This window comes from Ranitomeya imitator, chromosome 2 (genome assembly GCF_032444005.1).
Source record: "Ranitomeya imitator isolate aRanImi1 chromosome 2, aRanImi1.pri, whole genome shotgun sequence".
Classification (NCBI taxonomy): Eukaryota; Metazoa; Chordata; class Amphibia; order Anura; family Dendrobatidae; genus Ranitomeya; species Ranitomeya imitator.
In genome coordinates, this window is record NC_091283.1 from 132158011 (window position 1) to 132229819 (window position 71809).

The 71809-nt window shown below is 43.4% G+C and overlaps 5 protein-coding genes across 5 annotated transcripts in view; 2 read left to right on the plus strand and 3 right to left on the minus strand.

Annotated features, from left to right (window-relative positions):
- Window positions 1-16537: 16537 nt before the first annotated feature.
- LOC138662105 (uncharacterized) lies at window positions 16538-22348 on the minus strand. The gene is made up of 9 exons (XM_069747247.1): window positions 22213-22348; window positions 21970-22083; window positions 18951-20630; window positions 18738-18837; window positions 18187-18335; window positions 17871-17983; window positions 17640-17729; window positions 17434-17556; window positions 16538-16853 (listed from the first exon to the last, which is right to left on the minus strand). The coding sequence occupies exons 1-9, from the start codon at window positions 22277-22279 to the stop codon at window positions 16656-16658; spliced, it is 2634 nt and encodes an 877-aa protein (XP_069603348.1). The 5' UTR covers window positions 22280-22348; the 3' UTR covers window positions 16538-16655.
- Window positions 22349-29413: 7065 nt separating this feature from the next.
- Window positions 29414-30310, plus strand: LOC138666274 (Fanconi anemia group F protein-like). Its single transcript, XM_069754500.1, has one exon. The coding sequence runs from the start codon at window positions 29414-29416 to the stop codon at window positions 30308-30310; it is 897 nt and encodes a 298-aa protein (XP_069610601.1).
- A 2880-nt stretch (window positions 30311-33190) lies between these two features.
- On the plus strand, window positions 33191-35974 carry LOC138662106 (L-threonyl-[L-threonyl-carrier protein] 4-chlorinase-like). Its single transcript, XM_069747248.1, has 6 exons — window positions 33191-33555; window positions 33730-33946; window positions 34029-34120; window positions 34244-34383; window positions 34922-35026; window positions 35517-35974. Exons 1-6 carry the CDS (start codon window positions 33426-33428, stop codon window positions 35622-35624), a joined length of 792 nt encoding a protein of 263 aa, XP_069603349.1. The 5' UTR covers window positions 33191-33425; the 3' UTR covers window positions 35625-35974.
- Window positions 35975-50295: 14321 nt separating this feature from the next.
- Window positions 50296-53860, minus strand: LOC138662107 (glutamine amidotransferase-like class 1 domain-containing protein 3, mitochondrial). Its single transcript, XM_069747249.1, has 4 exons — window positions 53628-53860; window positions 51728-51899; window positions 51435-51636; window positions 50296-50554 (listed from the first exon to the last, which is right to left on the minus strand). The coding sequence occupies exons 1-4, from the start codon at window positions 53733-53735 to the stop codon at window positions 50362-50364; spliced, it is 675 nt and encodes a 224-aa protein (XP_069603350.1). The 5' UTR covers window positions 53736-53860; the 3' UTR covers window positions 50296-50361.
- Window positions 53861-68051: 14191 nt separating this feature from the next.
- The window catches only part of LOC138662108 (cis-aconitate decarboxylase-like), a 6042-nt gene continuing 2284 nt past the window's right edge, over window positions 68052-71809 (minus strand). The window contains exons 4-6 of the mRNA XM_069747250.1: window positions 71603-71707; window positions 69660-69865; window positions 68052-69569 (exon numbers count right to left, since the gene is read on the minus strand). Of these exons, the coding sequence (XP_069603351.1) occupies window positions 68648-69569; window positions 69660-69865; window positions 71603-71707 (1233 nt within the window). The 3' untranslated portion in view covers window positions 68052-68647. The remainder of the gene's footprint in view (window positions 69570-69659; window positions 69866-71602; window positions 71708-71809) is intronic.

Consider the following 71809-nt stretch of genomic DNA (forward strand, 5'->3'; position numbering starts at 1 on the left):
CTAATGCAGTGTAGTTTCCAACAACTACTAAACGAGAGCCGGAATATCGAACTCAGGAAAGGCAACCTGGGGAACACCTTGGAGTGTAACACACCCTCTCTCTACACCCCATACCCAATTTGAAGGCCTAATGCAGCGTAGTTTCCGACAACTACTAAACGAGAGCATGAAGATCGAAGCTCAGGAAAGGCAACCTGGGGAACACCTTGGAGTGTAACACACCCTCTCTCTACACCCCATACCCAATTTGAAGGCCTAATGCAGCGTAGTTTCCAACAACTACTAAACGAGAGCCGGAAGATCGAAGCTCAGGAAAGGCAACCTGGGGAACACCTTGGAGTGGAACACACCATCTCTCTACACCCCATACTCAATTTGAAGGCCTAATGCAGCGTAGTTTCCAACAACTACTAAACGAGAGCCGGAAGATCGAAGCTCAGGAAAGGCAACCTGGGGAACACCTTGGAGTGTAACACAACGTCTCTCTACACCACGGAAGGGCTGATTCTTAGGAAGGAAGGCTGTTGGAAATAAGCATTGCGCGTCCGAGGGTGATTATATTCTTATTAGGTATATACTCACCCTCGGACGCGCCCTGCTTCTTTATTTGGAATGAATGTTTATTTGCAATGTGGTGTTGACTTTCTCTATTATTTTGGTAATTAATGATTTTATTATTTTCATTGTTTTGCATCTTCTCGGCAATAATATAAAGAAGACGCGACAGGACAACACTCGGTGGATGCCATATGTGTGTTTTCAATTTAAAAAACCTTTCAGTTAACTACTTGCAGGAGAAAGTAATTGTAGCTGGTGGCCATTTTTAGTACTGTACCAGATTTTAGTTGTGTGTTTGTTTTTAATGTTAAAATGTCTGCATTTGATATCTCTCCAGTATTTTCTTTTTTGTAAGCAAAATACTTATTTTTATATTTTCTGATGTTGGTTCCAGGGGTACACGGGCAGCAGTGCCCTGGTCAGTGTAGTAGTAGTTGAAAGAATGGACCGCAGACAGGCATCGAAGGCCTAAAATAAAAAAATTGGGCTGGCTGTAGGCAATTTTAAATTGGTTCCAGGGGTACACGGGCAGCAGTGGTGTGGTCAGTGGAGGCCTAGTGGAAGGAGTGACCGCAGACAGGCATCGAAGGCCTAAAATAATAACACATGGCTGTAGGCAATTTTAAATTGGTTCCAGGGGTACACGGGCAGCAGTGGTGTGGTCAGTGGAGGCCTAGTGGAAGGAGTGACCGCAGACAGGCATCGAAGGCCTAAAATAATAACACATGGCTGTAGGCAATTTTAAATTGGTTCCAGGGGTACACGGGCAGCAGTGCCCTGGTCAGTGTAGTAGTAGTTGAAAGAATGGACAGCAGACAGGCATCGAAGGCCTAAAACAAAAAAATTGGGCTGGCTGTAGGCAATTTTAAATTGGTTCCAGGGGTACACGGGCAGCAGTGGTGTGGTCAGTGGAGGCCTAGTGGAAGGAGTGACCGCAGACAGGCATCGAAGGCCTAAAATAATAACACATGGCTGTAGGCAATTTTAAATTGGTTCCAGGGGTACACGGGCAGCAGTGGTGTGGTCAGTGGAGGCCTAGTGGAAGGAGTGACCACAGACAGGCATCGAAGGCCTAACATAACAAAAATGTCAATACAATGGTATTGTCAGTGGCAGGCATTGAAGGATGTCAGCGCATAGACTAAACATTGGTGGAGCTGTGAGATAATTTTGCAAGTGGTAGAGCACTGTTTGAGCTGGGGTGGGGGGAAACTGTCTTGTGGCCGGCGGTACAGGCCCAGGGCCCCTCATATTACAACGGTGTGTCTGACGTTGGGTGCGCACCACCACCGCCAGAGACACTTTGTTGTACTAGGAGGGACCCAGTGGCAGTGCCGTCGACCAAAAGCGGGCTCACCCACCTCTTCAGACAAACTGCACTCTCACGGGTGCTGTCGCCAAGTGTCGATACCACGGCCCCGTGTGGGGAGTTTGGCCATTTAGTGAGGTGTAAACATGTCGTATGCTGGACAATCAGGTGCTGAAAATTACGAGATTGGAAAAGGCATTCAGAATAGTCCACAGGCAAGACCTTTTCATAGGAAAGCTAGGTGTCAGCCGGGCAAGGTGGGGCAAAAGATTTCGAAATCCAGTTGTGGTTCATTTTAATGAAGGTTAGATCATCTACATTTTGGGTAGCCAGACGAGTCCTTTTTTCTGTTAGTATTGAACCTGCAGCACTGAATACTCTTTCTGATAGGACACTAGCTGCCGGGCAAGCAAGCTCCTGCAATGCATATTCTGCCAATTCTGGCCAGGTGTCTAATTTTGATGCCCAGTAATCAAATGGGAATGACGGTTGAGGGAGAACATCGATAAGGGATGAAAAATAGTTTGTAACCATACTGGACAAATGTTGTCTCCTGTCACTTTGAATTGATGCTGCAGTACCTGTCCTGTCTGCGGTCATAGCAAAATCACTCCACAACCTGGTCAGAAAACCCCTCTGGCCAACGCCACTTCTGATTTCTGCCCCTCTAACTCCTCTGGTCTGCTGGCCCCTGCAGCTCGTGTGAGAACGATCACGGGCGCTGTGTGCAGGGAATGCCAGAAGCAAACGGTCAACAAGAGTTGATTGTTTGGTTGCTAATATTAGTTCCAAGTTCTCATGTGGCATTATATTTTGCAATTTGCCTTTATAGCGAGGATCAAGGAGGCAGGCCAACCAGTAATCGTCATCATTCATCATTTTAGTTATGCGTGTGTCCCTTTTGAGGATACGTAAGGCATAATCCGCCATGTGGGCCAAAGTTCCAGTTCTCAAATCTGCGGTTGTGCTTGGTTGAGGGGCAGTTTCAGGCAAATCCACGTCACTTGTGTCCCTCAAAAAACCAGAACCCGGCCTTGCCGCGCCACCAATTTCCAGTGGCCCCGGAAAAGCTTCCTCATTAAAAATATAATCATCCCCATCATCCTCCTCGTCCTCCTCCTCCTCTTCGCCCGCTACCTCGTCCTGTACACTGCCCTGGCCAGACAATGGCTGACTGTCATCAAGGCTTTCCTCTTCCTCAGCTGCAGACGCCTGATCCTTTATGTGCGTCAAACTTTGCATCAGCAGACGCATTAGGGGGATGCTCATGCTTATTATGGCGTTGTCTGCACTAACCAGCCGTGTGCATTCCTCAAAACACTGAAGGACTTGACACATGTCTTGAATCTTCGACCACTGCACACCTGACAACTCCATGTCTGCCATCCTACTGCCTGCCCTTGTATGTGTATCCTCCCACAAAAACATAACAGCCCGCCTCTGTTCACACAGTCTCTGAAGCATGTGCAGTGTTGAGTTCCACCTTGTTGCAACGTCTATGATTAGGCGATGCTGGGGAAGGTTCAAAGAACGCTGATAGGTCTGCATACGGCTGGAGTGTACGGGCGAACGGCGGATATGTGAGCAAAGTCCACGCACTTTGAGGAGCAGGTCGGATAACCCCGGATAACTTTTCAGGAAGCACTGCACCACCAGGTTTAAGGTGTGAGCCAGGCAAGGAATGTGTTTCAGTTGGGAAAGGGAGATGGCAGCCATGAAATTCCTTCCGTTATCACTCACTACCTTGCCTGCCTCAAGATCTACAGTGCCCAGCCACGACTGCGTTTCTTTCTGCAAGAACTCGGACAGAACTTCCGCTGTGTGTCTGTTGTCGCCCAAACACTTCATAGCCAATACAGCCTGCTGACATTTGCCAGTAGCTGCCCCATAATGGGAGACCTGGTGTGCAACAGTGGCAGCTGCGGATGGAGTGGTTGTGCGACTGCGGTCTGTGGACGAGCTCTCGCTTCTGCAGGAGGACGAAGAGGAGGAGGAGGGGGTGCGAACGGCTACAGCCAATTGTTTCCTAGACCGTGGGCTAGGCAGAACTGTCCCAAACTTGCTGTCCCCTGTGGACCCTGCATCCACCACATTTAACCAGTGTGCCGTGATGGACACGTAACGTCCCTGGCCATGCCTACTGGTCCATGCATCTGTTGTCAGGTGCACCTTTGTGCTCACAGATTGCCTGAGTGCATGGACGATGCGCTCTTTAACATGCTGGTGGAGGGCTGGGATGGCTTTTCTGGAAAAAAAGTGTCGACTGGGTAGCTCGTAGCGTGGTACAGCGTAGTCCATCAGGGCTTTGAAAGCTTCGCTTTCAACTAACCGGTAGGGCATCATCTCTAACGAGATTAGTCTAGCTATGTGTGCGTTCAAACCCTGTGTACGCGGATGCGAGGCTAAGTACTTCCTTTTTCTAACCATAGTCTCATGTAGGGTGAGCTGGACTGGAGAGCTGGAGATCGTTGAACTAGCGGGGGTGCCGGTGGACATGGCAGACTGAGAGACGGTGGGAGATGGTATTGTTGCCACCGGTGCCCTAGATGCAGTGTTTCCTACTACGAAACTGGTGATTCCCTGACCCCGACGGCTTTGGCCTGGCAAAGAAACCTGCACAGATACTGCAGGTGGTGCGGAAAATGGTGGCCCTACACTGCCGGAAGGGATGTTGCGTTGCTGACTAGCTTCATTGGCCGAGGGTGCTACAACCTTAAGGGACGTTTGGTAGTTAGTCCAGGCTTGCAAATGCATGGTAGTTAAATGTCTATGCATGCAACTTGTATTGAGACTTTTCAGATTCTGTCCTCTGCTTAAGGTAGTTGAACATTTTTGACAGATGACTTTGCGCTGATCAATTGGATGTTGTTTAAAAAAATGCCAGACTGCACTCTTTCTAGCATCGGATACCTTTTCAGGCATTGCAGACTGAGCTTTAACCGGATGGCCACGCTGTCCTCCAACAGGTTTTAGCTTTGCCACGCGTTTTGGGCAAGATACGGGCCCGGCAGATGGAACCTGTTGCGATGTTGATGCCTGCTGCGGCCCCTCCTCCTCCGCTTCAGAACTGCTGCCGCCTGCACCCTGTTCCCCCAATGGCTGCCAATCGGGGTCAAGAACTGGGTCATCTATTACCTCTTCTTGTAGCTCGTGTGCAACTTCGTCTGTGTCACCGTGGCGGTCGGTGGTATAGCGTTCGTGATGGGGCAACATAGTCTCATCAGGGTCTGATTCTTGATCAGCACCCTGCGATGGCAATGTTGTGGTCTGAGTCAAAGGACCAGGATAGTAGTCTGGCTGTGGCTGTGGATCAGTGCACTCCATGTCAGATTCAACTTGTAATGGGCATGGACTGTTAACTGCTTCACTTTCTAAGCCAGGGACGGTATGTGTAAAGAGCTCCATGGAGTAACCCGTTGTGTCGCCTGCTGCATTCTTCTCTGTTGTTGTTTTTGCTGAAGAGGACAAGGAAGCGACTTGTCCCTGACCATGAACATCCACTAACGACGCGCTGCTTTGACATTTACCAGTTTCACGAGAGGAGGCAAAAGAGCTAGAGGCTGAGTCAGCAAGATAAGCCAAAACTTGCTCTTGCTGCTCCGGCTTTAAAAGCGGTTTTCCTACTCCCAGAAAAGGGAGCGTTCGAGGCCTTGTGTAGCCAGACGACGAACCTGGCTCCACAGCTCCAGACTTAGGTGCAATATTTTTTTTCCCACGACCAGCTGATGCTCCACCACTACCACTACCCTCATTACCAGCTGACAATGAACGCCCCCGGCCACGACCTCTTCCACCAGACTTCCTCATTGTTTTAAAAACGTTAACAAACGAACGGTATTTGTTGCTGTCACACAACTTACACGGTGAGCTATAACTTCAGTATGATTTAGCTACCCCTTTACAGGTGGGTGAGACCACAACGAAAATCAGCCACAATGTTACACACTCTGTTGTTGTTGGCAACAAATGAGATGGCACACACGCAGGACTGTCACTGAAGCGCAAATGTAAATATTTATCTCCCACTGATTTGTGTTTGTTTTTTTTAAAAGGGAGACTTCAGAAAAAAAAAAAATTAAAAAAAAATTATTTTTTACAGAAGAATTTATAAAACAAATAAAATGAAATGATTGTTTCAGGGAGAATTTAGGAAAAAAACAAACAAAGGCTTTGTAGGGCCCACTGAGTGAGAGAGGACGCACACAGGAGTCAGGAGTGGCACACAAGCCCAGAGGCCAATATTAATCTCCCACCGATTGATTTAGTTATTTTTTTTGGTAGATTTTGGAACCCAAATCAAGCAAAAAAATAAATAGGCTTTCTATGGCCCACAATTGGGGAGAGAGAGAGAGATGGCACACCCAGGAGTCAAGACTGGCACACAAGCAGAAGGGGCAATATGAATCTCCCACAGATTTTTTTTTTTTTTTTCAGGGAGACTTGAGAGAAAAAAAAATACCAAAAAAATGATTTTTTTCAGGAATAATTTAGAAACCAAAGAAAATAAAATGATTGTTTCAGGGAGAATTTAGAAAACAAATAAAACAAAAAATAGGCTTTCTAGGGCCCACTGAGTGACAGATGACGCACACAGGAGTCAGGAGTGGCACACAAGCCCAGAGGCCAATATTAATCTCCCACTGATTGATTTAGTGATTTTTTTTGGTAGATTTTGGAACCCAAATCAAGCAAAAAAATAAATAGGCTTTCTATGGCCCACAATTGGGGAGAGAGAGAGAGATGGCACACCCAGGAGTCAAGACTGGCACACAAGCAGAAGGGGCAATATGAATCTCCCACAGATTTTTTTTTTTTTTTTTTTTTTTTCAGGGAGACTTGAGAGAAAAAAAAATACCAAAAAAATGATTTTTTTCAGGAATAATTTAGAAACCAAAGAAAATAAAATGATTGTTTCAGGGAGAATTTAGAAAACAAATAAAACAACAAATAGGCTTTCTAGGGCCCACTGAGTGACAGATGACGCACACAGGAGTCAGGAGTGGCACACAAGCCCAGAGGCCAATATTAATCTCCCACTGATTGATTTAGTGATTTTTTTTGGTAGATTTTGGAACCCAAATCAAGCAAAAAAATTAATAGGCTTTCTATGGCCCACAATTGGGGAGAGAGAGAGAGATGGCACACCCAGGAGTCAAGACTGGCACACAAGCAGAAGGGGCAATATGAATCTCCCACAGATTTTTTTTTTTTTTTTTTTTCAGGGAGACTTGAGAGAAAAAAAAATACAAAAAAAATGATTTTTTCAGGAATAATTTAGAAACCAAAGAAAATAAAATGATTGTTTCAGGGAGAATTTAGAAAACAAATAAAACAAAAAATAGGCTTTCTAGGGCCCACTGAGTGACAGATGACGCACACAGGAGTCAGGAGTGGCACACAAGCCCAGAGGCCAATATTAATCTCCCACTGATTGATTGATTGATTTTTTCAGGTAGAATTAGGAACCCAAATCAACCCAAAAAATAAATAGGCTTTCTATGGCCCACTATTTGTGAGAGAGATGGCACGCTCAGGACTGGCACACAAGCCCAGAGGCCAATATTAATCTCCCACTTTTTTTTTTTTTCCAGGGAAAATTTATAAACCCAATAAAAAAAATAATAATAAATAGGCTTTCTATGGCCCACTATCTGAGAGAGAGAGATGGCACGCTTAGGACTGGCACACAAGCCCAAAGGCCAATATTAATCTCCCACTGATTGATTGATTGATTTTTTCAGGTAGAATTATGAACCCAAATCAACCAAAAAAATAAATAGGCTTTCTATGGCCCACTATTTGTGAGAGAGATGGCACGCTCAGGACTGGCACACAAGCCCAGAGGCCAATATTAATCTCCCACTTTTTTTTTTTTTCCAGGGAAAATTTATAAACCCAATAAAATAATAAAAAAATAGGCTTTCTATGGCCCACTATCTGAGAGAGAGAGAGATGGCACGCTTAGGACTGGCACACAAGCCCAAAGGCCAATATTAATCTCCCACTGATTGATTTATTGATTTTTTCAGGTAGAATTTAGAACCCAAATCAAGCAAAAAAATTAATAGGCTTTCTATGGCCCACTGAGTGAGAGATGGCACACACAGGAGTAAGGAGTGGCACACAAGCCCTGAGGCCAATATTTTTCTCCCACTGATTGATGTTGTGATTTTTTCTGGTAGATTTTGGAACCCAAATCAAGCAAAAAAATAAATAGGCTTTCTATGGCCCACTGAGTGAGAGATGACACAGACAGAGATGGCACTCTAGCAGAAATGTCAATCTTAATCTCCCACAAAAAAAAAAAAAAAAAAAAAGGAACTGTCCTTCAATTACTATCTCCCTGCAGTAATCTCAGCCAGGTATGGCAGGCAGCAATAAGGAGTGGACTGATGCACAAATTAAATAAAAAGTGTGGACAAACAAACAAGATAGCTGTGCAGAAAGGAAGGAACAAGAGGATTTGTGCTTTGAAAGAAGCAGTTGGTTTGCACAGCGGCGTACACACAGCAATGCAGCTATCAGGGAGCCTTCTAGGGCAGCCCAATGAGCTACAGCGCTGAGGAAAAAAAAAAAAAAGGAGCTTCCACTGTCCCTGCACACCGAAGGTGGTGTTGGGCAGTGGAAATCGCTACAGCACAAGCGGTTTGGTGGTTAATGGACCCTGCCTAACGCTATCCCTGCTTCTGACGAAGCGGCAGCAACCTCTCCCTAAGCTCAGATCAGCAGCAGTAACATGGCGGTCGGCGGGAACTCCCCTTTATAGCCCCTGTGACGCCGCAGACAGCAAGCCAATCACTGCAATGCCCTTCTCTAAGATGGTGGGGACCAGGACCTATGTCATCACGCTGCCCACACTCTGCGTTTACCTTCATTGGCTGAGAAATGGCGCTTTTCGCGTCATTGAAACGCGACTTTGGCGCGAAAGTCGCGTACCGCATGGCCGACCACGCACAGGGGTCGGATCGGGTTTCATGAAACTCGACTTCGCCAAAAGTCGGCGACTTTTGAAAATGTTCGACCCGTTTCGCTCAACCCTAGTTCTAACTCTCCCCTTGTTTCTCATCCTGTGTTTTGTGGTATGTACCTTACCCTCTGCTATCCATTTTCATCCCTTTTTTCTGTTCCTATTAAACATTGAATTGTACGTCTTATTCAGAAGAATTCAGAACATTGGACATTAGCCTGAATTTTGCAATTGAGTTTGTATTATTCTTGTAAACTTTTAATCAAAATTTCAATTTGGGTCTTGTCTAAGTATACTGGATTACCAAAACACCAGGAAGATATTATGAAAACCTATATGTTTTGAACTGATTTATTACTTTTTCAAACAGTAAATCTAAAGTCAGATTTGCAGTTTCTAAACCACACACTATTAATATGGCTTATGTTATCAAGTCGACGTTCTTGAAATGAATAACAGACAGGACTAGGACTATGGTGGCTATGGATAAGCTGGAGGTCATACACATTTTTAGACCAGACCAATTGCTGCGCTGAGCTTTGTCAAGCATCTATTAGATTATGAAGAATTTATTGTTTTTAGTGATTAGAAGTAGTGATGAGCGAGTGTACTCGTTGCTTGGGTTTTTCCCGAGCACACTCGGGTAACCTCCGAGAATTTGTTAGTGCTCAGAGATTAAGTTTTTATCGCGGCAGCTGAATGATTTACAGCTATTAGCCAGCTTGATTACATGTGGGGATTCCCTAGCAACCAGGCAACCCCCACATGTACTCAGCCTGGCTGGTAGCTGTAAATCATTCAGCTGAGGTGATGAAAACTTAATCTCCGAGCACTAACAAATACTCAGAGGACACCCGAAGGTGCGCGGGGAAAACCCGAGCAATGAGTATATTCGCTCATCATTAATTAGAAGCAGATTATTAGCATTTTTATTGCCTAGGGCCAGAGCAGAGTATTTTGCATAAGTATTTGGAAACTAAAACTAAGTGTGGGTCCAAAATAAGAAGGCTATTAAATCTTTCTGTTACCATTTTTCTATGCTTTGGTTGACGCATACTGAAGCAACTCACGCAAGTCTGAATGTGGTCTCAAAGTTTTCTTCCGAAATGAGTAAATTGGTTTTTCATGACCACCATAAATGAAGTGGAGCACAAAGTTACCAACACAGAAGGGATGAAACAGAGATGTGAGGCATCTTCAGAGGGTTGAGATGCCCTGACCATGTAAAGTAAGAAATGGTTCCTGTAAGAAAAGCAAGAACTCTAAAATTTTTTCGATAACTGACTATTCACGCACAAGGATCTCTGGAATTTTACACAGATTTAATTTAACTACTGTTGACATTAGATTTATGAATATTTGAAATACAGAACTAATTCCACAATATATGTTTAAGGACTAAAATTGTTAAATACACAGATTATTAGATCTGGATAAGAGCAGATTAATGAAATTCTGGTCAATGTGAATACACTAAGAAAAGCTCCGATAATAAAGATGTCCCACTGTTCTTTAGGCTAACAGCACTACCGGCATTTTTATCACAAGTTTTATCACATCTGATTGTTTGATGATCAGTCAATGTTGCTGTAAATTATACTTTTACACATGGCTGAAAAGAGCATATGTATTAATTGTGTTGCCTAAGGTCCTTTTTCTCTGCCTCTCCATATTTAATTGTGTCTTTTATGTTTTTCAATAAAACATATGCATTGACCAAACTGTATGGATTTGTATTTCTTCACCAGGAAGTTATGTTGGTTTTCTTAGCATTTTAGGTGACCTAATAGGCTTTTGGCTATTTCGGTATTTCCTTCTATTGTGGGTTACCGTAAATATGTTTAGATGTAAATGTCAGTCAATATAGTAGTGATGTTGTAATTCTGTACTGTACATTACGCAAAATCCTGTAGAATCACAACTATGTTTTGTCACAAAAAGAAAACTAGTTCTGACAACTGATATTTTGATACAGAAAATACCTCTTTGGTGACTAAGCCTTACACGCTTAGATAAATCGAGGTATCTAACCAGGGGTGGACATGCCAATGGTGCAGAGTGTGCAGCTGCACCGGAGCCAAAGGGGTAAGGGACATCTTCTACCTCTAATCAGCAATCAGCTTCTGTTACAGATGTCAATTATTGGGCTGAAAATTGCTCATTTACTGTTTTTGCACAGAGGTCTTCTTCTATCTGTGTCTACCCGTGTGTCTGTGTCTAATATAAGCAGATGAGTAACATGGAGAACTTGGGTCCCTTTGCAAAATCTGCAAAAATGACAAGTATATCCTTCTAATGCAATAAGAGCAAATAATTAAAATACATTTATGAAGAACTTTTAAAATATTAAGTATCTTATGTGTCTAAGATCAATGAATTTATCAATGTTAACAAAAAATGCATCTGGATGAAGTAAACTAATCCTTCCCTAATTGAGCAGTAATTAATTGAAGATTTCCAGTAATAAATTAGCTGTAAAAATTCTACAAAGAATGGGAACATTTGGCCTTATTACCGGTTTCATTGGATATTTCCAGGGAGTAAGAATTTAGCATTTAACAGGAAAGTTTGCAACTATTTTTATTAATGTTTTTCTGAGCTCCTCTCAGCTGATTTATGACCTCAGAGGACATTAAAGTTGAATGTGAAGTGGAGCAAAGATCCTGGAAAACTGGTGCAAAATTTGCACTGAAACCCAATTACAGAAATGATGTTTTAGCCCCAAATACCAGCATTTAAGTAAACAAAGTCCCCAAGGTGGCCAATCCCTTTACTTCTGACGTATTTCAGTTGTTTGAGCTGTATTTTAAGGTGGCATTAACTTACTACAACTTAAAACCTGTCCAATGGAATAATATATTGGGAATGTTTTAAAATTATTGCTTCATTATTACATGCATATATTGTCAGTTTGAACAATTTGTGTTTTCATTACTTAAATTCCACATAATTTATTCTTCAACCAAACAGACACTATGGAGGAAGTAAAAGACATTCAAATCCAACGATCCAACAAAATCCCATTAGGCTGGGCTCACATTACGTTACTGGCGTCCGTTAGACGGACTACGTTACACCGCGGCATAATGCGGTGTAACGCAGTCCGTTAATGCCGCCATTGAGTCTAATGTCGGACACATCGCTAGCGCACGCCCACAATGGGCGTGCGCTAACGATGTGCCGTCATTGAGTGATGGACCCTGGGAAGCAGGCTGCAGCGCTTCCGGGTCTGTCACAGCGCAGATAGAGCATCTGTTAGCTCTATCTGCGCTAGCGCGATGACACATCGGCACTTGCGTTAACAGCAGCCCCTTTACGCATGTGTTGAACGGGCTGCTCTTAACGCAATGTGAACCTAGCCTTATACCTTTTGAGCAATCCACAGCAGATGAAAAAGACACAGGAGCAAAAACTGATGCGTTTTGGATCAAATATGATTTTTTTTTTCATAGTATATTAAACTTATACTTTTAAAAACGATACTATTTGATCTGACATGTATTTTATTTGGAGCAGGATGTCTTTCCTTTATTACTGCCCACAGACAGTGTGATCTGTGCACCTGGTGGTGAGTCCGCTGACTTTCTATGCTCAAACAGACACTATAAACCTTTTATTATTTAAATATTTCATATAAATATATAATGTGGTTTTCCAGGATGATTATATTGATAACTTATCTTCTCAATAGGTGATCATTATAAGATTGATGAGAGTCTATTACGGGGGTACACAGCAGTTTTTGGTCTCATATACACATTGTCATACTGAACCAATTTGAAGGGCCGCAAAAAAAATGTAAGGGGGTATTTACATGAATACATTAGCAAAACCAAGATTTGAATATTTGAGTAGGATTTGGAGAGTTTCTGCTCCAAAAAAAATCAATGTGAACACACCCAAACTGATACTGAGTTCTTGGAGCAGAAACTCAACCAAATCCTCCTCATAGTCTCAAAACTAAATTTTGAGGATTTTTACGTTTTAACATGAAGCATGTTATGGATTGTTACATGATAAGAATCACCGTCAGTACATGAAAGCAGTTCCAGAACCACAGTCAGTACAGGAATACATCACCAAGCTTAGTACAGTGATCAATTGCAATTTCAGATAAGCCCCATATACACTTGTTTCACATAAACCAGCAATTCCCAGTATGTTCTTAACTATAGTAAGGAGATACTAGGAGTTGTTGTTACGAGCCATCATCAGACTGTGAACCACACAAGAACCACAGTACTGATGAGACGCAGGAAAGATCACAAGTAAACATTTGCATCCTGGTTCCTTATAGGTGACATCTTCTCTGACTGCAGTCATTCCCATCTCTTTTGTCTAAATGTAGTACAGACACCATGATGAGATTTCTCCTCACATCTTGTCTATGTAGACTTCACTCTTCTCCGTCTTCAGCAGCACTTCCCGGCATGGTGCCCTTAAAATTAAAAGTATCATTATACTGCCCTATTAATAAAGATATCACCCCTGGATAAATAATTATCCCTCATTGTGCTTTATGCACAAACTATACTCCCAACACCGCCTCTGTCTGAAATAATCCCCCACACTGCCACTAGCCATAATGTCCATCTCACACAGCTCCTCTCTGTCATATTCCCCACACACAGCTCCTCTCCATCATAATCCCTCTTATGTTGCCACTCTCTGTAATATTCCCCCTACACATCTCCACTTTATTATTCCCCCCCATACTGCTCCTCTCTGTAATATTCCCCCTACACAGCTTCTCTCCGTAATATTCCCCCCATGCTGCCACTCTCTGTAATATTCCCTCTACACATCTCCACTCTATTATTCCCCCATACTGCTCCTCTCCGTCATATTCCCTCTTATGCTGCCACTCTCTGTAATATTCCCCCTACACATCTCCACTTTATTATTCCCCCCCATACTGCTCCTCTCTGTAATATTCCCCCTACACAGCTTCTCTCCGTAATATTCCCCCCATGCTGCCACTCTCTGTAATATTCCCTCTACACATCTCCACTCTATTATTCCCCCATACTGCTCCTCTCCGTAATATTCCCCCCCATGCTGCCACTCTCTGTAATATTCCCTCTACACATCTCCACTCTGAAATATTCCACCTACACCGTTTCTCTCTGTAATATCACCCCCAAATTACTCCTCTCCTTAATATTCCCCCTAAAACCTTCCCCTCTGCATACTGTGCCTACTTCAAAATCCTCTCCTCTGTTGTTCCATAATGTGGCCTCATAGTATCAGGCATTGCCCCTTCTCCTACAATAGGGTATTTATTTAATCTTCAGCTCCTCCTAGAGCGCTTACTGTTTCCGGTATGTCCGTGCCTCCTCTGCCCTACTTCAGCGGCAGCAGTGTGATGAAGACACAGCGTGGTGTGATGACCTCACGTTGTCGTCAAGGCTGACAGATGCTGCTCTGCTCCAGTCCTGGCGCTCAAGTGTTTAACTGTACTGGCATCTGAAAGACGCGGATACAGTTGGACATAAGGAGGAAAGAACTGGAGTCACCTATTCTCCGTGGGCAGCACATAATTCGGCAGATCACATGAGGCCTGTGGGCCGTATATTGTGAAGCCCTGGTTTATCTATTATATTGCTTAGGAAGTTCCTGGATGCAAAACAATATCTGAACTCATAAAAGCACAGCTACGCACACAGTATAGTGGCTGCTGCTCGGAATTGTACATCAGCTTCCATTCATGTGAATAGGAGCTGATCTATACCACCCTGAAGCACTACTAAACCGTGTGCAGTGCTTTGCTGTTCTGACTATGCACAGGTAGTTGATCGGTGGGGGGTGCCGGGTGATGACCTGTCCTATAGATATGGTTATCTATCAGTTAGTTCTGGGCTACCCCATTATTAACCAATGATGTACACTAATGATGAGCGAGTGTACTCGTTGCTCGGCTTTTCCTGAGCACGCTTGGGTGACCTCCGAGTTTTTGTTAGTGTTCAGAGATTTAGTTTTCATCACCTCAGCTGAATGATTTACAGCTATTAGCCAGGCTAAGTACATGTGGGGATTCCCTAGCAACCAGGTAACCCCCACATGTACTCAGCCTGTCTACTAGCTGTAAATCATTCAGCTGCCGCAATGAAAACTAAATCTCCGAGCAGTCATAAATACTCGGAGGTCACCAGAGCGTGCTAGGGGAAAACCCGAGCAACGAGTATACTCACTCATCACTAATGTACACAGGTATAATTGCATGTATGATGTTACTATACTATATGCATCTATGCTTTGCTCTTCTATATAACATGATAGCCTTATTATGGACAAGTAGAGTGATCATTGTCATTGTAGTGGACTTTGCTGAAAAAAACACGGAAAATTGTGGTTAAACACAATTTTACTTGGTGACATCATTGTTTTCATAAGCAGTAATCTCAGAGGTCAGCTGATATTCAAAAGCAATTTCCTTGCGTATATAACTCCTTAAATGAAAGCAATATACTTTTTTGTTTATATACAAACTATTTAAAAACATTTGCAAACTTATTTTTTTTTGTCCCTTTAGTTCCCATCAAATTTGTGGGGGCCCAGGTTTTGAGTGACTTGTAAGCTATGTATTTCTTTAGTCTATATCACTAGCAGGATAATTCTTGTATGACTGTCTACAACAACAAACAAAATGTATTTACCCACAAATGAAGAAAAAGTCCAAGAAAGTGGTTAAAAGGTCTGATAAATAGTATGGCTAAAGCAAGGGGCTGCACTCGAGATGCATAGATGTCCTAGCTCTGCTACACACCATGCTTTAGCTGCTATTTATCGGACCTTTTATCCACTTTCTTGGACTTTGCATTTACCCACAAATACAGAAGCTGTGTTTGTTTGTGAAGCCAGAGTATCCATTTTCTGCATTGAAAAAAAAAAATTCTACATTTTTTTTGCAATTGTGTAGCAATTCCTTGAGCGTGGTTATTCTTTCAATTCAAAATAAATAAACAATTGTTTCTTTTTTCTTTATTTGCATCAAAATTGTCTTGAGTGCTATATAGTATGTCAAAGTTGTGTAAATGTTTTTTACTCACCAAAAAAGCAAGCTTGTCCTTTACTTTTTAACATAATTTTATAATGTTCACCCCTTTGACTTTTATGTACTATCTTGGTCACAGAAAATGTTACCTCGATTATGATTCACTTGAAGACCACTTTTGAGAATTTTTGGCTATCGTAGTTCCGAATCACTGTTGTTTACCACTTTCTTCACTTTATATCAGTGAAATCCTTATAGTGTCATGAATTGTGTCTTTTCATTGATCTACTAAAAGCCTTTTGTTTTCAACAAATCTTCAACTGTGGACTGTAAATCATTAAATAATTGTCTTTACTGTTTTTCCCTTTTTTAAGCTTCACGAGAGGTTTTGGGAGGCACCAATGATACAATTGTCTTGGTATCCCCATGTCTTATATTACATGTAATTAGAGTTCAAGACTTGAAAAAAAAAGAGTTATATTCAAACTAAAAAGTAGAATCCCCGTACAATTTTATAATTACACTTTGTTTAAAAAAAAATCAGAATTCCATATATAAAGATTGTAGTCACAGACAACTGCAAAGTGCAACATGCAGATTTTTAAGGTTAAAATAAACATATTTAGCGTTATTAATCCTATGTTACTTGATAAATATGTAAAATAACAAAATAAAAGTCCTTTCAAATGGAAGATGAAGACTTTTTTTTTACAAAAATATTTAATATTTATTAACTGTACAATATTAAAACAATATAAATAGATACAAAAATTAGAACGTGTCCTTCAATTTTTACAAAAATTTAGCTAAAGTCAGAAATATTAAATTCACTGGGATTCATCATCTATTGTAAAGCCGTTGTTATCATATGATACGTGTTCATTATCTTCAGGGTTGGTGTTGTGCCGCACGTCGGCCTGGTTATTACACCCACTCTGTGTGATTTCTTCTGTGGATCCAGAGAATCCCCCATTAACAAGACCCTTCTTGTGTTTCTGCTGCACTTGGTCTAATATCTGTAAAACCTGAAAAGTATAATAATATATATATATATATATATACTGATTGTTTTTCACTTTTCTTCCCAAACGTATTGCTATAGATATTTGGACGGCTTTCCAACCATAAACCAAGCACCCTATGAATACAGCGGACTTTCTAGACGAGTGCTATTAATATAATCATACTCCAGATAGTTTAGAAAATCCTGTTATTCCAGATCTGTAATTAATTAATAAACTGATACTGGTCTGTTATTAATATACAAATTGTGCTGGGTTGTGGCTCTAGGGAATACATTGTTTCTTTATTATAAACATACGAGCTTTCCTAAATAGATTTTCTGAGTTTAGCAAAAAGAATCTTTCAAAGAATAATAAAAAACGTCGCCTTTTCTGGGTAGAAAATTACCCCTTTTTTAATTCATATTGAACTTGCGTTGCCACTAAAAATGTCCAGCATATGGCATACAAATGGAAAATGTTTATCATATCTTTTCCTCTAAATGAACATATCAATTAGACAATGGAATAACTGTGCCCAAAAATGCAAAAAAAAGCACCATATATAAAATATGATGATAATATATTAGTATAACTGCGTTACCTGTGACTTGGGAACGATGCCAACCCTAAAGAATGCGATGTTTCCAGTTTCTATTTTTGTGCAATCTACCACAGTAGAAGCAATATTTTCAGGAGACGCCCCATCACACAGTACTCCATCAACCTAAAATTAATTATAGATGCTTTTACCTATTGTTTTTCAACTTGTAAACTGCGATTAGCTAAATATTCATCCTCCATATTCACCTTATCTCCTAACTTTGCATAGACTTGGTTGTGATGGGTAGTGTCTGCTTCTCCGGAAGGATTGGCTGATGTGACTGCAATGGGGCCGACCTGGAGAGTGAATAGAGTTTAACATTATTTTGTCAGAAATTAGTTTTTGAAAAAACGTTCGTAAGTATGAATTTGACTATTTTTGTATATATATAATATTTGCTTACACTTTTAGAGACGTTTAGTAGATTTTTCTCTTACCATATCAATTAAGTGAGTGGTCACTGAACAGTCCGGTATCCGTATAGCAATGCTCTGAGGTGTCCCGATGTATTTTGCAGAGTCACGAGCACCTAAGATATCCAACCATGATCCTATGGGGGAAATAAATGTTTTTACATTTTGGCTATTTCTGCATAACATGGTACCACAATATCATTTTTTATCATACATCACGGTAAATTGTGGTGTAACATAAAAATAAGGGGCATGATGGAACTATTTATTGTATTTTCTATCTGTTGCATATGGGTCTTGAAGAGATGACTATTTCTTGTAGCTCTACATACGTACTCACCTCTTGGGATCACAAGACTGATGGATGAGGGCCAAGCTGCTTCCATAAAGTCCCATAACAAAGGACTGAGCAAATGTTTTGCAGGTTTTAATTGCTGTAGGCTTGATATCCAAAGAGACATTGGGCGATCCTGAGCCTGACGTTTCGTCCTGCAAAAGGGCAAAGTAAATCTCATTACAGAATTGTTGATTGATGACGGCTTACAATATACAGTAATATTTTATATTACTGTCAAAAAATTCTTGAAGCCTAAAACTTCTTATTTTGGAATTTCCATTGCTAGTTTACATTGGAAACTAATAGATCAAAGTAACACAATCTGGATTCTTCCTTTCCATGAACTCTTTCCAAGTTCTTACGAACTTGGCAGGAATTTTTAGAATTCTTAAGAAGTTGAGGTGGCGCCGCATAATACAGAGTTTTCTCTTTGGCGCACTGGGTCATGCACCCACCACGGGTAATAAACAGTGAATAGGCTTTGCCTGCAGTGTTCCTTTAACTATATAAATTGTATTTTCAGAAAACCATCACTGTGTTGTAGCCAAACTTACTTATATGCCCTCTCCACTGCTTCCGGGTGATTGCAAGCGGCCACCAGTACGTACACCGTGTCGGTAGGTACGCCACATATCCCTCCATTTTTCATAATTTCTATAAAAGCAGAAAAATTACAATTCCATTTGTTAGTCTTCTAAAGAAACCTTTATTAGTTGCTACTGACATAGATATAAAGAAAACTTTTAAAAAAAAAGTTAATATCTTACCTGCAATTTTTTGGACTGAGCTGGTTCTTGTAGAAATTAAGTGAGGACATTTAGATCTGTCATTGGTAAAACCACTGATTTTGATAATGGGGCTGCCAACTGGTATTAGGGGAGCTTCAAAAGTGGTATTGTGAAGAGTTGAAAGAAATAAGTAGAATCCAGCAAGGCCAAATATAATTGTGACGGCTATATCGTAGCCTTGAGGGAGCACATTGATCGCATCGAGAAGAAAGCTGATTAAGATAAGTTGGAAGGTGAGAGCATAGACAAACCAGGCTTTGGTTAGGAAAAGTGTGCTGAAAACAATGAAAGTATTGAAGAGGATAAAGCATATGATTCCTACGGCGGTATTGAACCCCCTGCTCGTGCTGTAGATACCACTATACCTGGAGATTCCCCATATCACCCACATTACCCCATACAGAATGAAGGCATTGCTCTCCAGCGTCTTGCCACGGGAGAAAGCTACTGACCCACAGATGAGATTATAAAGTCCTCCAGCAACCACGACCCATGGTAAGACAACCGTAACCAAAGGTTCATTAGGGTTCCCTGGCATAGTCATGGCAAAGGCAGCCAAAATATTGCATGCATGAGCAAGGATTTCTGCGTCGCCGTACTTGGAATATCCAAGGTAGGGTTCATTGATATCTTTATCTTGACGGAGCTGGAAAACCTTATTACTGATGAATAGTTTCTTGATGACGCCCTCACCTGTTGGGATAGCTGTGGATGACTTTGCATTGTATAAAGTGATTAGAACTATAATGGCTGAAACGATGTATATTGCGATATTAACTCCCTGAGGTCCACCATGAAAAAATCCTTGAGGGTTACAAGCTAATGCAATGCAGTAGGCAACATAAAACAGTAGATATATTGCTTGTATAGGGCTGTGAATACTTGCAAACAAAGTGAGGACAAAAAATAGTATGGAGAAAACCACCAAGAATGGGATGGGGTAATTCAACTGATTTGTGTTTAAGAACTGATACAGTAGAGAATAGCCTTCAGCATATCTCAAAATGGAGAAAAATGCAAAGTGTGTAGCTTCTAGCATGTGATAGTTACGGTATGAGAAGATACAGATAACGGTCTGGTAGACCGCAGCTGTCCACAGCCATGCTACCTGACCAACGAAAAGGCTACTGGTTATTCCAAGGAGTCGGCAGCCGAACACACTGGAGGCCACCATGTTAAGAATGAAGCAAGCAGCTGTGAACGCTACCTTACCCGAACCACCGGATACGCCTTGCTCGTTGCTTTTGTTAGTTATGTCTGTTCCTGGTAAAATAACCCGCCCCTTCGTGATGCTATGGAGCGTGCGACCGCCCGCAAAGTATATCCCAAGGAGCACGACTATAAGATAATTACATGCAACTGCCGAGGTGCCCACTCTGCTGTCGTAGAAGATAACTATTTCATGAATGCTGGAAAGAGAAAGCGTGACGCACATCAGAGCAAGGAGAATTTCCTTTTGAAGGATCCCCACTATACCGATAATGAGCAGCCCCAGGAAAAATGCTACTAAACCAGGAACTATTGCATTTCTCATTTCCGAGACGCTGATGATATTGTTTCCTCTCAGGATCAGGTTGACCACATATCCGCACCACAGAGCCGACACTGTCCAGAATAACGAGACCCACAGGGAAACGTTTCCTCGGATCTTTCGGATTCCTATTATGCAAATGACAACGATAATATAAAATGAATAATAATTTTTAATGCAATATTTTCTTCAGATACGTTATATAGGGTAATATAATTTCTACCTAATTCCACATCATTCCCACTCCACCAATACTCTGCCCTCTCTTGTTGGCTTCAGCAGCCTGATGATGGGTAGTGCATGAATGGCTACACGACCAAAATGTTAGCTTTTATAGCATGGGGGCGCAATGAAAATTATTTCTAAGGGTTAATTTTACGGCTGATTTCAAAACTTTGGTGTTTAAAGACAATAACTCAACAGGATTTTGGTACCTAAGCTGAGAAAAGCATGATATAATCAAGACTCTGGTTCACGTGTCATGTACTGACTGTTTGCTGTAGTTTTGATAAACAGTTTTATCATCAGGAGATTATCACTGGAGGTCTGATAAACCTACTGCCATGTAATCCTTTCTTGGCTCTGTATAACCCCTCCTTCACCACTAATTGGCAGCTTTCTGCCTATGCATAGTGTACACAGAATGCTACCAGTGATGTGGGCGAGGTTATACAGAGCTCAGCATTCAGAGAACTGCTACATCTGCAGCCAGTAAAACAATGATTTTATCAAAACTAGAGCCAGCATCCCAATAAATGGCACTGCTGGAATCAGGGTCTCTGCCCCTAAATCTTGCTGCTCTCAGACGGGGTAGCAAAAACTTACTGACAAATTCACTTTAATAAACTGTTTATACAATGGTATTAGCACATTATTATTATTATTTATAATCACTTTATCTATTTTTTGAATGTAGACATTTTTATTTTTATATTCATATAACTTGTTTTCACATATTGTCAAGCAGCAAAGCTCTTATTGATTTCTGTAAGTGCCGTTCATTGTGATTTGAATGCTAAAGCTCTCAGTCAATACCGTAGTTACTTAATAGTTTCTATTCTACCGATATAAGGTAGCTATTTACAGACGACAGGCGGCATTCGTCTGAACAGCAAACATACATAATATACTGTACATGTAAGAACTGATGATGATGATGATGATGATGTGTCATGCACATTTCTATGCAATGCTCATGAATGAAATATAATGCTTAATAACTATTAAACTTTATAAACACAGTTAAAGGGATGGTCAGGCATCACTCACTTCTGCATTAGTAGTTGAGCGGCAACGATGATGTCGCATCTACTTCCACCTCCAGGTCGTGTGCGCAATTGGCAGGTATCATGCTCCCAATAGGTGTGTACAGACGCAACAACATCAGCGCCGCTCACCTACTGATGCGCAAGTGATCAGTGGCGGACAGCCCTGCTAAGCCAACATATTCAGTGAATAGATCCATACCTGCATATCCCAAAATGGCAGCTAATATAACGAGGAGGATGCCCAGAGCAGATGGGGGGATAAGAGAAGCAGATGCACCAACACTGTAATATTCTATTGACAGAAGTAAACTCCCTAAAACAGAAGAATTTAAAAAAAAAGCATTAAAACTTATGCAAAATATTAAATTATATTATATTAGTTTTTTTTTACATTAATGTGGGTATATCCTGGAAGGGAACAGGTTACATAAATATCCCCTACCTGCGCTAATAGCCAGCACACCAATGCTGAGATGCAGCGATTCGCCTCTGTTCTTTGATTCATTCATTGCCGCTGACCTTACTGAGATTCATGAAGGACCTGATCCCTTGTGAGAGTCTTTATACTGCGTGATGTCACCTTCCCACCCACAACCATCCACGTCACTCACTTACATTTCCTCCTCAGCCCAGACAGCTCTCCTATTCATTTCCTGAGGCTACGGGAAAAAAATACCGGTTTCTCCAGCTCTGATACTTGGCTTGTGCCGTCTCTGTGCACAGTCATCGGCAATAAAAGTGATGTCGCTACTACACTATCTAATAATAGGGGTAACATTGTGCCATTTCCACCGCACACCCTTTTTTCGATGACACTAGTTCCAGTCTAGGAACAGGTGTAATTAGCATTCATGGGCTGATGTAATGTGACTTCTATCACTATACTAAAAATAACTTCAATCCTATTATTGTGTAATTTATTGTGTTTCCTGGTCGTAGACATTTCAGGAAAAAAAAAAAATTATATATATATATATATATAAAGCATTACTATAGGAAACCCATAAATATCTCCCGGTAATCACAATCCTGAGATCCACTAGAAACCTATTAAGGCTGCTCCTTAGAGGGAAAGAGTTGCAATTTTAGGACATTTTGTGAAAGGATACCGCTCTACAAATGTGCCTACCCTAACAAACATTACAGAACAAGATGACCATATATACTAATCCCTGGGCGCCCATTGTTTGTGGTGACAGCAGTGTCACAAGTGTCCTTATAAAAGAGCCACTGTGCCAGAAAAATGGCGACAGCTCAGCCCCAAAATAGTGACCGTCAACTTCACCTATAACCGAGGACCTAGATTAGGCCTAAAACACCGCAATAATATGAGGAAGACGGTTGTTTCCTTTAACACGTGTAATTTTAGATTTTGTTAAAGCTTCGCTTATCTGAAAGCGCTGGTGCTCGTTTTTTTTACCCCAGTTTTCTATCTGGTGTTTACTACAATATCTCTTATAGGAATGTTTGTACCTGTAATATAGACTGGATGGTCAGCTTTTGATATTCAGGGTGCTGCTGCCTTCATTAGCACATTTATCAACATAGCTGATACTCAACACTTGTTTCCTCTACATGTGCTTTTCTTCTTATCTATAATCTGCTTTCTCTGCCCTCCCTGAGATTGCACATGCTTTCTCCCCTTTCAGTAATGGAAATCTGTGCACAATGCCCTTCCCTTCCTTTCTGCCACCGATAATAGCAGAGGTAGAGAGGGGGAGAGCAGAGACAGACATAACAATTAAGCAGAAGCTCTGATGGATTTTTATCATTTTTGTAAGAACAGAACTCAATAAATGACACTCAACAGTAGCAAAATAATAGAAAACTGTTAATAAAGACATCTGAGGAAGTTTTCTTAACTTTGCATTTAGGAAGCAAGTAATAAAAAAAATAAAATGGAAAACAATATGAAATTAACTTGGAGAACAGAAGCATAATAATTCATATTATTTTACTGGGAGAGCAGTAGATGCTTGGAACAAACTTCCAGCAAATGTGGATGGAAAAATCAACAGTAAATACATTTCCAGAATAAATATACAACTTTGGCAAAATTTAAGAGACCACTGCAAAATTTTCAGTTTCCCTGATTTTTCTCTTTAAAGGTATATTTTTTTGAGTAAAATGTGCACTGTTGTTTTATTCTATAAACTACAGACAACATGTCTCTGAAAAATGTTGTATTTATTTGCAGCAAATGAGAAAGCGACAAAATAATAAAAAAGAAACAGTGCTTTCAGACCTCAAATAATGCAAAGAAAACAATTTCTTTTTCATGTACAAACAACAATATTAATATTTTAACTCAGGAAGAGTTCAGAAATCAATATTTTGTGGAATAACCATAATTTGTAATGACAGCTTTCATGTGTCTTGGCATGCTTTCCACCGGTCTTTCACACTGCTTTTGGTTGCCATTATGCAACTCATGCCACAAAAATGTAAGCAGTTCTTCTTTCTTTGATGGCTTGCAACTCTCCATCTTCCTCTTGATTACAGTCCAGAGGTTTTCAATAAGGTCCTGGTCTGGAGATTGGTCTGACAATGACAGGGTCTTGATGTGGTGCTCCTTCGTCCACACCTTGATTGACCTAGCTGTGTGGCATGGCGCATTGTCCTGCTGGAAAACCAGTCCTCAGAGTTGGGGAACATTGCCAGAGTAGAAAGAATCAACTGTTTTTCCAGGATAACCTTGTATGTGGCTTAATTCATACGTCCTTCACAAAGATTAACCTGCCAAATTCCAGCCTTACTGAAGCATCCCCAGATCATCACCGATCCTCCACCAAATTTCACAGTGGGTGTAAGACTTGTACGCCTCTCCAGGTCTCCGTCTAACCATTAGAAGACCAGGTGTTGGGCAAAGCTGAAAATTAGACTCATCGGAGAAGATTGCCTTACTCCAGTCCTCTATGATCCAATCCTTATGGTCTTTGGAAAACTTCAGCTTGGCTCTCCTTTGCTTCTCATTGATGAAAGGCTTTTTTCTAGCTTTACATGACTTGAGCCCTGCCTCTAGGAGCCTGTTAAGAACTGTTCTTGCCGTGCACTTCACCCCAGCTGCCATTTTTGCCATTCCTTTTGTAGGTCACTTGATGTGATCCTGCGGTTGCTGAGTGACATTCGAATAAATGACAGTGGAGAGTCGCTTTCGCACTCTGCCGGTCTGTAGCTTTGTTGTCCCCAATGTCTGCTGCTTGACCTTGTTGTAATGGACTGCTGTCTTAGAAATTTAAAGGATGGAGGGAGCACGATGCTCACTGTATCCCTCTGCTAGTAAAGCCAGAACTGAGCCCTTCTTTTCCTCACTCAAGACTTTTCTTTTCAACTCCTTTCGCATGGTTAAAAGTTATTTTTTCATTCCTTTTACATTTGGGATATTACTAGCACTTGTTTTGCCATCCAGTTTGTCCTATCGCAAGAGGATTGTGAACACCACAGTAGAGTTTTTTTTATACTTTCGCTCGCTAAATAAGATTTGGTTCGGGTGATCACCTAGTCACAAGAATGAGGTGTACTTTGGTTGGAATTCAACTGACACAGGAATGGAATGACTGTCAGACATATAGAGATGGTGATTTTTAGAAAACTGTGCAGTGTTCTCTTAATTTTTGCCAGAGCTGTACTGTATATGCATCCTAAGATAAAATGAAAATATATAAAGTTGGTCTTTTACTGGCGTCAATCTACTATGTTGCCATTAATAATATATTCATTTACCTAACATATCTATAAGACGTTTGCTAAAGGCAGAAGTGCAGCATGTAATAATAGTAGAGGAGATATTGTACTAGTGCTATTAAGTATTCATCTCAGCTACACGGAAATTCCACCTTCACCTGACACGACGCCCAGGTGAGGACAAGGCTGCACTTTACAGATATTTGTCAGCAGTTTCCTGTTTACTATTTTTGGAGAAATAAACTGTGGTTTCCTTAATATCCGCACAATGTGATAAGGTGAGATCACCGAGATGTTCTTAGTGCACAAGGTTTCATCTAACATAGTAACATAGTTAGTAAGGCCGAAAAAAGACATTTGTCCATCCAGTTCAGCCTATATTCCATCATAATAAATCCCCAGATCTACGTCCTTCTACAGAACCTAATTGTATGATACAATATTGTTCTGCTCCAGGAAGACATCCAGGCCTCTCTTGAACCCCTCGACTGAGTTCGCCATCACCACCTCCTCAGGCAAGCAATTCCAGATTCTCACTGCCCTAACAGTAAAGAATCCTCTTCTATGTTGGTGGAAAAACCTTCTCTCCTCCAGACGCAAAGAATGCCCCCTTGTGCCCGTCACCTTCCTTGGTATAAACAGATCCTCAGCGAGATATTTGTATTGTCCCCTTATATACTTATACATGGTTATTAGATCGCCCCTCAGTCGTCTTTTTTCTAGACTAAATAATCCTAATTTCGCTAATCTATCTGGGTATTGTAGTTCTCCCATCCCCTTTATTAATTTTGTTGCCCTCCTTTGTACTCTCTCTAGTTCCATTATATCCTTCCTGAGCACCGGTGACCAAAACTGGACACAGTACTCCATGTGCGGTCTAACTAGGGATTTGTACAGAGGCAGTATAATGCTCTCATCATGTGTATCCAGACCTCTTTTAATGCACCCCATGATCCTGTTTGCCTTGGCAGCTGCTGCCTGGCACTGGCTGCTCCAGGTAAGTTTATCATTAACTAGGATCCCCAAGTCCTTCTCCCTGTCAGATTTACCCAGTGGTTTCCCGTTCAGTGTGTAATGGTGATATTGATTCCCTCTTCCCATGTGTATAACCTTACATTTATCATTGTTAAACCTCATCTGCCACCTTTCAGCCCAAGTTTCCAACTTATCCAGATCCATCTGTAGCAGAATACTATCTTCTCTTGTATTAACTGCTTTACATAGTTTTGTATCATCTGCAAATATCGATATTTTACTGTGTAAACCTTCTACCAGATCATTAATGAATATGTTGAAGAGAACAGGTCCCAATACTGACCCCTGCGGTACCCCACTGGTCACAGCGACCCAGTTAGAGACTATACCATTTATAACCACCCTCTGCTTTCTATCACTAAGCCAGTTACTAACCCATTTACACACATTTTCCCCCAGGCCAAGCATTCTCATTTTGTGTACCAACCTCTTGTGCGGCACGGTATCAAACGCTTTGGAAAAATCGAGATATACCACGTCCAATGAATCACCGTGGTCCAGCCTATAGCTTACCTCTTCATAAAAACTGATTAGATTGGTTTGACAGGAGCGATTTCTCATAAACCCATGCTGATATGGAGTTAAACAGTTATTCTCATTGAGATAATCCAGAATAACATCCCTCAGAAACCCTTCAAATATTTTACCAACAATAGAGGTTAGACTTACTGGCCTATAATTTCCAGGTTCACTTTTAGAGCCCTTTTTGAATATTGGCACCACATTTGCTATGCGCCAGTCCTGCGGAACAGACCCTGTCGCTATAGAGTCCCTAAAAATAAGAAATAATGGTTTATCTATTACATTACTTAGTTCTCTTAGTACTCGTGGGTGTATGCCATCTGGACCCGGAGATTTATCTATTTTAATCTTATTTAGCCGGTTTCGCACCTCTTCTTGGGTTAGATTGGTGACCCTTAATATAGGGTTTTCATTGTTTCTTGGGATTTCACCTAGCATTTCATTTTCCACCGTGAATACCGTGGAGAAGAAGGTGTTTAATATGTTAGCTTTTTCCTCGTCATCTACAACCATTCTTTCCTCACTATTTTTTAAGGGGCCTACATTTTCAGTTTTTATTCTTTTACTATTGATATAGTTGAAGAACAGTTTGGGATTAGTTTTACTCTCCTTAGCAATGTGCTTCTCTGTTTCCTTTTTGGCAGCTTTAATTAGTTTTTTAGATAAAGTATTTTTCTCCCTATAGTTTTTTAGAGCTTCAATGGTGCCATCCTGCTTTAGTAGTGCAAATGCTTTCTTTTTACTGTTAATTGCCTGTCTTACTTCTTTGTTTAGCCACATTGGGTTTTTCCTATTTCTAGTCCTTTTATTCCCACAAGGTATAAACCGCTTACACTGCCTATTTAGGATGTTCTTAAACATTTCCCATTTATTATCTGTATTCTTATTTCTGAGGATATTGTCCCAGTCTACCAGATTAAGGGCATCTCTAAGCCGGTCAAACTTTGCCTTCCTAAAATTCAGTGTTTTTGTGACTCCCTGACAAGTCCCCCTAGCGAAAGACAGGTGAAACTGCACAATATTGTGGTCGCTATTTCCTAGATGCCCGACCACCTGCAGATTTGTTATTCTGTCAGGTCTATTAGATAGTATTAGGTCTAAAAGTGCTGCTCCTCTGGTTGGATTCTGCACCAATTGTGAAAGATAATTTTTCTTGGTTATTAGCAGAAACCTGTTGCCTTTATGGGTTTCACAGGTTTCTGTTTCCCAGTTAATATCCGGGTAGTTAAAGTCCCCCATAACCAGGACCTCATTATGGGTTGCAGCTTCATCTATCTGCTTTAGAAGTAGACTTTCCATGGTTTCTGTTATATTTGGGGGTTTGTAACAGACCCCAATGAGAATTTTGTTACCATTTTTCCCTCCATGAATTTCGACCCATATGGACTCGACATCCTCATTTCCTTCGCTAATATCCTCCCTTAAAGTGGACTTTAGACAAGACTTTACATAGAGACAAACCCCTCCTCCTCTCCGATTTTTACGATCCTTTCTAAACAGACTGTAACCCTGATACAGTTTATTGTGTTTTCCTTGTAGACAAGAAATAATTAACTTAAAAAATGTTTGCTGAATAAAATTAGCTGTTTAATGATTCACATTTCTAAAGATAGATGTAATGACAGTCATTAAAATGAATTTAAGATCAAAATATGAAAAAAAAACTGTTGTGCTGCTGCCCTAAAAATACAAGACCTCAATGAAAATAAAATTATACATTTTGACAAAAATGTACACAAGGAGCAAAAAACAAACACCTTCACCAAGTAAGTCAATAGCACTAACCCCATGAAATAAGGTAATGTGAAGTATCAATATGGAAGTACAATTACTGCATCAAAGCGGCCGTATTACGAACTCAGAAGTTATAGCCACAGATAAAGCTTTGTATTCTTCTTTTACTTACAGAGATATTAGTTCTTTTGAGTGTTAAATTGAATTGATTCACTCAGTTATTGGCCTCACAAAAAAAAATCCAGGACATTTTTTTACATAGATAGCCACAGTATATATATATATATATATATATATATATATATATACCGTAGCTATCTATGTAAAAAAAAATGTCCTGGATTTTTTTACTATATACTACGTGGCTGGGCAATATACTACATGGCTGGGCAATATACTACGTGGACATGCATAATCTAGAATACCCGATGCGTTAGAATCGAGCCACCATCTAGTGTATTCTAGAATATGCATGTCCACGTAGTATATTGCCCAGCCATGTAGTATATTGCCCAGCCACGTAGTATATTGCCCAGCCACGTAGTATATTGCCCAGCCACGTAGTATATTGCCCAGCCACGTAGAATATTGCCCAGCCAGTATATTGCTCAGCGGAATAATAGAGGCTGGAACAGTTGGCAGGTGGATGTGATGGCATCATGGCTGAGATGAAGACCCTGCTGGACAATTTGGACCAATTTCTAGAAGTTCTGGCGTTGTCTCAGAGTGTTCATGCCGAAGATTGGGATATCCTTCATGTCCAGCGAGCTCTTGAAGGGGGAACCTATTTTCAGCATGTCCACCATCAGTACAAGGCATATAAACCTCTTAGAAACCCAATAGAAGCTCATCTTACCAGGAAAAACCAAGAACTTTCTGAATATCTGAAAACTTACCATCACGTTACGTTTGATGACCTAAGTAAAGGTCGGAATCTCCTGTGTATGTCTCTCCTCCAGAACAAGGCTCTTCCTGATCCTGTATTCAAGTACGTGAACGAACTGCTCCGAAACTCCGAATCCAAAGGTGCTGAGTCTACGAGTGTAACCCATGTGATATTCCAAAAAGTGACCTCACAACTAATTCTAGCTCTTCCTATATTGGCGTCTGAAGGATTTTACGAGTTATCGGACAACCCTATACTGATGACACAATCCAACCTCCTGAAAAAACGTTTAGAAGGACGATTGGAGGTGTCAGAAGACAACCAGAAGTCCTCCATCGTGTCAGATATTCTTGGCCGGATATCCAGAACACATGTCTACCACCTGCTAGTAGCTGTTCTGTTATCTAACAAAGCATCCGAACACCAGGACCTCATATCTGATCTTCTCCTGGATTGGGTTCTGTCAGATGAGGATCTCTCTGGTGGCCTTTTCATGAATGTAAGATGCCAGGTCCTGGTGAGGTTAAGCTTCATGTCCTTCAAGTTCAGGAACATCTACTTGGAATATTTGGTTAAGATGAGTAGTAGTATGGAACCAGACCTGAGTTGTCGGAAATGGGTGAGTGACTCCTTTAACTTGACTTTTGACAGATTGATGGATCATTGCCCAGCCATGTAGTATATTGCCCAGCGACGTAGTATATTGCCCAGCTACGTAGTATATTGCCCAGTGACATAGTATATTGCCCAGTGACATAGTATATTGCCCAGCCATGTAGTATATTGCCCAGTGACGTAGTATATTGCACAGCGACGTAGTATACAGCACAGAGCCACGTAGCATATTGCCCAGCCACGTAGTATATTGCCCAGTGACGTAGTATACTGCCCAGTGACGTAGTATACAGCACAGAGCCATGTAGTATATTGCCCAGTCACGTAGTATATTGCCCAGTCACGTAGTATACAGCACAGAGCCACGTAGTATATTGCCCAGCCACGTAGTATATTGCCCAGTCATGTAGTATATTGCCCAGACACGTAGTATATTGCACAGCAACGTAGTATATTGCCCAGCCACGTAGTATATTGCCCAGTCACATAGTATATTGCCCAGCCACGTAGTATATTGCACAGCGACGTAGTATATTGCCCAGTGACGTAGTATATTGCCCAGCCCTGTAGTATATTGCCCAGCTACATAGTATATTGCCCAGTGACGGAGTATATTGCACAGCGACGTAGTATATTGCCCAGCTACATAGTATATTGCCCAGTCATGTAGTATATTGCCCAGCTACGTAGTATATTGCCCAGCCACGTATGTCACAGGTTACAAAATAAAAAATAAGCATACTCACCTTCCGATCCGAGGGCTCCTTGTAGTTCTAACATACTCACCATCCAATCAGAGGGCCCCTTGTAGCGCACGGCTGCCGCCATCTTCCGTTCCCAGGATGCATTGCGAAATTACCCAGATGACTTAGTGGTCTCACGAGGCCGCTAAGTCTTTTGGGTAATTTCGCAATGCATCGCCGGGAATGGAAGATGGCGGCCGGCTCGGCGGACAACGGAGGGTGAGTATAGCAGGTTTTTTATTAGGCAGCATCAATAGTAAAAAGTTGGGGACACACAGGGTTAATAGCGGCGGTAACGGAGTGCGTTACCCGTGGCATAACACGGTCCGTTACTGCCGGCATTAACCCTGTGTTAGCGGTGGCTGGAGGGGAGTATGCGGGCGCCGGGCAGTGACTGCGGGGAGTAAGGAGTGGCCATTTTCTTCCAGACTGTGCCCGTCGCTGATTGGTCATGGCTGTTTTGCCGCGACCAATCAGCGACTTGGATTTCCATGATAGTCAGAGGCCGCGACCAATGAATATCCGTGACAGACAGAAAGACAGACAAACAGAAGTGACCCTTAGACAATTATATAGTAGATATACTGCTCAAAAAAATAAAGGGAACACTAAAATCCCACATCCTAGATATCACTGAATGACATATTCCAGTTGTAAATCTTTATTCATTACATAGTGGAATGTGTTGAGAACAATAAAACCTAAAAAATTATCAATGTTACTCACAACTAATATACCACGGAGGTCTGGTGTTGGAATGATGCTTAAAATCAAAGTGGAAAATGAAGTTACAGGCTGATCCAACTTCAGTGGAAATGCCACAAGACAAGGAAATGATGCTCAGTAGTGTGTGTGGCCTCCACGTGCCTGTATGACCTCCCTACAATGCCTGGGCATGCTCCTGATGAGGCGGCAGGTTGTCTCCGGAGGGATCTCCTCCCAGACCTGGACTAAAGCATCCGCCAACTCCTGGACAGTCTGTTTTGCAGCGTGACGTTGATGGATGGCGCGAGACATGATGTCCCAGATGTGTTCAATCGGATTCAGGTTTGGGGAACGAGCGGGCCAGTCCATAGCTTCAATGCCTTCATCTTGCAGGACTATAAACATAAGGATGAACGACCTCGGGGAGATCAAAACATCCAACACCGCGGAGACACCATCACGTGTTTCTCAACGCAGTTATCCAGAACACTGCTCCCATCCCTCATGGGAAATATGCAAATGCATGTAGAAAAGCCGCAGAGACACCATCACGTGTTTCTCAACACAAGCAATAAATAGCCAGGTCTTTCACCAGGAAGGAACAACCATGGGAAGGGCAGCATCCAAAAGGAAAACCACCTATGCCAAAACATGGTATCCATCCACAGACACCTGTTTCGGGGTATTTTCCCCTCATCAGTGTGGAGTAGGAAACTGGCTATTAGGAGCAGTGCCTGGTAAAAGGACTATAAACATAAGGATAAATGACCTCGGGGAGATCAAAACATCCAACACCGCAGAGACACCATCACGTGTTTATCAACGCAGTAATCCAGAACACTGCCCCCATACCTCATGGGAAATATGCAAATGCATGTAGAAAAGCCGTGGAGACACCATCATATGTTTCTCAACGCAAGCAATTAATAGCCAGGTCTTTCACCGGGAAGGAACAACCACGGGAAGGGCAGAATCCAAAAAGGAAAACCACCTATGCCAAAACATGGTATCCATCCACAGACAGCTGTTTCGGGGTATTTGCCCCTCATCAGTGTGGAGTAGGAAACTGGCTATTAGGAGCAGTGCCTGGTAAAAGGACTATAAACATCAGGATGAATGACCTCGGGGAGATCAAAACATCCAACACCGCGGAGACACCATCACGTGTTTATCAACGCAGTGATCCAGAACACTGCCCCCATCCCTCATGGAAAATATGAGGGGCAAATGCCACGAAACAGCTGTCTGTGGATGGATTTTTTGGTCTATTGTTTTTGTCAAGAAGTATCTAACAGTGGAATACCACAATATTCCACATTAACCATATATTTCTAATAAATAAGTTCCTTGCATTTGCTAAATCTTCTAACATATCTCGCACTTGCTTCCTGATTTGCGGTGGAATTTCCAGGACCGGATCTCACCACAATGAAGTCACAATCATGCTGTGATGATGCAAGGAGGACAGAACAAGGAAATTCTGGTCTCTGAGTTTCAGAATGTGATGTATTCATGAGACTTCAGAATGTATAACTCAGGGCTATGATATTTACTATGCCATGCAGGAAACGAAAACATAAAAATTAAAATAACCAGTTCTTAGAAATCGCGTCCTGGGTTGGGCAGCTATCAGATGTGGAGTAGTATATAAGTCAGTGTGATACGCTCACAGTTATCCGCTCAGGGTGTAGGCATTCTCGCTACAGCTGAAAGCATCCCACTAAATACACTATGAAGACTGACACTAACCAGATGAAGGATGTCTATGACGCCAATGGTTTCCTGACTGAAGTTGATGTATTAGATGAGAAGGAATTGCACCTTGCTCAGAAGGAACATATGAAGCTGGAAGAGAAGTTTGGTAAGTTTCCAGTTTACATTGCATTGAGGGATCTGTCGGCTTTATTGCACATTTATCCATGATGATCAGAATATTTTTTCAAAAAAGAATATATTTGAGTTGAAGAAATAATATATCTACATATGTGCTAATCACTGCGGTCATGATCTAATTCCCATATATCTTATCTTTCAGGTAAAGAGTACACTCAGTACAATCTACACAACATCCACATGCAGTATGAGTGGGTGATGAATTTCGCCGCCCATCCCAATCTACTGAAAGCTATCACCGCGGTATTGGGCCCTAACGTCATCCTTTTAGACTCAAGATTTATCTGTAAATATCCCTCCTCTGAGGTTCCACACAAAGATAACACTCCCCCCTACGTCGCTTGGCATCAGGATATCAAGTGAGTATGGAAGCTGGTAGATAATAATTAAGATCTTCTTATAAATATAGACCCAAAACAGTATTTCCTTACATTGTTACAGATACTGGGGGTTTGAAGGAGGACCAGTGGCTTCCGTATGGCTGGCATTTGATGATGTTGATGCAGAAAATGGAGTCCTACAAATCATTCCAGGTATGCTCTTGCATTGGCTTTTTCTCTAATTGCTAAATGTAAAAATACTAAAACATATTCTTTTTTTGTATATGAATTTACATTAAAACTTCTATGCATTGTTTGTCATGTGTAACACCCCAGGGAGTCATAAACAAGGTATTCTGGAGCACAGGATCGCTGAGATCCCCGGGAACATGCTGACCGCAAACCAGGAGATCCCAGAACACCTGGTGAATGTAGAAGATCTGGTTGAGTGTCCTCTTAAAGCTGGTCAAATGTCTGTAAGTGCAAAATAATCCTACAGAGTCGTTACACGGATGTGCTTATTAAATGATGCAGAATGGAATTATTGTCATTCGTGTCCCTTAATATTTGACAGTGAAATTCATTTTGTGTGGCTGTCTGTACGCAGAGCACCACTGCTTCTGTTACAGATTCATCTTATGTACTGAAACAATAGAAATGTCCTTTTCAGAAATATGTAGTGAGAAAATCAATCAGTTAAATATAATTTAATGTCTAATAAGCATGAACGGGAATATGCCGTATTGGAGGATACCAGCACTGGATATGTATGAGATGTACGTCATGTCCATGATGCTGCCTGCTATATAGATAAATCATCTAGAGTCATCTCGATGGATAAATCCTAATCTCAGAGAAGAATGTATAGATGGACAAATATTAGAATCTATGACTAGTCAGCAGAAATTGAAACCTGTTGATGAGGAGTTTCCATGTAAAGTTTCCATGTAATTGGCCAAGTGCAATGTGTAAGACTTGTGTATTGAACAACCTCTCCATCATCCATACTGACAGGTCCATGATGGTCTGACTGTACATGCCAGTGAACCCAACATGTCAGACAGAAGAAGATGCGGATTTGTCATCCGTTATGTTCCTACGACAGCTTATCCTGTTGAGGTAAGCAATCAAACCCAGAAGATTGAATATGATTTCAAAACCACAAGCTAAAAGGAGTAACAACAAGCCACAAAAAAGGATATACATATAATATTTATTATAAAAATCACAATAAAATCAGATTAGACATAGTACATATGAACATAGTACATACAAATGGAGGAGACATGAAGGTAGGCAAGGGATGGGTTCAGGATGAAAATTTGCACCTGGGAAAGCTGGGTAGATAAATATTGTGAATGCAAACAGATATCACCAAATGAAAGCCTAAATAGCTGCTAATTATGTCTGTAACATGAAAAGCCATAGCACATATCCAGCTGCTTACCCATAATAGGTCCTGACCACTCCTTGCGGCCCCTGACGCGCTTTTCGTTCCCTTGCTTTCTCAATGGGGGGTAGATAGCCAATATGAATATGATTGCAGCCTGTAATCCTGCTGAAGAGAAATGATCACTCTTCTCTTACACCATTTGTGCTTCTTTTCCAGGACCCAGAACGTCCCAGGACTTTTCCTGCAACTGTATTGGTGGCTGGAACAGATGAATATAATCACTTTAAAGACAACGCTCCGAATTTCTTCACCAAAACGTTTTAAGAGCTTAGTAACACTGTGCTGTATTATGTCTGTGAGGTCCATAACCATTTATTCATACGGTCGTAATTCACATCAATCTGCGGAATAATACATAGAATCCGTTGTATCAGTCATTACAGAAGTGTCTTATGTTCCTCATGTATATTCTGTGACTCCTCTCGGACATTCTGCACATCACTTTATAATCTTATTCGCACTTATGAAGATAAACATTGTTCTAATCTGTAATATTTCCAGACTGAGCTGGAATATGTGAATGTGACATTGTGATGTAAAATGTTAACTTATTAAACTTTATTGTTTTGTTACTTTTTATAACCTGCTGTAAAATAAACTGTGTGTGAAGTAAATGGAGACAATTGTGGTATTTACTTTCTAGAACAATTCATGCAAATGGGAGAGAAATAGATTCTGAGACTCCATTGCAGCACACTGGCCGGTGCGGTGACTACACTGCGAGGCTGACTAATTGCTGGCAAACAGGAATAATCGCCGGCTCCACCTTTAGGCCGGCGTCACACTAGCGTATTGCATCCGATGCGAGATCATCGGATGCGATATGCTAATGACCCTCGGCTCCTGCTCACAGCAGAGCAGGGGCCGAGTGTCATGCGTCTGTGCTCCGATTCTCTCGCACAGGGAGGATCGGAGCACAGCTGCGGAGGAGGCGGAGAAATGAATTTCTCCATCTCCTCCATTGCTGGGGTCCGCTTATAGCGCACATCACTCGGATGTTATCCGAGTGGTGTGCGCTGTCTCACTCGCACCCATAGGCTTATATGGGTGCGAGTGAGCCGAGAGTTTTCCTCGGTCCAAGACAATCGCAGCATGCTGCGATTGTCTCGGACCGAGGAAAACGGCCGACAAAAAGTCGGCTGCTGGGAGCGGCCCCATATGTTAACATTGGTCCGAGTGCAATGCGATTTTTTTTATCGCATTGCACTTGGCCGTTTTAAACGCCAGTGTGACGCCGGCCTTACTTTCACAATGTGAACATTAGGAAGTATACTTGGTTACATACGCTTTTGGGAACAAATTCAGGGATGATACAAAAAAAAAAAAAAAAAATCGCATAAAATAAAGAGAATTCCCTGTATAAAATTTAAGGGATTTTCCCCCAAACAAAATACTTATTAATAAAAAGATCTTGGAATAGTAATAATTTCCACAATTGGATGAGTTAAAAAAATATTAAATAAAATGCACTAGTGCTGAGGTAATCTTATAAATGTGCCGCTGCTGTGTACTGTGTAATGGCCGTGTCTGACCGTACAGGAACATGGTCTGATCATACAACAGCTCCAGAGCAGGAGAGGAAGCAAAAGAGAGGATACAGACATTACAGCAGGGGATCACGGCTGATTCTTCCTGCAAGAAGAAACATTTCCCTGCCTGTTTAAAAATGTATTTTACCTCACAGAGCCCTCTGTTCTCTATCCCTGTTCATCTAATAAGCCGCAGACCACTATAAGCCTGTGTAACACCCAAGGTAACTGGTTGTTACAGTGAGGTTGCCTTCCCTTCGGGGAGGGTGATATCACGCTTGGAGGCAAGGAGGATTTCCTTTATCAGGTAAGCACCTACATTCAACACATTCTGACTCCAGGCCAGAAGGGGGAGCTCTGAACCCGGATTCAGGGGAGCTTCCCCAGCTTTAAGTATTCTGGTCTGGAGGAAGAGTTAGTCAGTTGGAGATAGTCAGTTGTTCAGAGACAGTGGAGGAGAGTGAGCAGAGAGTGGGTCCGTGAAGCCACGTGTGAGCTGCAGCTCCAGGAAAGGAAGATAACCTGAAAGGTTGGAATGTGAATGTAGAGAGCATCTGAGGAAAGGAGCAAAGGAGAAGGAAAGGGCTTAGAGGGGAACTGTGACCGAGCACCCTCAGGAACCGGGCACCGGGAGCCCTTAGGTTGTGTTCAACTCTAGGTCGCACAGCAGAACCGGAGGGCAAAGGGCTTTAAGCAACTTGTCCGCACCCACACTTGGAGGTGAAGCACTATACTAGGAGCCCAGGTCATGATAGTGACCCTATAAAAAGCTTTGCACTGCCCACCATACGGGTAACTGTCCCAGGACAGGGGAGTGAGGACTTTGTCAGGAAGCCACAGGCAGCAAGGACCTCCCATACGAGCACGAACAGGAAGTCTTACGGACCTCACCTGGGAGAGGAATCCACCATTGCCTCCAGGCCACCTGTTCCTTGTATCCTGGACTGTAGCCTGCTACCACCAGTAAACCAGGTAAAGACATTACAACCTTGTGTCCTTCGTTTATTTATTTGCCGATATTCACCACCCTTGCCATACACATTGGGAGAGCTGGGGACCCCGCTTCACCTGTGGGAAGTGTCACCATCTTTGCTGCAGTAACATCACCCCAGAAGACCCCTTTAAGCAGCGTCGGTCCCCTCTGACCGAGAACCACAATAGGCGTCATGAACACAAACTTTATTACAACTCCCTTTAAATACCTTCCCCTTTTACTTGGGTGCCCAGGGCCACGGACCGGGTGGCCGCCACCATGACATCCCCTTTAAGTACCGGACCCGGTACATAGTACCTTACAGTCCTGTCGGGCGACTCAACTTGGCGTCATGAACAGGATGGACCGAGCTATTGAAATAAGTCCTGTGCGCCATGGACTGTAATGGACTGTGTAAAATTGTTTAATGGCCGCCATTATTGCACCACGAGGCGGATAGAGAACGAGGAGGATGTGTTGCCATGGATGGAGTTCAAGAACCGGCACAAAAGCTGGAGCCGCCCACTACATAGACTTTAATGCGAACAAAACATGTCCGTCAGGAGGAGATGGTCGGCAGGAAAGTGGAGCAGAGACCACCCAGGAAAGAAAGAAGGAGGAAGATGTGGGAAAGCGTGCATGCTACCCAGTAGAAGCGATGGCTCCTCAGCGCAGAGCTGGAGGAGCTGGCCCAACGACTCCTGCGGATCCAGATGACAGCAGTGGCCGCATGGAAGGAGTCCCTGATCAAAAGGATGACGACTGCACAGCAACAGAACTTACCACCAGCGCTCACAACGTCAGCGGAGCCAGAAAAAGATGGCGGTGCTGACGAAAGACCTGGAGCCCACACCTTTGAGCCCAGCCTGAAAGTGAGACGCTGCCGAAGGAGACGACAACACCACAGCACCAGGCCCTGCAACCAGCGCACCTGGCCCCAGCGGAGGCAGAGAAGGACATCGGCAACGGGGAGACAGGTATGCAAACTGTCCCGGTAGCTGAGGAAACCCTGGTGGGACCCCTAGCACCCCTGCCAACCTTAACGCCTGGCCAGGTAGCAACCGCTATAAACTGGGACCGCATAACAGACATGGGGAATATACTTACTGATCCACTGGTGCCTGAACGCTCGCCCCTGAAGGCATGCAGACAAAAAGAGACCATACACTGGAGGCACCCAAAAACAGACTTTATGGGGTTCCCTGAAGAGGCCCAAGCAGCAGCTAATCGTCTAGCAATAATAGAAAAAGAAAAATACTGCCGGCGGCAGATTTTGAAATTAGTCGCAGAGGATAATAAACGCAGAGCTAAGTGGGAGGTTTTTGAAGAAAGAAACATATTAGCTAAAGCCAAGTCTTGCAAATGTAAACCTGCGGGTAGAGGACCAATAAGATCAGGAAGTGTTGTCACCTTTAACCTGGACAGAGGATGGGTATTCATAAAAGAACATGGTGAAACTGCAGAACTGTTTGTAAACTGCAGAGACGTATAGTCACACCCCTTAAAGGGACACCCTGACCGTGACCTTTACCCAGGAGATAAAGTAACTTTTACCCGGTACCATGGTGAAGGGGGGTATTATGACCTACATGTTAAAAGTTTCCCAGGACAATGTACCAATACCCATGTAGCCACTGAGAGTGGAATGCAAAACCAGGCTACAGAAACCCCTGTTGATGGACTGTTTCCTATGGAGTCACCAGTTGACACATATACCAAAGAATCTCCCCAGTCAGGAAGCTGTGCACACCAGGACCTGCCCTGGAAAAGAACGTAAAGAGACATTTACCTGTTTAAAAATATTGTTGATTAAGTTTTGACTATGTTTATTTGACGTTTCTTACAGTTTAAAAGGACAGTAGGGTAATGAGCAGTGCTTACCTGAGAACGTTCACTTGTAAATAGTTGGCACCTCTTAATGTGCCCCTTATTGGTTTTACCATGCGATGGCAGCGTGTGTGGAACCTCTGTTTACCTTGTTTGCTTTAACAGAACGAAGAAAAAATGTCTGGCGTGGCTGAAGACAAGGTCTGGTTGTTATGCCTTGTAGCCCACCAAAGACGTTACAACCTTGTGTCCTCCCTTTATTTGCCGGCATTCACCACCCTCGCCATACACATTGGAAGCCCTGGGGACCCCGCTTCACCTGTGGGAAGCGTCACCATCTTTGCTGCAGTAACATCCTCCCAGAGGACCCATTTAAGCAGCGTCGGTCCCCTCTGACCGAGAACCACAGGTGGCGTCATGAACACAAACTTTATTACAACTCCCTTAAAAGACCTTCCCCTTTTACTTGGGTGCCCATGGCCACGGACCGTGTAGCCGCCACTGTGACATCCCCTTTAAGTACTGGACCCGGTACCGAGTACCCCACGGCCCTGGTGGGCGACTCACCTGCAGCTTACAAGATATCAGCGTTACACATCCACGTGGCGTGATGGGGTAATTGCATTGCACCATCTCTGCAGGCCAGCTATAGAAGTCAGAAGAGGAGACAGAGACCAGGAATAAGGATGAGGTGAGCATAATCTTTATTGTTTTTTTATATTATCGGGTTGTGGGGGCCATCATACCATATATGAGGCGTCCTTCACACATCTGTGTTTCCAGTACATGTGGTATCTACCACAACAAACCCATTATAACCTATAGGGCTGTTCACATGTCTGTGTTTTTACACAGACCGCGTGGCCATACAAAACACGCAGAGACATGTCAGTTTTTTTCTGGCAGCAGGATGACAAGGGCTAATACAAGTCTATGGGTCCATGAAAAACACAGAGTATGATATACTGTGGGGTACACACAATAATTGTATAGTCTCAAGTAATAGAAGCTCAGTAATAAGCAACCGCTGCAATAAAAGGTATAAACAACAACATGAAATCATCTGAGAAAATCCTACCACCTGTCTCTATGTGTAGATGCCGATAATAAATATCCTAAGGAAAGCTGGTAACAAACATCACTGGGCGTCCCCATAACAGGTGCGATATGCATGACGTGATCTAAAGAGTTATATACAAAAAAGTAGAGAAATAGATCACCAATTTATGGTAGTATCTCCAGAGGGAACAAGATAGAAAGGTACGTGCTATATGCATAACAGGTAAGTATGAGCATAATAGGACCACTAATAATGCAGGGGGCTGTAACTTGCCTCTTACTCATTCAGGGGAGTTGTCATTTTGCAATTTCTATGTGGTTTTAAATTATTTTATTATGGTTGTATGTCCCATTGGTGTTCACTAAAATTGTGTATTTTATTGCATATTAGGTGTGCACATGCCATATGCATTGGTCTTTCTCTCTTCCTTATTACTGATAGTAAAAACGGACACACGGATGACACACTGATGGAAAACAATGATGACACCGGTACTAGTTTTTCACGTATGTGTTTTCTATAGACGTGTGAAGGAGGCCTAAGAGGGAGTGTGAGGCATAATTCCATGTATAAGGGCAGTGAGACCATGAGAGAGTATGTAAGAGGCTGTGAAGGCCATAATACAGTATACACGTAGATGTGAAGGCCATAATACAGTATACACGTAGCTGTGAAGGCCATAATACAGTATACACGTAGATGTGAAGGCCATAATACAGTATACACGTAGATGTGAAGGCCATAATACAGTATACACGTAGATGTGAAGGCCATAATACAGTATACACGTAGCTGTGAAGGCCATAATACAGTATACACGTAGCTGTGAAGGCCATAATACAGTATACACGTAGCTGTGAAGGCCATAATACAGTATACACGTAGCTGTGAAGGCCATAATACAGTATACACGTAGATGTGAAGGCCATAATACAGTATACACGTAGATGTGAAGGCCATAATACAGTATACACGTAGATGTGAAGGCCATAATACAGTATACACGTAGCTGTGAAGGCCATAATACAGTATACACGTAGCTGTGAAGGCCATAATACAGTATACACGTAGCTGTGAAGGCCATAATACAGTATACACGTAGCTGTGAAGGCCATAATACAGTATACACGTAGCTGTGAAGGCCATAATACAGTATACACGTAGCTGTGAAGGCCATAATACAGTATACACGTAGCTGTGTGTAACGCTCGCGCCGAGACTGGTTGGCGCGGGCGCCTGGGGGTGTGGCCCCACTGGACCACAGACCGAACTTCCCTGGAAGGGGCGTAACTAAGTAGCTTCCTAGGTGTTCGCTGGAGCCTCTGATGGTGAGGTCAGACTTGTGCAATAGGAAGCTACCAGGTACCACTCCAGGGTGGAGTCGGACTGTGGATGCTGATCCCACCGGGGACAAGACACGGGCAGGCAGGCAGGCACGGCTGTGACACTGGCTGACAGACGGGTATGGCAGAGGCCCTGACGGGCAGACTGGCTTGACGGAGATACAGGCAGGCAGACGGGCGCGGCTGGCACTCAGGCAGACAGGCGGGTACGGCTGGCACTGGCAGACAGGACTGATACTCTGGTAGGAACTGGTATTCAGATGGATGTGTGGAAACAGGTAAGAACCTGTTCAGACTGGAGAATATAAAGGAACAGGTAGAGACCTGTAGGGAAAGTTGCAGAATTAAGATAGAGCAAGAGTGGAAGAAAAGCTGAATCGCAGGAGGCGGAGTACAAGTAAAAGGTGGAGCTATGAGCAGAGAAGGAGAAGGCAGAGCAGAGAGTAGAGAAGGAGAAGGCAGAGCCAAGAGCGGAGACGCTGGAGGCGGAGCCAGGACGCTGGAGGCGGAGCCAAGAGCGGGGACGCTGGAGGCGGAGCCAAGAGCAAAGCCACAGAGAGCGGAGCAAGGTCAGAGAGCAGAGCTGAGAGAAAAGCTGAGAGACACAGAGCCACAGGTTGTGGTAGAACTGAGCAAAGAGAAGCAGAGCCACAGACAGTGGCGAACAGAGGAGAAAGATAAGGCAGAGGTACACACAGCTGAGTGGGAAATGACTAATGACAAAGAAGGAGCAGGGACGGACATAGACCAGAGTACAGACAGGAACGGATACACAAACAGAACACAGATGAAGGCCTGCAATAGTGCAGCCCTCAGAGACAGGAAACACACGACCTGGCAGCTCAGTAGCACATGCTAACTGAGGGGAATAGTTTGCTCAGGCATCCTCCAATGGGTGAGGATGCCTTAAGTATCAGAGGCCTCAAGGCTATTGGCCAGAAGCACCTTAGGGAGGTGCACACAGTCTCAATAAGAATCCGGAGTGGCTGGCGCCGCCCCCCTATGCACACAGCCAGGAAGTGTACACAGAGCAGGCCGCCATGAAGCACATGGCATGGAACCAGCAGCAGACAGATCTCACAGCATGGCACTGGGTGAGTGAGTAGATGTAACAGGCAGGTGGGGAATGGAAGGCCATGCAGTGATGCCGGCAGGGTTGTTACACTGTGAAGGCCATAATACAGTATACACAAAGCTGTGAAGGCCATAATACAGTATACACGTAGATGTGAAGGCCATAATACAGTATACACGTAGCTGTGAAGGCCATAATACAGTATACACGTAGCTGTGAAGGCCATAATACAGTATACACGTAGCTGTGAAGGCCATAATACAGTATACACGTAGCTGTGAAGGCCATAATACAGTATACATGTAGTTCTGGACTATTGTATCCTCAGTGTGGTGGATTGTTTCTGGACCTTTTAGTTTTGCCTATAATAAAGGTCTTGGGATTGTTCACACTTCCCTCGCTCTGTTGATTGTGTGGTATCAGAGAAGGACCCTGTGACATAAGGGGCTGTGGGGACCATCATACAGTGTATAGGGAGTTGGATGGGCCATCATGCAGCGTACAGGGCACTGTAGGGACCATCATACAGGGAGCTATAGGACCATCATACTATATATAGGGAGCTGTGGGACCATTTATCATACTAAATATAGAGGAGTTATATAAAGGGCTTCATTCTAGATGTAGGTAACTGTGGGGGCATCATATAGGGGGCCTCATGCTATACATAGGAGGGCTATGGAAACATCATACTATATATAAGGAGCCCGTGGGTGCTTCATCATATTATACATAGGGGTCTGTGGGGACCTCATAATGTATATTGGGGCTGTGGGCGATCATCATACTGTATATAGGGCATTGTGGGGGAAATTATGATATATAAGGAGTGTGTTGGCCCTAAAATGTATATAGCGGCTGAGGGGGCATCATTGTATATAGGGGGCTGTGAGGCCCCAAAATATGCATAGGGGTTGTAGTGACTAGAGTTGAGTGAATATCTTTGGTTCTCTGCTTATTTGGCGCTAGCCAAATAAGCTGTAGAGGGAACCCGGCTTCCTGGATTGCAGCGGCTGAACATCTGATCGGTACCACAGCTGAATGTGTCACGACTGTATCACAGTGACAGCACATGCATGGAGAGCCCAACACACAGACTATCCACGTCATAGACGCCCGTATAGTTGAATGCGACGGCGGCGGCACTGGCGGGGGGAGGGGGGAAGAGTGCAGCGGCCCACTACTGGCACCGGCCCTTCTGGCATTTGCCAGAAGTGCCCGATGGCCAGTCCGGCCCTGCCTAGACCAGTCCATGGCAATTGTTTGTACACATGGAATATAGTCATGCATTGGTGTGTATCATTACTGCACACAAGAATATACACTGCTGTATGTATATACACTCACCAAGTAAATGTACCGTAAATATGATACATGCTCTTTGTGAGTGTCTAGTATAGACCTATTGAATGTAAATAAGTACTGTATATTTTCATTAGATAGTGGTTTATTTGTCTTTAGAAGTACCAAGGCTGTGTATATTCTTGTGTAAGCTTCAGGTGCTTTGCTAGGGTCCTAAAACATAAGGGACCTAATCTCCCCATATCACACTACCTCTACAATCTATACATATAATTATGGTATTCAACTATTCCTAACGCTAAAATATAATATACAAAGACCAATATAATATGCTGCAGCCAGGATCATATTCCTCACCAACCGTTACACCGATGCCTCTACCCTGTGCCAGTCATTACACTGGCTACCCATCCACTCCAGAATCCAGTACAAAACTACTACCCTCATCCACAAAGCACTCCATGGCTCAGCACCACCCTACATCTCCTCCCTGGTATCAGTCTACCACCCTACCCGTGCCCTCCGCTCCGCTAATGACCTCAGGTTAGCATCCTCAATAATCAGAACCTCCCACTCCCGTCTCCAAGACTTTACACGTGCTGCGCCGATTCTTTGGAATGCACTACCTAGGTTAATACGATTAATCCCCAATCCCCACAGTTTTAAGCGTGCCCTAAAAACTCATTTGTTCAGACTGGCCTACCGCCTCAATGCATTAACCTAACGATCCCTGTGTGGCCTATTTATAATAAAAAAAAAAAAAAAAAGTTCCTCGCATCATGTTCTCATACACTTTATGCAGTTAATAGCCCTCTGTGTCTGTACTGCTACATACTGGTTCATGCAGCTTTACATGAACACCTGAGCCTTACACTATAGCTGGTCCGAATAACTAAAGCAATTGTTACCATCCACCTCTCGTGTCTCCCCTTTTCCCCATAGTTTGTAAGCTTGCGAGCAGGGCCCTCATTCCTCCTGGTATCTGTTTTGAACTGTATTTCTGTTATGCTGTAATGTCTATTGTCTGTACAAGTCCCCTCTATAATTTGTAAAGCGCTGCGGAATATGTTGGCGCTATATAAATAAAATTATTATTATTATTATTATAATATTACCAAGATTACTACTGTACAAGGCCAAAATAATACCGCTACACAATGATGCTCCCTCTCCCATCATTCCCCGCTCTCCCTCTAACACTGTGGGTGCACCTGTGTGTCCCAGGCAGACTGCAGCCGCCGAGACAGGAGCAGGGAGCAGCGCGGGCAAGAGGAGAGGTGAGGAGAATGTTTTTTTGTTTTTTTTTACTGGACTGTGGGACCATTATCGGGGGAGGGGGGGAGAGGAGATATGAGATGTGGGCTGTGCTAGTCTGTCATTGCCTCAGTTACAGCTGTGTGGGCAGTGCTGTATATACTACTGTGTGGGCAGTGCTGTATATACTACTGGGTGGGCAGTGCTGTATATACTACTGGGTGGGCTGTGCTGTATATACTACTGGGTGGGCTGTGCTGTATATACTACTGTGTGGGCTGTGCTGTATATGCTACTGTGTGGGCAGTGCTGTATATGCTACTGTGTGGGCAGTGCTGTATATACTACTGGGTGGGCTGTGCTGTATATACTACTGGGTGGGCAGTGCCGTATATGCTACTGTGTGGGCAGTGCTGTATACTACTGTGTGGGCTGTGCTGTATATACTACTGTGTGGGCAGTGCTATATATACTACTGTGTGGGCTGTGCTGTATATACTACTGGGTGGGCAGTGCCGTATATGCTACTGTGTGGGCAGTGCTGTATACTACTGTGTGGGCTGTGCTGTATATACTACTGTGTAGGCAGTGCTGTATATACTACTGTGTAGGCAGTGCTGTATATACTACTGTGTGGGCAGTGCTATATATACTACTGGGTGGGCTGTGCTGTATATACTACTGGGTGGGCAGTGCTGTATATACTACTGTGTGGGCTGTGCTGTATATACTACTGTGTGGGCTGTGCTGTATATACTGCTGTGTGGGCTGTGCTGTATATACTGCTCTGTGGGCAGTGCTGTATATACTGCTGTGTGGGCTGTGCTGTATATGCTACTGTGTGGGCAGTGCTGTATATACTACTGTGTGGGCTGTGCTGTATATACTGCTGTGTGGGCAGTGCTGTATATACTGCTGTGTGGGCAGTGCTGTATATACTGCTGTGTGGGCTGTGCTGTATATACTGCTGTGTGGGCTGTGCTGTATATGCTACTGTGTGGGCAGTGCTGTATATACTACTGTGTGGGCTGTGCTGTATATACTGCTGTGTGGGCAGTGCTGTATATACTACTGTGTGGGCTGTGCTGTATATACTGCTGTGTGGGCAGTGCTGTATATACTGCTGTGTGGGCTGTGCTGTATATACTGCTGTGTGGGCTGTGCTGTATATACTGTTGTGTGGGCTGTGCTGTATATACTGCTGTGTGGGCAGTGCTGTATATACTACTGTGTGGGTAGTGCTGTATATACTGTGTGGGCTGTGCTGTATACTACTGTGTGGGCAGTGCTGTATATACTACTGTAGTAAGAAAATATCCGGCACTCAAAAATCATGAAAGATTTTTTTATTTAATTTATACCAGTGATTTTTCTTATCTCTGCATCTACTGGTAAGCGTTCTCTCGTTCTTTCTTGTTTTTTTCTTGTTTCTCCTTCTTATTGTAGTCAGGAGGATTTATTATATGGATACCATGATGTGCGTCTATGAGACTGTGAGACACATGAGGCACTGATGTTATACTTATTATAGATTTTTGCAAAAAATTTTTTTTCTTTTTTTCCTTTGGGAATATCATGAAAGGTGATATTTGTTGACAATGTTCATCTATCCATCTATACATTATGTTTATTGTTTCATTGTCTATAGTTTGTATCATTGACTATTGGATGTCAGTTATGGAAATGATATCAATTTTGTAGTTTTTTCTAAACTAACTGTACATTATGGTAATATAATAAGTATTTTGGAGTTTCTTTTTTGAAAACCATGAGATTTATGGAATGATGAATTATGGAATGAAAATCAGTGTATTCTCAATGTATGATCCAGCTTAGTAGAGGAATTACTTATTAATTTGAAATATGATCCTGTTGTATATCTGCTTAAAATGAATCGTTTTGTTTCATGTTATTTTTTCTGTTTCTTTATATCCTAGTCTGATGAAGGTCATAAAGACCGAATTAAATAAATAAATCTTTCATGATTTTTGAGTGCCGGATTTTTTCTTACTATATTTGAATAGGGGTTGGCATCCCTTTTCTGAGCACCTAATTAAAAAGGAGGAGTGACGTGATTGACAATTTAAAGTATATACTACTGTGTGGGCTGTGCTGTATACTACTACGCGAGCTGTGCTATATACTATGCGGGCTTTGATACATACTATGGGGGCTGCATTATATTCTATAGGGGGTTGCAGTATACTCTGTGGTGGCTGCATTATACTGTATCGAGGACTATGGGGAATACGTTATACTATATGAAGAACTATGGGGTGCATTATACTATGGGAAGTGAATTGTACTACATGGATGACTATGGCGGTGCATTATACTATATGGAGCACTATGAGGAGGGTATTATGCTATATGGAGGACTGAGCAGTGTATTTTAATATATGGAGGACTATAGGCAGTGTATTATACTATATGGAGGACTGTGGTGCACATTATAATATATGGAGGACTGTGGGATGTATTTTACTAAACAAGTAAAATGCTGCATATTCAGATCGTTTTTGCCAGAACAAAAATCCTTGTTCTCAGCAGCACATCGCCGGTGTAAACTGCAGATGTGCTGCTGATAACATGATACTGTATGGGGATCTGTTAGTGATCTATTAGTGATGGTTCTGTCCCATCATTCTTTCTCAGACGGTGGAAAGAGGTTGGGAAACAAGCGTTGAACAACTCCAGTATTGTCAATCAAACTCATTTAGCGGTCTGAACTCAGCACTTGTAAATACAACCGAAATGCTTTTGTGTGATGTGCAATATGTTAGCGTTTGGGGCCCCATTTTAAACTTTGCCTAGGGCCTTACTTTGCCTAAAACCGGCCCTGCCTACAAGTGTACAAAGATATTATACAGTCACCATGTGACAAGTGGGCCTGTGTAACTTCAAATGCCAGGGCTGAATTTTAGTCCCAGTCCGGCCCTGGATCTAGGTTCTGGATCGGTGAGGTGACATTTCTATAGCTAAGTGAAGGGCAGGTGCAACACTAGTTTCTAAAACGACTGCAGTTACAAGTGATAGGCTAGGTTCACATTGCGTTAACGGACTCCGTTGCACGGCAAAAATGTCGCAGTTAACGCCGTGCAACAGGTCCGTTAGCGCACCCATTGACAGCAATGTGATTTGTGCCTGTAGCGCATGCCATTTTCGGCACGCGCTAGCGATGTGCCGTTCTTTTGTGACGGACCTCGGACGCTGCTTGCAGCATCCGAGGTCCGTCCCTCGCTAGAGCAGATCGGGGATCTGCGCTAGTGGGGACGGCGAACACGGACCCAAAATAAACATTGCGTTAGCGGATTGCGCTTAACGGATTGCCCTAACGTAATGTGGACCTAGCCTTATAATGTTAAGGCACATCCGGTCCTTCTCCCTGCTAAAAACCTGCGCACATTGTACTGATTGTGTGCATGTGTATCAGGGCATGAGGGGGAAGAGTCATTAGTGTGTTTAGAGTCCAAAATGGCCTCGGTTCCAAATTTGGACCAGGAACCCCACCTGCATGTTGGTCACAAGTATGACTTCTTATAGCTTTCTAGATTCTATAAAAACATATGTTCACACCCCATATGACTGTCCTGGATCCCTTCCAGTATTAATTTCCCCCATCCTGGTCTAACCCAAGAATAGTCACCCATTCCGCTCCTCTTCTCCAACACATTTAAAATAAGGCAGCACGGTGGCTCAGTGGTTAGCACAGCAGCCATGCAGCGCTGGGGTCATGGGTTCTAATCCCACCTTGGCCAACATCTGCAGGGAGTTTGTATGTTCTCCCTGTGTTTGCGTGGGTTTCCTCCGGGTTCTCTGGTTTCCTCCCACATACCAAAGACATACTGATAGGGAATTTAGATTGTGAGCCCTATCGAGGACAGTGATGATAATGTGTGCAAAACTGTAAAGCGCTGCGGAATATGTTGGTGCTATATAAAAATAAAGATATATATAGAATTTTTTTTTTTTTTTTAACACACACACACACAATTCTTTTTACCTTCCTTCACTCCCACGACACGTGGCACATTCTTCAATAGTCAGTGAAACCGACTTCGGTGTGTCCACCACGGGCAGTGAATGACATCACTACCATGCACCGCCCATGACAGGTACGCTGATGTCCGCTACTAGCCTCTGATTGTATTGCAGTGCAGGGAGACGGCGGGTCTCTGTGCCACAATACATTTCAGCTAAATTTACGCACGAGAAGCTACATCCAGGTGTAATAGACCCTGGGGGTCAATGGTCCCTCCTCATGCACAGTTCTGGTCGCACCCTCTGTGCAACTCCTCTAGTGATCGGCGTAACTGGAATTTTTCCAAACACTTATCTAAACTGTAGGGTCAGTATTGTCATCCTGAATTACTAATACGGGGCATAAACACAGAATACCAAAGACAACATGAACTCTAAGTATGGCCTTCTGCTAAAGGCGACTTTTACTGAAGCCTTCTGTTATTTAGTTCAGGATTTTATACATTACGTAATAGCAGAATATTAATTTAAACCCTGAGTTGCAATTTAAGATAAAAAAAGTAAATATATATTTTGTAATCACCAGTCAGGTCTATTTCAAAGATTCTTTATTTCTGTATACAAATAAATATTGGGTTCAATGTTTAATTTTCTCATTTAACTCAACTTGAGCACGGCTTTAACCATTTCCCCAATGCCATCAAATATCTCGTGTAGCGGGCTGTTACTCATGAAGGCGCACGTCGTGACCAGCTTATTCTTCACATCTATGTGGACTTCGTGGACCTGTTTGTTGACATGTTTACAGCCCAGCTGTTCAATGGCTCCTGCCGTTCCTGCATATGGCCACCTGGAGAATAGACAGAGGTCAGCAAGTTACATCAGTGACAAAACCAAGGCGACAACAATTCATGTAACTAAAGCTGACCATGCATAGTAGATGGGCGTATCATGCTTCAGCCTATTGTTCTCGGCCATTTCTTCCTTACACAAGATCGCTCCTGTGTCTTCTACAAGCCACCACCAAGTATCATGTCTGCCGGAGGCCAACCTCCAGGAGGACAAAACAATCTACAGTCTAAAATCAAACATGCCCGATCGTCAGCTCCTGAGACAATCAGCTGTCTGGCGCCAACATACATAATAGTTGGTCCCCTCAACCTGAAAAGTTCAGTGGGTTTGACCAACAATATTCTAATGTATATGGGTGCGGGTGTTTAAGACTCTCCAAAAGGATGAGCACAAGTGACAACTGTACATAGTTGTGGTCAAATCAGGCAAGATCTAGAAATCAAAGACAAACCACAAAACACACCACTTTAATCCCTTTCTACTCTAGCACTGATGCGCAGGGCTTCCCACTGGTCTTTATTTTTCCTCCAGTGAGATGCTGTATGTTGCCGCCATAAATAATTACCGGCCTTAGAAATTAAGCCAAGTTGTATGCCAGTAATAAGCTACAGCGGCCACATGGATATACATCACATAATTGCTCTAGAAAAAGGTTGCCAATGACCACAGACTCTAGAGTGACAGGGATTCTAGAGTGACACAGAAACAGGTAATGTTAGTTTGTGTTTTTCCCCTGACATTTCCTGCATATAATCCCCCCACCCTTCAGCTCTTTGACAATGCCTTTAAACCATTTTACAGGGTTTTAACATAAAAAAACCAAAGGCTAAATAATCATTAGGTAGAAAGATAGATAAACATTTGTTAGAGTCACTGACTTGTCACACTCTTTATCCGACCCAACCGTGACTTCACATCCTGGTAGAATTTTGGCAGCTAATACGGGTGAGATACAACACAAGCCAATGGGCTTCTTGGCATCATGAAATCCTCTTATAGCGTCTTCAATGGGTTTTATTACGGAGCAGTCCTTCCCTTGAGTTGCCCAAGTAGAAAGATTTTTAGCAACTCCAAAACCTCCTGGTAAAGAGAAGAAAAAAAAAAGTGTAAGAAGTCTCTGAAGTATACAACGTATTCTTCTTACCATGGTTAGGATAATGCCATACAGTACCTGGTATGATGATTGCATCAAATTGACTGACTTTTAGATCCTTAAGATCTTTCACGTTTCCTCTTGCAATGCGAGCACTCTCTGTTAGCACGTTCCGTTTCTCCTCGGAGGGTTGGCCTTTTACATGGTCCACCACGTGCATCTGGTCTATGTTAGGTGCAAACGCAACGTACTGTGGGAAATAGGAGAACGGGACCTCAGTGAGCCAAACAAAGCGTCCATTGGTTATAGAAAGCAACATATTTAAGGGATATATTGCATTTTAGGAAATTATTGAAAACCTTATTAGACAAAACCTGTACTCGTATGACTTTTTTTTGACTAGCACAGTAATTTGCAGATGCAAGTTCTCAAGAACACTCAGAATTCTTCCTCAGTGATGGCACGTTGTTACAGTGATAAGGGGAAAGGCCAGCAGAGAGATTCCCCATGGTTATATTGTTAGAAAAAAGGGCATGCGTTGTAGACTAAGGGCACAATGCTGTAAAATATATTTCACACAGGAGTTTTGTAAAGGATACAATATTTAAAATGAGTGTATCTTCAAAAGTGTTCCATATCTACAGTAATTGTAACACACAGGAACACTAACAAAAGAAAAAAAATGATATATATGTACAACATTAATAAAACAATCCCAACTATTTCTCCCCTTTTTTTCCTGAGAAATACAGAAATCTTCTGTAGGAGTCTCAGGGCTCGGCCGCATCCCTCCTCATCCGCTTTTGTGTAGCGGATAGGTAAATGGCTGCAGCAGAAGCCGCTCAGTCAGCAGCTAAGGTTGGGGCTCACAGCGTCAGATTATGTCCTAGTTCTTCAAGAATGACTGAGTGACAACTGCTGCATTTAATTTAAAACGTTCCTTTCTAAGTCTAGCATCCCTTTAAAGGAACACATTAAAGGAGTCACGATAATATTTATGTGAGGGTCTCAGTGCTTTTACATACATCAATGGATCTTTACTGGAAGAACAACTACTTGAAAATTAAAGTGATGTTAGAGGACATCTGCAAGGAGTTTGTATGTTCTCCATGTGTTTGCTCCAATTTCCTCCCACATTACAAAGATCTACGGATATGGAAATGAGATTGAGAGCCCCAATGAGGACGAGGATTATAATACCTATAATGCACTGCGGAATTAATGGCGCTATATAAGCGAATAAAATAAATTAAAAAGATAGAAAGTCTAACGTTTTATTTCACTATGCGTCAGCCATCACTATCATATGTACAGCACATACAGTGACATTACTGGTCTGCGTCTTCTGCTGTTCCCAGCGCTGCTCCGGTCCCTCTCCTGCATCATGTGACCGCAGCTCTTCCTCGCCGGCTCTCTCACACACCAGACCGTTAGTTCATCTGTTAATGCAAATCTCTGAGAGCCTCATAAATGTACACCGAGAAAGTGGCTTCTGGTCCACACAGGAGATGTGGTGTGAGGCGGATAGTCACAGCTGTGGGCATTTGATCCAGGAGAGGAACGAACCAGCGCTGGAAACGGCAGAAGACGGCAAATGGTATTTTATCTTATGAATGCACTGTACATATATTACTAATAGCTAACAGATGGTGAAAGAACATGCTGGAACAGTACTATAAAGTTAGATTCAGTGTAGCTATTCTGTGTATATCACATTTACTGCTTTCCATCTAGAATAATCCATTCATTGACCATTACATACAATGTAAGCCTCTTCCTGCCCTCACTGAGTGTTGGCACATGGCTTCTCCTGTAAGATTTGGAGAAGTAAGTTCGGAAATGTAACTACAGAGACTTTTCTCAGACTGTTGTGTAAAGTTACATCACCAGAAAAAACTGTAACAAAGCTCAGTATTTGCTAAGAATCTGCGTTTTGCATGTGACCCCCACATAAGGCTTCACCCCTCCTCCACCTTACCTGTGCCCCATCTCTGCTCAGGTGGACAAACACTGCAGAGGACTCGTGGATCTCACTGCCATCATACACCCCACAGCCACAGAGGATCACAGCCACCTGCCTGCTCATGGTGAATACAGGGGAATGGAGACCTCAGGAGCAGAAGAGTCCAGATAATGAGGGAGAACTGCTGCTCCTGGGCTTTTATAGGCGCAGAGAAGGTGTCAGAGGAGGAAATGGGACCTGCCACTGTGTCATTTACATAAGGGAAGGTGGAGGAAGTTCCCAGGATGAGTAAGACCTGGGGGAGGAGGATGAGGAAGATCCAGGGGAGGAGGAGGAGGAGGAGGAGGATCCAGGGGAGGAGGACTGGTTACACAGGTTGCTCCAGTCTGATGGGCACAGTAGTATGGGCAATATACACTGATCTCTCTGCTCTGCTGTAAGCGTTATATGTACACCCCACCACATTAATGTAAAGTCAAAAACTTGTTTCTGATTTTATCATTCTCCAGTAAAAAAAGCACCGATACCTTCCGGAAAATCTGCAGACGAGGTTAAAAAATATTGAACTAGAGACAAGTCCAGCTCACCGTAATAGACATCCTTACAAGTGTGTGGTATTCGGCACCGCTCTCGTCAGTTCACAGAAGAAAAACTTTTAAAGATCAACAACATTATTATTTATTTCGATAATTTTGTCCAACCTGGAAAGTTCTGAAACTTTGCACATCATTTCATTCGGAGATTTGTCTTATTAGCTATAAGATAAAATAAATCCATGTAAGGCCGGCCTCACACTAGCAAGTTTTACGGACGTAAGAGAGGTGCTGAAAATACGGATTGCATACGGTACAATTATTCTCTATGCCCCAGCTCCAATCAGCCGTATTTTACTGATCCGTATTATACGGTCTTCTACGGCCGTAGAAAATCACAGCATGCTGCGTTTGTCACCGTATTGCGCCAAAAATCCACCAATGAAAGTCTTTGGAGGCCAGAAAAATACGGATTACACACGGACCAGCAGTGTGACTTGCGAGAAATTCGCCGGGGTGTTAGAGAGAAAAGCCGGCAATTCAGTACAGTAAAATCACACTGACAGCTTACAATAGAATAGGTAGTTTGCATCTCGGCTTTGGGAAAATGGCCGCCGCGATCTCTAATGCGCACGCGTGGCATCCCGCGGCCATTTTCCTGAAGCCCCGTGCAGCAGAGCACTCGACCTGCGCACGCGTGGCCTCAGGCAGATGGCCGCCCCCACCGATGACAGGGGCAATAGCGCAGAACGCGCGCTTTTGCTTCACATGCGCGCAGGGGATTCGGAACTCTGGACATGCGCACACCACTACGCCACCAACGGAAAGCTGGGGAAGAAAAGAGCGATGTCACCACGCCCACCCGACCTGACCAGCCTGATTGACAGGCGAAAACGGCGACTTTGGTAATGTATTTCTCAGCATAGGTGGGGAATCGGGGTACACTACATACACCATAGTAACGCACAGCGCAGGCCCTATTTAACAGTATTGATATCTCAATCTCAAAAAACGTGGGGGGGCAGGTTCCCTTTAATATTTTATTGCTCTCTCAATCCACCTGAAGACCCTCGCTCTGTAACAAAGGAAAAATAGTAAACCAACAATATACATACCTTCCGTTGATCTGTAACGTCCCACAATGTAAATCCATTTGAAGGGGTTAAAATATTTTACAGGCAGGAGCTCTGCTATAATGCAGCTGTGCTCCTACCAGTAAAACCCCAGCGAATGAAGGTAATGTAGGTCAATGACCTATAGTTACCTTCAGTCGTGGTGATGCGCCCTCTGCTGGTTGTCCTCATATGAACTCGAGCGTGGGAACTTTCCTGGAAGACCGGAGCGTGCGGCTGCATGTATTTCTATGGCAGTGTCGGGTATTGATGCGAGAGACTCATGCGAGTTTCTCGCATTGCACTCGCAAGTGTGACCCCGGCCTAAGAAAAAAAGTTGCATATCTGCACTACCCCATAGCAGAACATTGATCCAAGTGCTACCTAATAGCACTCAGCCGTGTTATACGCTCATGTGAATGTGGCCTTAGGCTACGTTCCCATAATGAGCAATTGGCAAGTTTTTGATGTTGCAGGTTTTCTGTATTTAAGTAAATTAGGTTACTTGCATTTTTTTCATTGCATTTTCAAGTGAGTTTTTTGCATGTGCTTTTAGGGTATGTGCACAAGTCAGGATTTTGTGCAGAAATTTCCTGAACAAAACCGGAGATTTTCTGCATGAAATCCGCACACGTTTTTCTCCTGTTTTACTCGCGGTTTTGTCACGGTTTTTGTGCGGATTTTTTGCGTTTTTTTCCGGAGCTTCCCAATGCATTAAATAGCGGGAAATCCGCGATAAATCTGCATAATTAATGAACATGCTGCGTATTTTTCTACAATGCGTTTTTATCACAGAAAAATTTGCAGCATTTGCACAAAAATTGTGGAATGCATTCAAAATGTTGGGATGCTCAATGTTAAACTAGAAGAAGAGGGGACGGGAAGAAAAACTTTAGACTCGAACAAAGACGACCCAGGAAAACATACTCTGAAGGGAGGTAAGAACATTTCTAAAACAATCCACAGTGAGGAGATTGGAACAAAACAAAATCCTCTAAACTGCATGCTCGCAAACGCCAGAAGCCTGACAAACAAGATGGAAGAACTAGAAGCAGAAATATCTACAGGTAACTTTGACATAGTGGGAATAACCGAGACATGGTTAGATGAAAGCTATGACTGGGCAGTCAACTTACAGGGTTACAGTCTGTTTAGAAAGGATCGTAAAAATCGGAGAGGAGGAGGGGTTTGTCTCTATGTAAAGTCTTGTCTAAAGTCCACTTTAAGGCCATGTTCACACAGTGCGTTTTTTACCGCGGAACCGCGGCGGTTTTGCCGCTGCGGTTCCGCAGCTGTTTTCCATGCAGGGTACAGTACACTGTACCCTATGGAAAACAGGACACACTGTGCACATGGTCCGGAAATTGTAAAAAAAAAGCCGCGCTGAATAGCTCCCGGAAAAAAGAAGGAGCATGTCAATTCTTCTTCCTGAACCGCAGCGGTTCTGCACCCATAGACCTCCATTGTGAGGTCAAAATCGCAGTAAAACACGCAGATCAAAAATATATCTGCGGGTTTTACTGCGATTTGATGTGCAGAACCGCTGCAGCAGGAAGTGCGGGGGAGCGGGCGGAAGTGCGTGGGCGGAGTGTGGCTGCCCCCCCGTGCTCCGATCCCGCCCCCGTGCTCCGATGCCCCCCTCCCCCGTGCTCCGATGCCCCCCCCAGTGCTCCGATGCCCCCCCCGTGCCCTAATCTCCCCCCCTTATACTTACCCGGCGTCCCGGTGTCCGTCCGGCCGTCTTCTCCCTGGGCGCCGCCATCTTGCAAAATGGCGGGCGCATGCGCAGTGCGCCCGCCGAATCTGCCGGCCGGCAGATTCGCTCCAAAGTGCATTTTGATCACTGAGATATAACCTATCTCAGTGATCAAAATAAAAAAATAGTAAATGACACCCCCCCCACTTTGTCACCCCCATTGGTAGGGACAATAAAAAAAATTAAGAATTTTTTTTTTTTTTCACTAAGGTTAGAATATGGGTAGGGGTAGGGTTAGGGGTAGGGTTAGGGTTAGGGGTAGGGTTAGGGTTAGGGGTAGGGTTAGGGGTAGGGTTAGGGTTAGGGGTAGGGTTAGGGGTAGGGTTAGGGGTAGGGGTAGGGTTAGGGTTAGGGGTAGGGTTAGGGGTAGGGTTAGGGGTAGGGTTAGGGGTAGGGTTAGGGGTAGGGTTAGGGGTAGGGGTAGGGTTAGGGTTAGGGGTAGGGTTAGGGGTAGGGTTAGGGGTAGGGTTAGGGTTAGGGGTAGGGTTAGGGGTAGGGGTAGGGGTAGGGTATTTTCAGCCATTTTAGCCCTAAAAAGCTTCCTAGAAAACACAGTCTCTGCATAGAAAACTGCATAAAAAAAGGATAAAAAAACGCATCAAAAAACGCATCAAAAAAGGACAAAAAAAGGACCAAAAAAAGGACCTGCGTTTTCTGCCAAGAGCTGCAGTTTTTTAAAAAAACTGTCCTGAAAAAAAAAGGATGGAAATCCTGAACGTGTGAACATACCCTAAGGGAGGATATTAGCGAAGGGAATGAGGATGTCGAGTCCATATGGGTTGAAATTCATGGAGGGAAAAATGGTAACAAAATTCTCATTGGGGTCTGTTACAAACCCCCAAATATAACAGAAAGCATGGAAAGTCTACTTCTAAAGCAGATAGATGAAGCTGCAACCCATAATGAGGTCCTGGTTATGGGGGACTTTAACTACCCGGATATTAACTGGGAAACAGAAACCTGTGAAACCCATAAAGGCAACAGGTTTCTGCTAATAACCAAGAAAAATTATCTTTCACAATTGGTGCAGAATCCAACCAGAGGAGCAGCACTTTTAGACCTAATACTATCTAATAGACCTGACAGAATAACAAATCTGCAGGTGGTCGGGCATTTAGGAAATAGCGACCACAATATTGTGCAGTTTCACCTGTCTTTCACTAGGGGGACTTGTCAGGGAGTCACAAAAACATTGAACTTTAGGAAGGCAAAGTTTGAACAGCTTAGAGATGCCCTTAATCTGGTAGACTGGGACAATATCCTCAGAAATAAGAATACAGATAATAAATGGGAAATGTTTAAGAACATCCTAAATAGGCAGTGTAAGCGGTTTATACCTTGTGGGAATAAAAGGACTAGAAATAGGAAAAACCCAATGTGGCTAAACAAAGAAGTAAGACAGGCAATTAACAGTAAAAAGAAAGCATTTGCACTACTAAAGCAGGATGGCACCATTGAAGCTCCAAAAAACTATAGGGAGAAAAATACTTTATCTAAAAAACTAATTAAAGCTGCCAAAAAGGAAACAGAGAAGCACATTGCTAAGGAGAGTAAAACTAATCCCAAACTGTTCTTCAACTATATCAATAGTAAAAGAATAAAAACTGAAAATGTAGGCCCCTTAAAAAATAGTGAGGAAAGAATGGTTGTAGATGACGAGGAAAAAGCTAACATATTAAACACCTTCTTCTCCACGGTATTCACGGTGGAAAATGAAATGCTAGGTGAAATCCCAAGAAACAATGAAAACCCTATATTAAGGGTCACCAATCTAACCCAAGAAGAGGTGCGAAACCGGCTAAATAAGATTAAAATAGATAAATCTCCGGGTCCGGATGGCATACACCCACGAGTACTAAGAGAACTAAGTAATGTAATAGATAAACCATTATTTCTTATTTTTAGTGACTCTATAGCGACAGGGTCTGTTCCGCAGGACTGGCGCATAGCAAATGTGGTGCCAATATTCAAAAAGGGCTCTAAAAGTGAACCTGGAAATTATAGGCCAGTAAGTCTAACCTCTATTGTTGGTAAAATATTTGAAGGGTTTCTGAGGGATGTTATTCTGGATTATCTCAATGAGAATAACTGTTTAACTCCATATCAGCATGGGTTTATGAGAAATCGCTCCTGTCAAACCAATCTAATCAGTTTTTATGAAGAGGTAAGCTATAGGCTGGACCACGGTGAGTCATTGGACGTGGTATATCTCGATTTTTCCAAAGCGTTTGATACCGTGCCGCACAAGAGGTTGGTACACAAAATGAGAATGCTTGGTCTGGGGGAACATGTGTGTAAATGGGTTAGTAACTGGCTTAGTGATAGAAAGCAGAGGGTGGTTATAAATGGTATAGTCTCTAACTGGGTCGCTGTGACCAGTGGGGTACCGCAGGGGTCAGTATTGGGACCTGTTCTCTTCAACATATTCATTAATGATCTGGTAAAAGGTTTACACAGTAAAATATCGATATTTGCAGATGATACAAAACTATGTAAAGCAGTTAATACAAGAGAAGATAGTATTCTGCTACAGATGGATCTGGATAAGTTGGAAACTTGGGCTGAAAGGTGGCAGATGAGGTTTAACAATGATAAATGTAAGGTTATACACATGGGAAGAGGGAATCAATATCACCATTACACACTGAACGGGAAACCACTGGGTAAATCTGACAGGGAGAAGGACTTGGGGATCCTAGTTAATGATAAACTTACCTGGAGCAGCCAGTGCCAGGCAGCAGCTGCCAAGGCAAACAGGATCATGGGGTGCATTAAAAGAGGTCTGGATACACATGATGAGAGCATTATACTGCCTCTGTACAAATCCCTAGTTAGACCGCACATGGAGTACTGTGTCCAGTTTTGGGCACCGGTGCTCAGGAAGGATATAATGGAACTAGAGAGAGTACAAAGGAGGGCAACAAAATTAATAAAGGGGATGGGAGAACCACAATACCCAGATAGATTAGCGAAATTAGGATTATTTAGTCTAGAAAAAAGACGACTGAGGGGCGATCTAATAACCATGTATAAGTATATAAGGGGACAATACAAATATCTCGCTGAGGATCTGTTTATACCAAGGAAGGTGACGGGCACAAGGGGGCATTCTTTGCGTCTGGAGGAGAGAAGGTTTTTCCACCAACATAGAAGAGGATTCTTTACTGTTAGGGCAGTGAGAATCTGGAATTGCTTGCCTGAGGAGGTGGTGATGGCGAACTCAGTCGAGGGGTTCAAGAGAGGCCTGGATGTCTTCCTGGAGCAGAACAATATTGTATCATACAATTATTAGGTTCTGTAGAAGGACGTAGATCTGGGTATTTATTATGATGGAATATAGGCTGAACTGGATGGACAAATGTCCTTTTTCGGCCTTACTAACTATGTTACTATGTTACTATGTTACTACGTATGCAAACGCGAAAAATCCGGAACGTGTGCACATACCCTCACTGCCGAGGTTTTTGTCTCTTGTTAGCATGTTTTTTTGTTGTTGTTTTTTTTTAAAATCTGCTTTCTTTTTTATTCTTCCTTTTATTTGGGTTTGACAAAACTTAATTGATACAGTCATATGTGGATTACATGTGCTTTGATGCATTTCCGCTGGGAAAACACACTGTTAGGCCAGTCTCACACGTCCAGATAATTCCGGTACCGGAATTATCCGTGTCCATGTGCCCGTGCGTTTATGTGGCACATCAGTGTGGCACACGTGCGGCACACGTGTGCCGCCCGTGTGCCAACTAGGTACCACACGGAGTGTGCAAGAGACAGCTCTAGAGATAAGCGCTGTACCCTGCATCTGGTGCTGAAGCCGCCATTCATATCTTCTCTCCAGCAGCGTTTGCTGTAGAGAAGATATGAAAAATCCTTTTTTTTTTTTTTGTTCGTGTTTAAAATAAAGATCCCTGTCCCCATCCCCCTCCCACCCCCTGTGCGCCCTCCCGCTGTAAATAAAATACTCACCCGGCTCCCTCGCAGTGTCCTGTCCTCGCCGCACCTTCTCCTGTATGAGCGGTCACGTGGGGCCGCCCATTACAGTAACGAATAAGCGGCTCCACCCCTATGGGAGGTTGAGCCGCATATTCATGACTGTAATCGGCGGCCCCACGTGACCGCTTATACAGTAGAAGGTGTGGCCAGGACAGGAAGCAGCGCCAGCCAGTGAGGGAGACGGGTGAGTATTTTAAGAACAGCGGGCGGGCGCACAGTGGGTGGGAGGGGGTGGGGACATGGAGCTTTATTTTAAACACGAGAAACAAAAAACAAAAAAGAATATTCATATCTTCTCTACAGCAAACGCTGCTGCAGAGAAGATATCAATGGCGGCTTCAGCACCAGTGGGGGGGACAGCGTTTACTGTAGCGCTGTCTCCTGCACGGCAAACGGACTGCACATGGACAATGTCCGTGTGCGGTACGTGTTTTACACGGACCCATTGACTTTAATGGGTCCGTGTAATTCGTGCGCTCCCACGAACACTGACATGTCTCCGTGTTTGGCACACAGAGACACGGTCCGCAAAAAATCAATGACATCTGCACGGATGCATTAATTTCAATGTGTCTACGTGTGTCAGTGGCTCCGGTACGTGAGGAAACTGTCACCTCACGTACCGGAGCCACTGACGTGTGAAACCGGCCTAAGCCAAAACCAGGAGTGGGTGATAAATGCAGAAGTGGTGCATATGTTTCTATTATACTTTTCCTCTACAATGAGTGCAGAATTATTCAGCAAGTTGTATTTTGATCATATGATACTTTTTATACATGTTGTCCTACTCCAAGCTGTTTAGGCTTGAGAGCCAACTACCAATTAAGTAAATCAGGTGATGTGATCTCTGTAATGAGGAGGGGTGTTGTCTAATGACATCAAAACCCTATATAAGGCCGGTTTCACACGTCAGAGACATGTCAGTGTTCATGGGAGTGCACGGATTACACGGACCCATTAAAGTCAATGGGTCTGTGTAAAACACGTACCGCACACGGACGCTGTCCATGTGCAGTCCGTGTGCCGTTCAGGAGACAGCGCTACAGTAAGCGCTGTCCCCCAACATGGTGCTGAAGCCGCCATTCATATCTTCTCTCCTGCAGCATTCGCTAGAGAAAAGATATGAATAATTCTTTTTTTTCTTCTCGTGTTTAAAATAAAGATCCCTGTCAACACCCCCCTCCCACCCCCTGTGCGCCCGCCGGCTGTTAATAAAATACTCACCCGGCTCCCTCGCAGCTTCCTGTCCTGGCCGCAGCTTCTCCTGTATGTGCGGTCACGTGGTGCCGCCGATTACAGTCATGAATATGCGGCTCCACCTCCCATAGGGGTGGAGCCACATATTCATCACTGTAATGGGTGGCACCACGTGACCGCTCATACAGGAGAAGGTGCGGTGCGAAGAGGACGCTACGAGGGAGCCGGGTGAGTATTTTATTAACAGCGGGCGGGCGCACAAGGGGTGGGAGGGGGGAGGGGACAGGGATCTTTATTTTAAACACGAGAAAAAAAGAAAAAAAAGGATTATTCATATCTTCTCTCCAGCGAACGCTGCTGGAGAGAGGATATGAATAGCGGCTTCAGCACCAGATGCAGGGGACAGCACTTATCTCTAGCGCTGTCTCCTGCACGCTCCGTGTGGTACTCAGTCGGCACACGGGCGGCACACGTGTGCCGCACATGTGCCACACTGATGTGCCACATAAACGCACGGGCACATGGACACGGATAATTCCGGTACCGATTTTTCCGGTACCGGCATTATCTGGACGTGTGAGACTGACCTAAGGTATGCTTAATTATTAGGCAACTTCCTTTCCTTTGGCGAAATAGGTCAGAAGAGAGATTTGACGGGCTCTGAAAAGTCCAAAATTGTGAGATGTCTTGCAGAGGGATGCAGCAGTGTTGAAATTGCCAAACTTTTGAAGCGTGATCACCGAACAATCAAGCGTTTCATGGCAAATAGCCAACAGGGTCGCAAGAAGCATGTTGGGCAAAAAAGGCGCAAAATAACTGCCCATGAATTGAGGAAAATCAAGCATGAAGCTGCCAAGATGCCATTTGCCACCAGTTGTGCCATATTTCAGAGCTGCCACATTACTGGAGTAACAAAAAGCACAAGGTGTGCGATACACAGGGACATGGCCAAGGTAAGGAAGGCTGAAAAACGACCACCTTTGATAAAAAAACATAAGATAAAATGTCAAGACTGGGCCAAGAAATATCTTAAGACTGACTTTTCAAAGGTTTTATGAAATGAGAGTGACTCTTGATGGGCCATTGTCTGGATCAGTAAAGGGCAGAGAGCTTCACTCCGACTCAGATGCCAGCAAGGTGGAGGTGGGGTGTGGTATGGGCTGGTATCATCAAAGATGAACTTGTGGGACCTTTTCAGGTTGAGGATGGAGTAAAGCTCAACTCCCAGACCTACTGCCAGTTTCTGGAAGACAACTTCTTCAAGCAGTGGTAGGCCGGTTTCACACGTCAGTGGCTCCGGTACGTGAGGTGACAGTTTCCTCACGTACCGGAGACACTGACTCACGTATACACATTAAAATCAATGTGTCTGCACATGTCAGCGTGTATTCACGGACCGTGTGTCCGTTTGGAAAACACGAAGACATGTCAGTGTTCGTGGGAGCGCACGGATCACACCGACCCATTAAAGTCAATGGGTCCGTGTAAAACACGTACCGCACACGGATGTTGTCCGTGTGCAGTCCGTGTGCCGTGCAGGAGACAGCGCTACTGTAAGCGTTGTCCCCCCCGCCTGTGGTGCTGAAGCCGGAATTCATCCCTTCTTCCCAGCAGCATTCGCTGGAAAGAAGGAATGAATAATCTTTTCTTTTTTTTTTTAAATAAATTTGCCATTAATCTGCCCCCTCCCACCCACTGTGCGCCCACCCGCTGGCATTAAAATACTTACCCAGCTCCCTCGGCGCTTCCATCCTCTCAGCGTCGCTGCTTGTCCTGTATGAGCGGTCACGTGGTGCCGCATATTACAGTGATGAATATGTGGCTCCACCTCCCATAGGGGTGGAGCCGCGTATTCATTACTGTAATAAGTGGCACCACGTGACCGCTCATACAGGAAGAGCTGCGACGCTGAGAGGATGAAAGCGCCGAGGGAGCTGGGTAAGTATTTTAATGCCAGCGTGCGGGCGCACAGGGGGTGGGAGGGGGCAGATTAACGGCAACTTTATTTTAAAAACAAAAAACATTTTAAAAAAAGATTATTCATTCCTTCTTTCCAGCGAACGCTGCTGGGAAGAAGTGATGAATACCGGCTTCAGCACCGCACGCAGGGGACAGCGCTTAACTGTAGCGCTGTCTCCTGCACAGTCCGTGTGGTCCTCAGTCGGCACACGGGCGGCACACGGCTGCCGCATGTGTGCCACACTGATGTGCTCCGTAAGCACACGGACACACGGACACGGATAATTCCGGTACCGATTTTTCCGGTACCGGAATTATCTGGACATGTGGGACAGGCCGTACAGGAAGAAGTCGGTATCGTTCAAGAAAAACATAATTTTCATGCAGGACAATGCTCCATCACATGCCTCCAACTACTCCACAGTGTGGCTGGCCAGTAACAGTCTCAAATAAGAAAAAAATAATGACATGACTCCCTTCTTCACCTGATCTGAACCTCATAGAGAACCTGTGGTCCCTCATAAAATGTGAGATCTACAGGGATGGAAAACAGTCCACCTCTCGAAACAGTGTCTGGGAGGCTGTGGTGGCTGCTGCACGCAATGTTGGTCATAAACAGATCAAGCAACTGACAGAATCTATGGATGGAAGGCTGCCGAGTGTCATCATAAAGAAAGGTGGCTATATTGGGGTTTTGTTTTTGCATGTCAGAAATGTTTATTTCTAAATTTTGTGCAGTTATATTGGTTTACCTGGTAAAAATAAACAAGTGAGATGGGATTATATTTGTTTTTTTATTAAGTTGCCTAATAATTGTGCACAGTAATAGTTACATGGACAAACAGATATCCTCCTTAGATATCCAAATTAAAAAAAAAAAACACTTCAACTTTCAAAAATATTAAGCTTTGATATTTATGAGTCTTTTGGGTTGATTGAGAACATAGTTGTTGATCAATAATAAAAATAATCCTCCAAATTACAACTAGCCTAATAATTCTGCACGCAGTGTATTTGTTCCACTCCTGGTTTTGGCTTACAAATCCTTATGTAAAATACTGACCAAATACTGCTAGTGTGACGGCAGCCTAAGGGTATGTGCACACGTAGATGGAACCTCTGCTGATTTTTCTGCACCTGTTTTGAGAAATCCGCAGGTAGAAAGCACTGCATTTTACCTGCGGATTTACCGCAGATTTGATGCGGGTTTTGTGCGGATTCCACCTGCGGTTTTATACCTGCGGATTCCTATTATGGAGCAGCTGTAAACCGCTGCGGAATCTGCACAAAGAACAAATATGCTGTGGAATAAACAATGCAGCGTTTCCACGCGTTTTTTCCGCAGCATGTACACTGCGGATTTTATTTTCCATAGGTTTACATGGTACTGTAAACTCATGGAAAACAGCTGCGAATCCGCAGCATCAAAACCGCTGCGGATCCGCAGCAAAATTCGCAACGTGTGCACATAGCCTTAACATCTTTTCTGGCTGAAGCTTGGCTAGCTTAACACAGGTGTTCTTCATTTACGCTGTTTGTCCTATCAGCTTTTGGGTGCAGCTTTAAATACCTTCCCCTACTGGTGTTTCCTGCTGGTGATAGACTTTGTTGGATTCATTCACTGTGCTGTAGTTTGTGTTGTATGTCATCCCTTTATTTCTTAGGGAACTGCTACTCTAGCAATCTTAGGCCGGTTTCACACGTCAGTGGCTTCGGTACGTGAGGTGACAGTTTCCTCACGTACCGGAGACACTGACTCACGTAGACACATTAAAATCAATGTGTCTCTGCACATGTCAGCGTGTTTTCACGGACCGTCTGTCCGTTTGGAAAACACGGAGACATGTCAGTGTTCGTGGGAGCGCACGTATTATACGGACCCATTAAAGTCAATGGGTCCGTGTAAAACACGTACCGCACACGGATGTTGTCCATGTGCAGTCCATGTGCCGTGCAGGAGACAGCGCTACTGTAAGCACTGTCCCCACCGCGTGGTGCTGAAGCCGCTAATCATTTCTTCTCTCAGCATCGTTCGCTGGAGAGAAGATATGAAAACTCTTTGGGAGTTGGAACTCCCTACGGGAGGTGGAGCCGCATATTCATCCCTGTAATGGGCGGCACCACGTGACCGCTCATACAGGAGAAGCTGCGGCGAGGACAGGAAGCAGCGCCAGCGAGGGAACCGGGTAAGTATTTACGGGGGGGGGGGAGGGGAGGCGCACCGGGGGTAGGAGGGGGTTGGGGACAGGAATCTGGAGAGAAGAAATGATTAGCGGCTTCAGCACCAGATGCAGGGGACAGCGCTTAACTCTAGCGCTGTCTCCTGCACGGTCCGTGTGGTCCTCAGTCGGCACACGGATGCCGCACGTGTGCCACACTGATGTGCCACATAAACGCACGGACACACGAACACGGATAATTCCGGTACCGATTTTTTATCTGGCCTTAGGAGCTGCTAAGGACATTCAGGGTAAGCCGCTGTCGAGTGGGAGCGCCATTGCGTTATTTTAGGGTGCCAACCTTTGCGGTCAGGTAGGGACAGACCAGCGCAGAGTAGGGTTTTACCTAGTAGGGAACTGTCCAGTTCAGGTATTTGTCTCCCTGATTTGTACATTACCTCTGTGATTGTGCTTTGGAAGTCATAACAATTAAGTTACTTGTGTTTTTTTATTGCGTTTTTGAGTGTGTCTGTTTTATATGAGTTCTCCTTTTTTCATTTTTGACACTGCAGTTTTTTGGTGTGTCATGTATAAGGAGATGGACATATTGCACATATTCCCCCTTGAAGAACAAGTGTGTTATTGTAAGGTGTAACATGAATAGTGATATGCATTAATGATGTATGCTGCTTGACAGTAGGAAAAGCAAGAGTTAATGGTTGGGACTAGCCCAAAGTAGGAAGGGCTAAGTTGAAGGGACAGTGACACTTTCCTGTCAGGAGTTTAGAAAGGGTCCAGTGTGAATAGAAAGAAGACCTAAGGTCTAATGTGAGCATTGTGTGTCCTTATCCTGAGAGGAGACAGAGGCAAAGGATAGTGAGATCCTAGTGGAAGTGACTGAAAGAACAGAGTGATCAGAGAGGGGTCCTGTGTCCGGATGCCTAGCAGTATGGCCCAGAGTTCATTACTCACACAGGTAACGAGCCTCAGAAGGACAGAGTACATAAGATGAAGAGAGAGCGTCAGGTAGGAGTTCCAGAGCGTCAGAGACAGGGAAGATAAGCACCTGCCATACTGTCAATATAGTCTTCTAGAGGGGAATCAAGATGTGGAACCGCGGGTTGAGAATCGGACTCTTAGGGTATGTGCACACGTTGCAGATTTCCTGCTGATCCGCAGCGTATTTTGCGGTGCAGAAACGCTGCGGATCCTCAAGTGATTTACAGTACAATGTAAATCAATGAGAAAAAAAAAACGCTGTGCTAATGGTGCGGAAAGTTCCGTGCGGAAACGCTGCGGATTAAAAGAAGTAGCATGTCACTTATTTTTTGCGGATCTGCAGCATTTTTGTACCCATTCCACTATAGAAAACCGCAGGGGTAAAAAAACGCAGTAAATCCGCACAAAATCTGCACAAAATACGCATCAAATCCGCACCCGCGTTTTCTGCCAAGAGATGCAGAATCCACACCAAAAATTCCTAAGCCTAATCCGCAACGTGTGCACATGGCCTAACTATCTCTTACCCTTTCCTCTTCCCCCACTGTTTTATTTCCTGTTGTGTTGTAAAATTGGTTCCCCGCATGAGGATTTAATGCTTTCTTCTGTTGTAGAGGTGCACTGCAACATTTACATAATTCAACTAATTATGTAATTATTATTAGGATACTAAAAAGAACTGACATAAAGAATAAAAGTTGTATATTAAGAACTTTATGAAAAAACTTTATTTAATAACTTAATGTACATAAAAAAAATCATTGTTGTAAATATGCTAATGGAGAACTTTGTGATTGGGCACATACATCAGCAGAGTTCACCAACTTTTCCAGGCTGAACATAAACTGATGAATCATTTATCGAATTCTGTTAACCAGAAAATACAGTACATAAATGATTAGTAACTGTACAAATAAAGCCCAACTATCATTTTTTTTTCTTCCAGAAGCCACATCCTTGTGCTTGATCCAACATGAGAAAGATCCAAGTGGTGTTCCGCAGTCTCCATTGACTCAGGATATGTGCACCCAGCGCACATGATTCACTTGCATATCTTTCTTTGACAGATGTTGCCTTGTAATCCCAGTCTGACGGCTATCCCCACAATGATGAATACACTCAGACAATAACCTTACACAATATAAATATACATAAATATTCACACCAAACTAAGACCTATTGAACATACACTATACACTCTCATTTGTTGAGGCTTTCACCACCATTTTGCATTGGGCGGATTATAAGACTCTTTGTAAATATCTGAATTCACAGTTTTTTCTTCTCTCGGCTACAAAATATTGCAAATAATAAGAATGTTTTGCCTTTATTGGAGCAGTAGTGGAAGCTGTGAGCTATCTCTGATACTTTCTAGATTTTCTACCATCTGTATTACAGCCTGAATTTGGTCTTTCTGTAGGATATCTCCAGCATTGGACAAGAATTTCTTCAGCAGAGATTCTCGGCTCAAAGGTTTCCTCCAGTGCCCATAAAAAGTGTCACATTTTCCTATGATCACATCTCCATTTTTGAGCAGGAGGGCCACTTCTCCATACATCTTATCAAAGTTGGCTTCATTGTCCTGTGGGTGCTCCACTACCACTTTGCTCAGGAGATTATGGATTTCCTTACGAAACATTTTGTCGTCGTGGAAAGACTTAATGTTGACTTCTCCATCCAGTAGTGCCGTACAGGCATTGTACTGGAAGGAGTGACGAGCCTGATGTTCAGAGTCAGGGTAGGGTCTATTGATGTATTTGGAGACTGGAATTTTAAGAACAATAGTCTGAATGGCAGATGGGTTGAATGATCCATACTGCTCTTCAAACCTGCTCCTCACCGAGACGGCAGCATTCACTATCCAGTGCATTCCGAGATGGGCTGGGAAAGACTTGAAAGCAATGTCTTGCTTCTCAAGAAGAAACTTGTACTGCTTTCCAGGTGAAGCAAGAGCTTTAGGCTGGTAATCACCATAAAAAGCACTAAAACCAGAGCATCCAGGCACATCATCAAGTATGAGAGAGTTGGCCTCCATACCATTAGCAGCCAGAATGGCGGCTTCCAGACCTAATCTAGTAGCATTGCCGATGTGTAATGGCTTAGCTAGAGTGGCAGCATTTGCCATCGGAGCACCAGCAAGAGAGGCTGCGATCGCCAGGGCATGGGTACATTGATCTTTGTCTAGTGCAAGAAGTTTGGCTGAAGCTGCTGCACTTCCCATGGTGCCAACGACAGAAGGTGGATGAAACCTGTAGTAAGAAAACAGCAGTTCATGAATTATTTCCAATATATTAAGCAATGTAACATAATTTTCTTAACCAGTAGGGCTAACTACTCACTTTTTAGGAATATTCTTTGCTTCACTGGAGAAACTCATCAGTCTTCCTTGAATTTCAATCCCCACATTGAAAGCTGTCAGGAGATCTTCACCACTGACTCTTCTGTCATTTGAAAGCATCTGAGACAGCGCCAGGATGGCAGGAAGCACAGCGCCTGATGGGTGGGTGGCAGGGTGCCATGTATCATCAAAGTCCATAGAGTGTACCTGGGAGAATGGGCAGATTAGCTATATAAGCTTTATTTTGTGCTGTGATTCAAAGGGTTCTCCAGTATTGTGATAAGTCTGCAGTCACTTCTGAATCCTTACAGCGCTCACACTGCATGCTGTCAGGATTCTCCGGTGTTACCAGTAAAAGCAGGCGGTCATGTGACCGTATGTGTGTAATTAGCATACTTCCAGCCACATTCTAACTAGACGTACTTGACTTCGTTCAATACAAGTCAATTGTGCTAGGCCGTGCATCTAGTCGGCATGTGAGCACATTTGTGCAAATCGCATACTCGTGGTCACATGCCTGCCTGCTTTTACCGGCAACATCGGAGAATCCTGACATTGTAAAGTGTGTACGGCGTTAGGATTCAGACATCTGAAGTCACATATCCATGTCTCAGCCCCTACCTCATCTTGCCCTCAGATTACGTTGCAAAATCCTGCTGACAGATACCTTTTATTGAGATAATAAAATCAGAGTGACTGCAGACTTTTATTACAAGATCAGACAATCCCTTTCATAATTGATTAATAATTAATACTGATTATTATCTAAGAGTTCCGATTACTATGCCTCTTTTTTTTTATATATATGTGGCGCCCCAGGGTCCTGGTCATCACAGTGGCATTGCTTTCCTCACGGGGAGAGTGATGTCAAGCTTGGAGGCAAGGAAGTATAACTTTCACCAGGTAAACACAAACATGCAACATGTTCACACTCCAGGTCACAAGGGGGAGCTCTGATCCTGCTTATGGGTGGCTCCCATATATATATATATTGTGGTTTGGAGGAAAAGTGAGTCAGATAGTGCCAGACAGCAGACTGGCAGACTGGATCAGTCTGAGGCAGGAAGACGTGTGAGGGGCCGTTCAGCCTGATGTGTTGCAGCCCCTGGGTAGTGAGACTTAGAAAGACGAACAGACTTGCAGTGAATGTGCAGGAGAGGGAAGCACGGGCGAGTGACATCTGGGGAGGACAGCTGCGACTGGGCTACCTCCCTGACATAGCGCAGATACCAGTAGCTGGAAGACCGAGGTTGTGAGGGACTCTAAGACTTACAGCAGAAACCGGCAGGACAGCTAGATTATTACAAGTAACCTGTCCACCCTAACACCCAGGAGACACAGTGGCACATAGAGCCCGGGTCGTGATAGAGACCCTGTAAAAAGGCTCGAGTCACCTGTCATACGGGTTTGTGTCCTAACCTTCATGGAGGACAAAGAGAACTGTGAGGACCTTGCCAGAAGCCATAGGCAGTAAGGGACTACAATACCACCACGCTTAGAGGAAGGCTTTCATCTCCACCTGGTGAAGGGGACTCCCAACTTGCTTCCAAGCCGGCCGGACCCTGCCTGTACCTGTGATCTGGTGTCCTGGAGTGCGGTTGCCTGAAGCTACAGTAAATCAGGTAAAGAGACTGCAAACCTGTGTACTCATTCTTTACTGCATCATTCACCATTTCCATCTACACATGGGAGCCCTGGGGACCTACTTCACCTGTGGGAAGTTATACCATCTAGCTGCCATACCATTACCCCAGAGGACCCCTTTAAGCAGCGTCGTTTCCCACTGACCGAATACCACAGGTGGCGTCACATAAACTTTAATCAATATCCCTTTTTCATGGGCGCCCAGGGCCACGGACCGGGTCGCCACCGTAACACGTCCCCTTAAGTACTGGACCCGGGACCTAGTGCCCCACGGCTCTGGCGGGCGTTCCATATACTTACAGCAACACCATTAGCATAGGCCGCCAGGGTCGGTGAAAGCTTTAAACCTTTTTGACCGTAGACAGAACAAAAGGCAGAATTTCCAAAGGATGAGAAGTGCAGGTCCTACAATATGGAATAATGCACAGAATCATGTAACCATTACAATATTTCTATGATAAATATACAATTATAGATACAACCTCTGTCACACTTGTGTAATGAAGA

Excerpts from the sequence above, each read along its gene's own strand:
- LOC138666274 (XM_069754500.1), top strand. The coding sequence starts at position 29,414 with ATGAAGACCCTGCTGGACAATTTGGACCAATTTCTAGAAGTTCTGGCG.
- LOC138662106 (XM_069747248.1), top strand. The coding sequence starts at position 33,426 with ATGAAGACTGACACTAACCAGATGAAGGATGTCTATGACGCCAATGGT. Across the intron at positions 33,556-33,729 it reads GAAGCTGGAAGAGAAGTTTG|GTAAAGAGTACACTCAGTAC; the intron begins GTAAGTTTCCAG and ends CTTATCTTTCAG. Across the intron at positions 34,121-34,243 it reads AGTCCTACAAATCATTCCAG|GGAGTCATAAACAAGGTATT; the intron begins GTATGCTCTTGC and ends GTAACACCCCAG.
- LOC138662107 (XM_069747249.1), bottom strand. The coding sequence starts at position 53,735 with ATGAGCAGGCAGGTGGCTGTGATCCTCTGTGGCTGTGGGGTGTATGAT. Across the intron at positions 51,900-53,627 it reads TGAGCAGAGATGGGGCACAG|TACGTTGCGTTTGCACCTAA; the intron begins GTAAGGTGGAGG and ends TATTTCCCACAG. Across the intron at positions 51,637-51,727 it reads TGATGCAATCATCATACCAG|GAGGTTTTGGAGTTGCTAAA; the intron begins GTACTGTATGGC and ends TCTCTTTACCAG.
- LOC138662105 (XM_069747247.1), bottom strand. The coding sequence starts at position 22,279 with ATGAATGAATCAAAGAACAGAGGCGAATCGCTGCATCTCAGCATTGGT. Across the intron at positions 18,838-18,950 it reads CTCAGTCCAAAAAATTGCAG|AAATTATGAAAAATGGAGGG; the intron begins GTAAGATATTAA and ends CTGCTTTTATAG. Across the intron at positions 18,336-18,737 it reads GCAGTGGAGAGGGCATATAA|GACGAAACGTCAGGCTCAGG; the intron begins GTAAGTTTGGCT and ends GCCCTTTTGCAG.